The following is a 72,089-nucleotide window of genomic DNA, read 5'->3' as shown; positions in this document are numbered from 1 at the left end:
GTAAGTTAACCTAAATAATCGTGCCTCTCTGCAACTGCAAAACAGATCATGTGGCATTATAATATCAATGCTGCTAATGCTTTAATAACTAATGCTTTCCCAAAAGTAGCGAGCAGAACAAAAGCTTGCTTCAATAAAGGACAGGTTACAGTCAAAGAATGAAAGCTGTAGAGGGTCTATATTTTCTTAACAGATGGGTGTTCTGCTAGGCTAAGCTGTGAGGGTGTAGCCCTTGTGGTGTATATGTTCAGAGATGCAAATGGAGGCAACTGGCAGATGTGGATTTAAATAGTGTCACACTGAGAGCTCAACTGCTGGAACCCACGGGGCTCAGGCCTAGCCAGGGCTTGGGTGGGGGAGCGGCCCACATGAAAATAAATGGATCTCTTTGGGTTAGAGTCGGTTCTACAGCATTAAGGCCTCTCACTCGGAGACAGAGAGGTCGGTGGAGGGGAAGGGAATGGTAAAAATGTGCATTTAGCACTGATGTATGAAGAGTTTCAGGATGGTGTGGCAAACGGGGGGCAGGGTATTCCCTTGAAAACGAAAAAGAATAGAGAGAGCACTTCTGGTTAGCCGGGAAATTCTCTGCTTTTTCTGTGACAAGATTTTAGCTAAATAAATGATGCTCGTGAAAATACCTAAATTTTTTTTTACAATTTCTAAAACTTAAGAACAAAAATAAAAATAATTACGGATAAAAAATATACATATTTACGCCCTGACAAAAGCACTACCCTGAAGCCTTAAACTACAGCAGGAAGTGGTCAAAGTTAAATAAACATTCCTCTTGCCTTGCAGATCTCACTCAGAAGTCTACCAGACACAGCTTAAATGGCCCGGAAGATTCTTTTTTTCACCTTTTGGATGGAATTCCCATTCACAAAAAGATGAAATGTTGTAAAACAAGCACTGTTCCTCTCATGTTTCGACGACTGGTGAGGCAACTCTGTAATTTAAGAACTGAGCTTATTACCTGTGTGGTAGGATGAAAAACACATCAATTAACAAAAGAGAGAAAAACATTGTTTGCAGCTATTATGTAACTAAACCCAACATGCTATTTCTGGGGGGTGGGGGGGGGCTGGGTTAAACCTTTTTAAATGTCTAATCTAAACTTTACACTTGTTACCAATTAAAATTTACAAGTATTAGCTTATTTTACTGTTGCACTCCGTTCCAGATACAGTCAATCAATCAAACACACACATACACACTTCTACATGAAACCCCTTTCCCCTGCAAAACTGGCTGCTAACATTGCTCAAAAAGTTGCCTTGTGTATCATCAGCTTTAGAGAACACAAGTGCATTTAACGTTTTCTGTTATCAAGCTTAGAAATTCCTGATTTGACTAGGGGATGTCACACTGGACCGAATACTCTGAATGGTCAAGCTGTGGAAACATTCCAGCGCCTCTTCAGTGACTATCCTTTCACACCCATTCATAATCTGTCATCCATCTTACATGATCACTTGCTAACATTCATATCTGGTAGCAACTCACTCTTTAGCTTCCAGAGTCCATTGACAATTAGTTCATTTGAAATGGAGACTTGCAAGATGACTCAGAATTTCAGCGGCTCTCTGCAGTTTTGGTTGTTTTGTTAGAGTATGTCTTGTCAGAACAGCTGCTCTTGGAGTGTAAATTGTCAAGAGCCCACACAGTCTGGGTCATTTTGATAACGATCACCTGCAGAAAGGCAAGGTGGGGCCTGACCCCTTTCAGGCAGATAAGCAAATTGAAAGGATAAACTAAACAAACAGTGAAATATCTCCAAAAGCAAGCAACATATTGTTTACCCCGAGCTGCTTTTAGGCATAGGCCTACATCTGTTCATGGTTTCTGGAGTAGGTCGGAGTTGCTGTAAAAGTAACAGACCCTTTTGAGAAGTGTATAGCTTTACGTCCAATAAAAGAGACCTCAATTCCATTCATAAACTCATTCCTTTCACATTAACGTTGTCTGGACTGGTCATATGTTCCTGGTGTGCGTGAAAGCTTGAGCTGGTGAACCAGCTGGCTTTGCTACAGGCAACTTCTATCCATGGTGGTCCCATTAGGGGCCATTAGTTTTACTGATCATTTTTAAGGCCTTGGTATCCAAGTTGACCTGAAGCTTAACTGCAGGCTCGACATCCACCATCATTGACCACTCCTATAAACATGGCAGGAGACGCTTACACCCCCAGAATCATCAAAGCACTGGGGAGTGGCCATTTGGAAATTGTTTGGCTTTGGCATCTCTGGAATCCCTTTTAGGTTTGTTTAGAACTCAGAGAGGTGACAAAGACATCAACAAAGCATTTAAGGAAGTGAGGGTGACCGGAAGACAGAAGGTAAAGGGATTACCACGGATCATTGGTCTCCTCAAGGTCAAGTACACGTCTTCCCATCTGTATCCTTTATTGGATAGCGATTGACAATTTGTAACTGAGAAAGTGGCAAAGGTTTAAAACCTACGTAAAGGCTAACTAAAACTGCAAATAGGTCCTCTATTGTCAGTTCCTTTGAAACATGGGGAGTGCAAGAAAATTGTTAAGACTATAATGAAGCTGCAATTACCTAAATTTACTCTTGCCAAATCTGCTTATACTTTTGGTGTTGGTGTTTGTCCACACTACACATCTAAAAATACCTCCAGCCTGTACCATTTATCTGGAGCAATTTGTATGTCTGTTTAATTAAGAGGCCTGGTAATCCTGCAGGCCAGGAAATGTGTACGACACATTCTAAACCCATATACATTATTTATAATGTTTGATCCAGGGTCTATAGGACAAGTTATAACATATGCCTATTAAATTTCTGATTTTTAACTCCCAACCACCAAAACTTAAGTGATCAGGAATTCGGTGAACCTAGGTCATACTACAGTGATGAAAGCCTCTATCACCCAATCCATGCACTTGAGGCAATGTAAATACTCTGAGAAGTGTAGAGAGGGCATGAATGGAGCAGAGGTCATCACTAAGACACTTGAAACTCCCCAAGACCCTCCAAAGAACCTGATATTGAATATGTCTGTTTGTTTGAATGTAGGTTTATCACTATAACCATCAAAATTTAACAATGTACCTTAACTCTTCCCCATCAGGATTTCACTAACAACCATTGACTGTGACAGTACCTTGTTTTTTCCAATCCCAGATTTTGTACTAGTTCTTCCAGCTCTATACCATCTAAACCAGGGGTGCCCAACCCTGCTCCTGGCGATCGACTGTCCTGCAAAGTTTAGCTCCAATCCTAATCAAACACACCTGAAGCAACTAATTAAGGTCTTCAGGCTCACTTAAAAATTAAAGCCAGGTGTGTTTGATTGGGGTTGGAGCCAAACTTTGCAGGACAGTCGATTGCCATGAGCAGGGTTGGGCACCCCTGGCCCTGATCTAAACCATGTCAAACCCACCAAACATATTAATCTTTCGGCAGCAAATTTAAGACATCTCTATATCTTCATCACTCTGCAGGTTTAAATATATCAATCTGTCCATTCAATTATGATGACTTTCATATATGTCCTCTACTGACATTATGTTATGGTTCGGTCTGGACAAGAAGACACAGAGGTGGGGCATTTCAAAGGAAGAGCCCTTGACTTTGGAAGCCAATAAAACAATAAAAAGACACTAAAAGCTATCGCTAAGAATCTGAAGGAGGGGAAGAGGTCACACCCACCAGTGTCACAATGCAGGGTGTACTTGTGCTGATCACTTTGAGCTTTGTTGGACAACTGAGGGGTAGTTTCATAATATAAGTCACAAGACAACAAAAAGGGTGAAGAAGCTGTCTTACAATGCCCCTATTCTTAACTCAAGTGAAGTATAAATGCTCTCAAAAGCCATTTGAAGAAGAACATCCCAAGGAAAAAAGGATAGCATTCTTGCCTTGACATCCCCTCGTAAATGCTGATTCTTTTTGTGTGAATTATAGCGCCATACTCTTTGGTCAATCAAATCCCACTCTTGCTTCACAGGATCTGAACAATTGCCAATATCTATCAACACCAAATGAGAGCGTTTTAATGCTTGAACCTATAAACCCATGAAAAGGAAAAGGAAGCTGAAGTCTGGTCTTTCTAGAGTGGATGTTGAATTGTGTGGTGCTTAAGGTCTCTCACCTTTCAATGTCCACTGGAGCATGGACAGCACACCAATCAATCAGTGAGAAAGGTCAGAGCCAAAGCAAAGGAGCACATTCCACAAAATACTCTCCCATGGCTTCCATGTACACTGTTAGTTATATCCATGCAAAGACAACTGTATCAGTCAACTGCAAACAACACCTTACAAACCACATATTTGACGTCTTTGTCCTTATCAAACTTCCCTCAATCCAATACCTCCACAATTTTCTCTTAATATTGATGGCAAAATGGTAAATGCCCATTGAGTACAGATTACACTAGTAGTTTGACACCGTTGGCCTGCATGATGCCATATCAGTGTTGTATATCTGTACTATGCACGATACAGATGCTTTGGGAGATATGGTTGAATGAAAAAGGTTTAAATCTCAATGATTGCATTTTTATTTGTATTTTTTTTTAAAGGGACACTAAGTAGGAATTACTCCCATCTAGTGGTGAAATTGTATTTTGCATTCAAACTAATTTTGCTCTCCAGCGCCTCGCTTTTTCAAATGCGCTTTGCATCTACGGTAGGCGATATGTACCAAAAAGCTTTGACGGGATGTCTTCTAATAGCACTTCGTCGAGTTTTCCTTCAGGTGAACAGGTTTGTTATTTCAAACAAACTGCAACATGACCATAAACAAACGAATGTTACAGTATGAATTACTGACTGTGGAAAACATGAAATATTGTAATTAGTAGTTATGTCTTCTTCATTCGTTATATTTTCTGAATAATGTGCATTGTTAGATATAAAAAAAATATTATAATATAGACTGTAACACTGACTTACCTGTCGAGAAGAAAACTGGCCACTTCAGCGTCTCTTTTGAAATCTTTATCCAGCATTAGCTCTTTCCTCCTAGAAAAAGCTTCCCCGACATTAACTCTTGTTTTCTGTAATCTACGGTCACGTTTCCTTTTACGTTCTATTTTTGACTGTTTTGGCGACGATGTTTTCTTCTCCTGTGGCGCGGCATATGTATGGTCCATAATAAGAATGCAATCCAGACTTTTAAACTTGCTGGTGCAGTTTCAAGCGCCTCTCACTGCTCTGCACCTGCGTTTCTGGCTCTGACCGAAAACGCGTTGTGGAAACGCGTTGGCTTAGTACTTTTTGTCCCTCTCTGCTATTATAGTTTTGCAAGATGGCGGAACTACATGGAAGCCTCCGTCGACCTACCCGTCCCATGTATATAAAGATAATAAATTCTTCATTTACGAGGATTAGTTTAAACATTGGCATAGGTATTTGTACACCATTGAGGGCATATTTATGAATAAAAATATTGATTTTAGATAATAAAATACCTAAAAAGTTACTTATTGTCCCTTTAAAGTTTGGCTGAGATTCAAAGTTTCAAAGAACCTTTCAAAGTGTCTTTGACATGAAAAGGCACTATGTTTATTGTAAATCAATAAATGTACATTGGATATATTTATGAAAATAAAAAAAAGACTAAACTGACATATGTGCTAAAATAAATGGATCAAGGTGTACATTTAGCTAGTGTGAGAATTAATACATTTTTAAAAATTATGTTATATTTTATTATTTTCACAGTGGTAAAAAAACATATGTTTTTACTTACATTTTTAATCTTATATGGCCATTAGAACACCAGAAAACATTCTACAATTATAAGGTTCTGATTAATGTGGCTTTAAAATGCCAACTTCCCCCTTTCCCCCAGTTTTCCTTGATGTTGTGATTGTTCCTTCTCTCTGCCCATTTCAATGCCAGCGCTCGCCAGCCAAACAAAGATGTAGGAGTATTAATTCCGAAGGGGGGACAGGAGTGGGTACCCGAAGCAATGTGATCTCAGCTGCATGCCATCCACAGGCGCGGGCAGCTGACAAGGCCAGGTTGGGTTGCTGTTACTGTGTTGTCAGGATGTGGTAGTAGGGGGTACAGTTTCGGGGGGGTACCGCCACACTATTGAGCCCTGGCTTTACCCACTTCAACCTGCTAACAATGACAGCTCTGTCCTACAGAACTCCAGAGCTAGCCCCAGCCCCCTCCCAAAATAAGAGCCCTGATTTGTGGAGTGTGCCCCGCTCCCTTCTCCCTCTGATCCCTTTTCTATCCATCCTTCGCTCCTTTCTTTCCACAGCACTGATGTAATCCAAAAACATCCAGAGGAGCAGCTGCACAGCGACACTGTCCTCTCTAACTCTCTCCCTCACTTTCTGTCTTTCTCTCAGCTGCTTTATTTCCTTTCTTTCTCCAGTGGCATGCAAAGCTGTCACGGGGAGGGAGCGATGGGGAGCAGAGACAATCAGAGCCCTTTTCTCCGCTAAAATGGGCTATCACTTCAAATCTCTTTTGCCATCTACCTCTGTTTCCTGTTTGAAGAGCCTCCAGCGTCTGGGTCGATGGTAAAATTAAAATCCTAAATTTGAAGTTATGCCTTAACACAAGGAACAGAAATTCGTAGCAGAAAAACAGCATCAGTAAATCATTTGGGAAGTCCTGACAGTAGTTATTGTAGGTTATTTGGTAATGTACAAAAAGCTCAGCTCCAGAGCTGAAGGCAACAACAGGAAAACGGGTGGTCTGAATCCACCAAAATCTCAGGTGTGACTCATAGGGCTTTGGACGCTGACCACGGTAAATATACACAACCAAGTCAGTTGATGAAATCTTATTTAAATTATATTTCTAATAACATTTACTGTAAACATTACAACAAAAGCAAGACAGGTGTATTTCTGTTTTCACATGCCGAAACTGGGTGCTGTTTTGAAAAGCCTAAGGGCAATCCTGTGTAGCAAACACTGATACATCACATCTTTTAAGAATGCCAGACATTTGTGTGGGGTAAATAAACCGTGTATTACTGAAGCCCTGTCTTCAAAAACGCATATTCAAATTTAAAACTAAACATGCTTTTTTTTATATATAATTTTTTTTAAATAAAAATAACTCCTGCCTGTCTGACCCTCTTTAACCTTCCTGAAATGTGAGTTTAGGTAAATGACAGTGGCAGTCACAGAGTAAGCCATTAGTAGCTACTACTGGGGATGTCTGTAGCACAGGAGCAGGTCAAGGTACAAAGGGTTTAGAAACAGGAGTGACACAAGTACAGATCTATGGTATATAAACAGTGTTAAAGTGCTCAATAAAACCCATGTTAGAAAGCAAGAACATGTTGCAATTAGATTTGTAGATTTGTATTTGTAAGAAAAAGTGAACAGAGAAGTGTAATTTTTAGGTAAGTTTTAGTTAAGGATAGATCACAATCACTTTAAAGATGTTTTAACATGCAAAAATGGCAAGACCAATCCAATCCAAACCTAATATGCTAATATAATGATGATGCCATCACTGTCCATTACACTCTAATTGATGAATACATATTTGATACAAGTCGGCATTTTTTAACAAATATATGACTAAAGTTATCTGCAACACATAGTTTGAATAGAGATTAATTAATCGTAGAAGTTTAATATTTACAGTAGAGGGTTTAGATCGAACCCTTGCCAGTTTGATTGAGGAATATGTAACAATCACACAGTGTATTTTTAAGGTGCCAGTTACAACTACTGTTTGGCTGAAAAAAAAAAAAAACTTTCTCTTCCTCAGCAGTTTTAATGGGTGCTTTTCACATACTTTGAAGCTTAAAGGTCCCCTTCTTCGTGATTCCATGTTTTAAACTTTAGTTAGTGTGTAATGTTGTTGTTAGAGTATAAATAATATCTGTAAAATTCTAAAGCTCAAAGTTCAATGCCAAGCGAGATATTTGATGTAATAGAATTTGCCTACATAAAACGACCCGTTTGGACTACAGGCCTCTAGTTCCTGTAGTAATGACGTCACTAAAACAGTTTTTTTGACTAACCACCGCCCACATGAATTCACAAACAGGGGGCGTGGCCTTGTTGCGCTCCGACGGAGAAGAAGGAAGAGCTGTTTGTGTTTGTCACCATGTTGTTGAAACGCTGTTTTTTTCATCTCTGAGTCCAATCATCTTTGTTTGGGCTTCCCAGGAACCACTGGCCCAATCAGAACTCGTTACGTATTTCTGAAGGAGAGGCTTCATAGAACAAGGAAGTCATCAGCCCGTTTTTGTGACAGTGAAAACAGCAGTATACAGATAGGTGAATTGTGTGAAAAATACTGTGTTTTTTTACACGCGAAACATGAACACATGTTATATTGCACATTGTAAATACAATCAAAGCTTCAAAAAAGCACGTAAAACGGGACCTTTAAATGTTTTAATAAATATATATATACAACCAGAGTGTCAGGTTTTTCATTGTTGTTGGATACAGCCAGATGCATTTTAAACATTATAACTTCTGTCCTTGAGGCATTTACCAGTAGTCAAATGAAATAATATTGCATTCCAGAGGCACAGTCGGTTTCCAGGTGAAGCACAAAGCAGGGTGAGTTTGCCTGCAGTGGCTTGTTCTATTATCAGTCACTGATCTTCACACACCCTGCCTATTCAGATGCTCCATATCCTCCTCCACATCTTCCCATAATACAATATACACTCACAACCTTTATTTGCCAAATGACCACATAAAAAGAAATATATCGTGTTTGTAATAAATTCATATTATATCTCAATAAAACATTTTTTTATTGAGATATAATATGGGGGGGGGGGGGTTGGTCAAAGCAAGACAGAATTTAGTCTGACAGGAAAAGCTAAAAGAGGAGAAAGTGGAACATAGAAACCTGAATTCGACTGGCAGAAACAGACAGAAAATGGACAATGTGGCCCTCCATCCAGCAGCCATCTTGGTTTCCTTCCAAGCTACGGACAATTGCCAAGAGATGAGGGCACAGAACCCAGAATGTGGGCTGACTCAGCAGCATGGGTGGGCTGACCCAGCCTTTCCATATGCCTTGGCCCCTGTGGATAAATGGGCATCAGGGCATGCTTATCTTCATATATCCCATCTTAACCTCCATTGACTTATTGCAAGTTAGCAGTTGACTAATAAATATAAAATTACAATCTATGAAGAGCTAACATGCTGAAATGTATCCTATTGAACTGCTTTCCTGGCAATACAAACCTACACTCAATGGTTGTTTTTGAACAGAAGAATAATTGGACTAAATTACAAGGCAAGTATCACGTTAATGCTAAGCTCAGTTGACCAGGAAGTTTACTGTCAGTTCAAGAAACTCTCATATCGCACATTCTAGAGGCATTCATTTCATGCCAGTCTAGTCATTACAGGTATAGCACCAAATTAACTAGTACACATCTTAGATAAAGAGATCCAAGACAATTTTACAAAGTTCAAACAGAAACTGCTAAATCATAATTGGATTATGCTGACACTGGTAGTGTGGATGCAGCATCATACAAAAGCGAGTTTTCACTTACCAGTTCAACAGCTCGAAATGCCCTATTTGCAGACATCCATAACTGGGTGGTTACTGAGATGAAGTGAGTAATAATAAAGTTGTGTTGATTTATCTTTATGTTCACTAAAGGTACAAGAACATGAACCTTTAGGACACTCCTCTAAGTATAAATAGTCATTAAGAATATGTGATAGATAAACTTCCAAAACTATTTTTTTTTTTTTTTTTTTTTTGGGTGGTTCCAAAAGAAACGTCTGAGCGTCAATCAGCTGAAGCCTTTATCTCTCACCGTTCGTACTTATTGTATTATGATGCCAAATCACAAATTTTTAATGCCTGCTGATCGATTTGTTTAAACCTACTGTAGGGATTGGCACTGAAAAAAGTGGGGGTTAAGGGTCCATTTGTGCGAGAGGAGAGCGTGTGGGGGTTTTGGGGAAGCAAGGGTTATCGACAGGCATGGCGCAACGAATAGCTGGCGCCAGACGAGCTCCACAAGCCTGGGGAAGATTTAGCACCAAAGAGAGTGGAGTGTCACAGCGAATGTGTGTGTGTTTGGGAGTGTGTGTGAGAGGGTCAGGCTCTGAATGCAGTTCTGTTCAGGGCAGATTTCACGGCTGGCTGATCACAGGCGTCCATGGCTCGACCCTCGCGACAGCTGCAAGGCCCTGCCGTCAGGCCCGCTCGCCCCCTCCTCCCCGCTCCGGCACAAAGGGGGCCCTGCCTGGCCCAGTGTGGCCCAGCACGGCCCAGTACAACGCGGCAGCGGCTGACAGGCTGCGGTCGCTAACGATGGCAACTGTGTGAGGTATGCATGTGTCGTGTCGGGGGGTACGAGGGGCATCATGCTAATGGAGCAGGCAAGCGGGAAATAGAGCGGCCTCCCTCTCGCCCTGTCCAGTCCGAGGGGTTCCCATTCCTATGAGATTATTTGTCTTTCTTCTCTCTATTTACTTGGCCATTTGTTTCACTAGCATTATTTTCACTCCTTCTCAAATCTTTTCCTCAAAGAATTTACTCCATCTGCATCTCCTCACGGCCATACAAAAAAAAAAAAAAAAACGTATTACCAGTACACGGATGCTGTGGCCTCTACACATGGGGGTTAAACTGTGTCAAAGTTTTCAGAAGACAAGCTGATGTCACAGACAGCTAGACTTACTGTGTCTCATCAATGGGGCACAGCACCAGTGAATGACAGGATGATAAAGATAGGGCATGAATGGCCAAAAGAATTGATAAATGATGGCTGACCCATTGCAAACGAGTGGGAACAATCTGAAAACTGCTGACCATAAACTTTTGAACCTTAAGGATATCATACCATATTTTTAGTAACATAAGGGTGTAAGCTGAACTGTCATAAACAAGAAACAAATAATTGTGCTTGATTTTGTTATCTGTTACAGAAAACATAAAGTCTAAAGTTTCCTTTGAAGATAATTTAAACAATGAGTACAATAAGAGTATCGTTAGTAAATTTTTCACAAACGTTTTCTGATCTTTTTCATTTCATTTGCTTTGATGGGATTAAAATATGGAGTTTGCATCTAGATGCTGTACATCTGGATTTGATTGACTGTCAGTCAACCGTCCCACAATGCACTTGGATTCCAATCTTATATCCTGAATGCATATTTTCTGTATTAATTTCTGGCGTTTTCTCTGTTTTTTATTTGCTTATTTAAAATTGGAAGGCTTATCACCATTTGTCGGAAATTACCTGAGGTGATATCAGCATCTGGAAAACAGCAAAGTACACATTCTCTACAAAGCAAAATTTGTTCCTGTTCAATCAGACAACTATCTCTTGCCTCATGGTCATCACAGCAGCAAAGTCTTCCTCTGACCCAAAAGGATAACCCCTTTGACCCTTCAGGGTCACCAGGCTAGCCACCACAGTGTGCCTCAAAATACTGTAATGAGCTTAGACTGACCTGACACTGCTGGAGTTTACTAGAGCGCAACTAAACCACTAACAGCCTTAAACTGTTCTTATATTAGCTTTACACTGAAAAGTCTTAGCAGGACGCAGACGGATTAACTGCAACAACCAGTACCAGCCCTGATAGCACGTTTTTAGCATAAGCTAACACATTTAAGTTACACCTCTTTTAGCACCTAGTCAACAATGAAGCTGCAGAGTGTGATTTAAAATGCTTTTATATGCAATACATATTACATGCTGTTTTGGAAATTGGAGAGTTTCAAGAATAGTAACATTAGACAACATGTTTCCAGAGCACACTTCAACAAACATACTCAGTCTAGTAGCTTTATGCACCTCTGGACACAGCGCGAGTGGTTAAATTTGAGCCGACACATGCATTCCATACACCAGGACAGCCTGGATGGGCTGTGCAAGTGGAGAGAGGTGCAGCTAGCTGAGTTTCACTGCTCAAGACTGGGCTTATTGTCCCGTATCTGTGGGAAAGCCACATTACTTCCTTCAAGAGCGATTACCAGGAAACTTAAGATGCTGTATCAATGACGCTTCTCACGTTTGCCACAAGAACACAGAGATCTGCCCCTCATATCTACACACATGCACTGAAGGACACATATACACTCACCAGACGAAGACTAACTGTGCTTTATCACTTGGCCTAGGTGTGAACATAAGTTTTTTCAGCGTGGCATACGGACGTGACCTGTTGCTTCTTGGCAGGGAGACAGATAAGTCGCTCATTCTGACAGGGCCAAAGACGAGAAGATGTGAAGGCAAAACTTCACCGTTATCTTACTACACAGGGGGAGATATTGCAGCTGTGCATCTTTATCTCTCAAACAGACTGTATTTGCAGCATGGAATGGCTAAATGAGTTGTTTAACCAGGACACAAGAGTCAAATGCGATCTGCACTGGTAGGTTGTTACATAACAGGGTGCACTCTTGCAAAACAAAGCAGAGAGAAGTCAAAGAGATTTTCCGTACTCTTTGGACACGTAGCTCTTGCTCAATTAATCAACTCCGCCACATGCATCAAAACTTCTCAGTTTATTTAGAACAAAGGGAGCATGGGCTGATTGGCGCACACTTATTGCTTCAGGCACGGTGCATAACGACCTCTAGTGGTGGCCGAAGTAGCTTCACTATGCTTGTGTGAGCCAGAAACACTGTTGACAAGGACTAATGGCCCCCTTTGCAGCTAATGATGGAGCTATGTAGACAGCTGCTGCGCACTCCCTTCAAATGCCAGCACTGACCCCGGTCTTTGAGGATGAGGGGAAAAAAACTCTCTCTTTCTTATTTTTTTCTTTCTCTCTCTCTCTCTCTCTCTCTCTCTCCCTTCCCTGTGCATGAAAGTATCCCTCTTTTGCTATTCAAAGCTCATCACCCCATTCGCTTCCTTTATCTAAACCTGCTCCTTTTGGCTTTTTCTTCTTCTCACCTGTATGCAAATTGGCCAGCATTCTGTTTCATTAATCTGGGAGAGGTAGGGTGAGATAGCAGCAGATTGCTTCCGCTGCCGCAGAATGTTCGCCGCACTTTGGCCACAAGTTAATTTATTACTGGAGGGTTTGGAGCGCCTGGCACACAGGGGATGTTTGTTAAAGATCCCTTTCACTCTATTCAGTCGGCCAGAGCACAGCGCTTTGAACCCCAGCTATTCCCCCTAAAGAGTGCCCATTCAGAGTGCGCAGGCAACCTGAGGAACGAAGCGAGGGGGCAGTTCTTGAGAAAGAGAGAGAGAGTCATAGATGGAGTGGAAAGAAAGAAAGAAAGAAAGAAAGAAAGAAAGAAAGAAAGAAAGAAAGAAAGAAAGAAAGAAAGAAAGAAAGAAATGCTCTATTTTATACAAAGGGTTATTAGGGCGACGCCAAGCGGAGGGGTCTTGTACTACCCTAAAGTGGGTTTATTTTGCAGCAATGACCAATGGGCCACACATTATCCTGGTTATTATATGGCCACTATTAAGAGACCACTAAATGAAACAAGACTTGTACAGTCACTTATACAAGTTAGTGGTTATTATGCAGAAAAACTTTAATAATTAAAATGACTAATTAGGAGTGTTGAAATCCAGTAAAACACCCATTTACAGCATCGCTGTGCAACCCTCATAGCTGAACATTCTTGCACAGCACCATTCTTTCAGGTTCTGTCTCTATCCGAATGTGCATATGTCATTATTATATACTACGTTAAAAGCAGCACAGCAAATGAGCAGTGTAATAATAAAGTATTCATAAAATATTAGGCGAAAACACCTGAAAGACCTACTGTTGACCAAGATTCTAAATTGTGCATCCATTGCACGCTATTGAACTGAACTATTTTTACCACATACTCTCTAGTAGGTGCTATATTTGATGAAGAGAACTGCACAACCATTAAAAAAAGTATAAAGTTCTATAAACTCTTATCTCATGGCCTCATGGGAGGGTAAAGTATCAAGCAGAATTGAATCAGTGTGTAAATAGTAGGTCGTCCAGGTCCTTTTATAAATACTATGAATTTGGATATACACTCTTAGAAATAAAGGTACTGCACAATGCCATAGAATAACTTTTTTTTTGTCTAAATGGTTCCATAAAGAACCTGTCACATCTGAATAACATTCCTGTATCATAAAAGGTTCTTTGTGGCGAAAGAAGGTTCTTTAGAATATAAAAAGGTAAGAAAGAGATGATTCTTAAAAGAACCTTAGACAGAATGCTTCTTTGTGGAACCAAAAATAGTTATTCTATGCCTGGCATTGCTTTGAAGCACTTTTAATTTGAAGAGTGCATTTGGATACCTGCGTTCTTCGATGCAGGACTTGATAAAACTCTTTTTATCTATGACTATGTTCACAATATAGTACAGCCTCTGATTCTTTGTTTAAATATAAAATCACAGATTAAAGGAGTAATTGTAAAATGCTCAATCAAGTGTGCAACATCATTAGTGCTAAGTTTTTTTTTTTTTTTTAATGCCAAATGCCTTTATTCTTATCACTCCAGTAGTTGTTTCACACACACACACATGCGCGCACACACACACACACACACACACACTCCTAAGCAGCTGCTGTTCACAAAAGACAGACAGCGGGAGAAAGGTGTGGGTTGAGCTGGAGCTGAACAGTGCTAAACTTTCTCTCTCTCATTGTCTCTCGCTATCTCCCGCCCTCCTTATCCTCGACCAGACCAGAACAGGGAGCGGCCCGGTGATAAAGCGGCACCTGGCAGACAGGTGTTTGGGAGAGTCTGTCAGGGGTCGCAGGAGATTAACTGTCCTCGCTCACCTGAGCAGAGGAAGGCAGGGGCAGGTGCATCTGCTGGGGCTGCCACGCAAACTTAAAGTCAAAAGGGGCCCTGTACGGCAGGGACAGCCACCTAATTACAGTTAAGGAGGTTTGCGGAGAGGGCGTTGAATTGCAGCAGCTGAGGAGAATAGAGGAGGAACAAGAGGAGTGGATGGTCCAGTCTCTACATGTCAAATCGAGGACCCTCCTTGATCCAACTTGCATTGTTTAGGTGCAGTGACACCTTCTACTTCTTTTTCGCCATGCCCTGCCAGAGGGTGAGGTTGGACATTTCTTTCACTCCTATTACAGCAGAACCAGGCTAGTCGTCTCCTTAATTACAGCTTGAAAAACGATGGCTGGGTTTTTTAGGAGTGGGATTCGAAGATGGGGTCCAGGTGCTGGGCGGGTGAGTGGTGTGAGCAGAAGTAGAGGGAGGCAAGAAAGAGGGGCATCATTAGTGTTTAAAGAGGCATTTAGCTGAACTTCCCGCCAAGGACAACAGAACTGTCAAATGTCCCTAAACAATGGGTTCTTCACAAGCATTCAACAATATTTAAAACCTTTGGGTAACATACGTAAAAGCAAGTTGGTAAAAGATCAACAAGTTTGATGAGCTTAAACCTTGGGTCTTGCTAAATGGCATACAATATGGCATAAACAGTACTGCCAGAGTACTGTCACTTGTGCATTTTGACATATTTCCAAGTAATATGACTTTAAAACCCATCAAGATAAGGGCAGTAATTGAATTTATCCATTGTTTTTGTTTGGATTGTAAAAATTGATCATTATATACCGAAATGGAGGCAAATCTGAATGCAATGCTGGTTGTCATAATTGCGGGGCATCCTAGTATGGGTTCACGGAAGAGGTAAACATTTGAAGAGGTTGGTTGTTAAGAGTTCCCAATGTTGAGTTGTCAGTCACTGAAATAAAAAAACATGATTAATGACTTATATAATTATTTATTTATTAATATTATTTATAATATGATCAAACTACTAGGGTGTAACTGTGCACTTTATACTGGTCTTTCAATTCAGCATACATGTCTGCCGAACAAATGCAGTGTTTAATCATTGCAATATGTGTGTTTTGTCCACCTGCTGTACCAAATGTATCCTGAACCATAATTTTTGTGTAACGTTATGCCACTACTAAAAAATAAATAAATGTAAATTAAACCTATTTCAATTGCATAGGCAAAATAAATAAATTATAATAATCTTTTGTCTTCCTGTCTGGGCCAGGCCTTATAGAAACACGTTTGACTTTTAAATATGGGTCCTTTTTCAAAGTCCCTATTCCACTTAATGTCAGATTTTAATTAATATGGTTGTTGTACATTTTCTGCTTAAGAAAGTGGTCTGAAATACAAATCATAACTTTGATACAATTTGCAGATGCTGTAAATGCAAATGTGAACAACTATGGCATGTAATTTTCATCTTTGCACCTACCTATTCATACTTATTATAGTATAAGCAATGCATTCCAAAAACAAAAAATACAGACAATACAACAAATAAAATGTAAGAATATATTTTCCTCCTCTCTCACTTTTTTGAGTCCACATAATTCAACCACAATCTAATTTCTTTAGATGAGCAAATTTTGCTATGTTGGATTTCTTAAACAAACAGAGCAATGAAAATGCCACAAAGTCATTTTTGGGGGGGACCCACAGATGATTCATTTAAAGTCGTTTGCAGGTTAAATTGTGAGAAAATTTAAAAGAAAAATAAATGTTGATGACCCTTCACTGCACTCAGAAGCAGGTGAGATGATTCTGCTGAAGGCCCAATAGAGATCTGTTGACCTAGCTAACATCAGCAGCCGCAGGGGGAAGTTAAAGCTAAAGGAATCCCAGTCAGGCTATCTGACAGCTGAAAGTTTTGAACCTAATAAGATCAACACATGCCAAAGCCCCACTTCAATATCTTTCTGACAACACTGCAGATTTATGGATAAACTGAATGGATCTGTGGTCACTTCAGGCATGTAGTTCCTCTATGAAGTCGTAATCGTCATATAGATACATTTACTTACTCTGAACACCAGTTACAAGCAATGGTGAGAACAGACTGCTGTAGCTGACAGAGATGGGAAAGGACACTTGAAATACAGCACTGCGTAATGAGAACTCTGTGTGTGAGCAAGTAAAGAATGCAGTGGGAGGCAAGGCCTAACAAGCTGCAAATTCCACATGCAAAACCCTCAAAAGAAAGTAGTAATGGGAAAAATCTCAATCATCAAACAAGCAGGCTGCAGAGACAAGATAAGCATGGGAGAACTAACAGACAGTGGCATTGCTCACATACCACTGTGCCTGACATCACTTTCTACAGCTGTCAACATTGTTCGAACCTGTATTCCAGTATATGATGGGGGACCCAAACCTGTGACTCTGTTTGAGCTGATGATCCGAACAAGTGGAAAACATAAAACACAAGACAACACTGCCACTTGAATAAAATACTGCCACCTGTTGAGCTTTGCTGGAGAGATGCCTGGACATGTGAATTGGTCTTCAGTGGTCTGGGAAGCTATCATGAAAGTTTAGCTTATGAATTAGACGTAGAATGGTTGTTTATACTTATCTGTTGTATACAGAAAAGCTGGATGGAAAATTACTATAACTCTTAGCTGTGCCAAATGTTACTAAGGCTACATTTTTACGACAAAAGGTGTAGTCAAAAATTGAAACGTTTTTTCACGTATACACAACAACATTTTCAAAATGATTTGCGTTTACACATATCCATGAAAATGACCAAACATTTTGTATTAAGTATGCCAGGCCAGTAGTTGGAGCTGTCACCTTGTTAGTAAACAGTACCTGTAGGGAAGTGACTATTATAGATGTATAGGATGTGACTCCACTGTTGGATGTATTATTGGTGGAGTATATCCGCACTTTACTGAAGAAGCGTTAGCAAACTCTTAAGCAGCAACAACAGTACCAGTACTGTTCGCGCTTGCCTTTGAAGTCAAAGCACACTGCACATGTCTATATACATAACACATAGTACATACACACATGATGTCACCATTTTCAAAGATTCCTGTATTGGGTGTTTACACGGAAATGATAATGGTGCAGTTTTAAAAAAGTTGCACTTTGAAACCTGTTTTCAAAAATATGCGTTTTCAGTCCCCAAAACACCGTTGTCATGTAAATCAACAGGAAAAACACATATAAAGTTTACATTTTTTGGCATAAAACACTGTCATGTAAACAGCCCCTAAGTCTGACAATGCTTATGCTTAGAATGGACTTGCTCTTTACTATTTCCTTTATACTGCATAGTAAATAACAGCTTCTGCCTACAGTAACAATAGAACAGTATGCACTTCTAGGTATTCCTTTTGAATAAGTAATTACTTTGCAATACTTTGCTAAAAAGATATGTTCTGCATAGCAGGAGAAAGTGGGGTAAGTTGAGCCAGTGGGTAAGTTGACCCACCCCCTGTATATTTGACAACTGTACACTTTTACTGTAATGTGAGAGGAAGGTACCCATTTACTTTAAAAACTTAAGTGAAAATGTAGCATAACAGATGTAATGGCTGATCACATCAAATCAAATTTATCCAGGTCTAGCTATATTTATGATGCATATGGGTGATTTATGCAAATAATTTAGCTAAATATAAGACACTTTAACTTCCCCCACCATAAGTCACTAAAGTTAAGTTAAATCTCTGACGCAAAAACTGTGATATTAAACAAAGGGTTTAGTTGATCATAAACATAAGGCCTGTTCAACATTGCAGAAAAGCTACCATGCCAAGTATCTTTTGACTAAAACGTTTATTAGTTTCAGTGACATTTTTTCCTTCATTCTATTTCAGTTTTTTTTTTTTTTTTTTTTTTTTTTTTTTTTAATTTTAACAAACTTTGTTTAGTCTCTTTTTGGGCAGGTTAAAACATTGATGTTGAACATAATGTTGAACAATGCAAATAATTAAAGATTGAAAATTAACCTTTATTTGAATGGTTTTATTTGGTTTAAGTTAGCTTTAAGAAAATAAATATTACTGTTCGTAAAATGAAATTTGATTATTAAGTAATTTTTTTTAGAAGAGCTCAATTATTTTTCACATGGGTTCACATTCAAGTAAAAAGTGGCTCATCTTAACCCACTCTCCCCTACTATGTGTGCAGTATGAATGTAATTATTGTAATCCAAATCTCAAAACACTTGAACATTGCATTTGCTTATTTTTGCTCTTGTGCCGACAAATACATACAAAATATGTCAAAATATCCACCTTGGAAATTATGCTCGAAAAAACTGTAAGTTATTTCTTAAGTGAAAGTAAACAGTTGAGGAAAAAAATGGGATGTGTATTATATTGGATGCGTTCATCGTCTCTTAAAGTGACCGCGCCTAATTTAGCTACTGGCTGCTGTAATGTTAATCCAAGAAAATGAAAGAAAGGAAATCACTCACTGCTCTTGACTGAATTTGACTGAATGTAGTTTTAACAGTCAAACCAAAAATTATTCAGACACCAGATATAATTCTTGATATATATAGCAAAACTGTAATAATGTGAGAAATGTTGAAGGTGTCTGAATAAATGTAGGTTTGATTGTATATTTCATTTTTACATTGAAGACTATCCAGTGCTATTTTACATTTAATTATTTGGTTTCTGTACCTTGACACCTACAAACTTGTAAAAAACTTAAACATTGGTGTGAAACAGGCGTACGGTTGTTTGCACCTTGTGCAATGTGGAATTAGTGGAATCAGCTTTTTCAAGCACTTTTTGATGCATTTTGGAAACAGGAGACGAGCCCCTTTTCTAAAGCACCACCTAGCTTGATAAACCCTTTCTCAAAGACTTTCTGTTTGTCAATTTTATTTGGGTAACACACATATTCTGAATTCGAATGAGCCATTTTAATCTAGATTAATCTCAGTATTAGATTAATCTAGATTAATATAATACTGATTAATAGATTAATCTAGATTAAGCTAGATTAATTTCAAGATCACAGTGAGATTAATCTAGATTAAAAAAATTAATCTATGCCCACCACTAATTTTTAAACACATTCAAAGAAGGAATTCTTTTAGTTGAGCATTCTTTTGAAATTCATTCCACAGCCAAGGAGCAGAGTAGGAGAAAGCTGATTTTCCATGTGCTGAGTATATCCTAGGCGATTCAAATTTAATGCCAATCGATGATCTAGCGCTATAGTTCTTTTTATACAGGAATAAAAGCCTAGTAATGTAATTTGGCAGCATACCCAACAATGCCTTTACTGTAAATACTAATATATGTGATTTCCTTCTTTGATGTAAGGAGGTCCAGCCTCAAGGTTCTTTACTGGCACCACTTCTTTTTTCTATTTTTATAGCGCAGGGAATAAAATCCGCAAAGTTACATTTTTATGCTGATGATACAATAATTTATTCAGCTGCAGCCTCTCTTTCACAAGCTATTGAAATTTTACAGGATTCTTTTAATACTTTTCAGCATAATTTACTCCAATGAAAATTAATTTTAAATGTGAATAAAACTAAGTACATTGTTCTTTCATTTGATCATTTACTATAGATACAAAAACTTTTGCTAAAACCGGTAATTTAGAAATAGGGCGATAATATTTCAAATCAGAGGGATCTCATCCTTTAATAATGGCATAACCATAACTGATTTCCAAGATGTTGGAAATTACATTAGTGGATAGACTCAAATTAAAAATTGATGAAATAGGTTCAGCAAATAATATCTGCAGACACTTTTAAAAAAACTGGTTCAATTTGATCAAATCCACCTGATTTCTTACAGTCTAAATTTGAAAGTAGCTTATAAACTTCAGTGGGCAATATAGGAGTAAAAGGAAATAAATGTGATTCATTATAATTTGTTGTCTCATAAATTTCCTTTTCATCAGTGATCAACAAATTATTGGTACCTGTTATCAAACTAGCTGAAACAAAATGATTATTAAAAATATTAACAATATCAGCCTTGTATGTAATTAATCTCCGGTCCACTTTTAAAACTTTTGGAAAGTCAGTAGATGTATTTGTCCCTACAAGAGATATTGTTAATTTCCAAAATTTAGAAGGATCGTCATTGTATTATTAATTAAATTAAGATAATATTGACTTTTAGAACTTTCTATCAATTTAGTCCACTTATTTCGTAGAAATCTATAATTGGACCAGTCCTCATCACTATTTGTTTTCTTTGCTTTGGACCAGGCAAAATTTCTTTGTTTAATAAGATTAGAAACAGATGCACTGAACCAAGGATTATTTTTTTCCACTCACCCGATATCTACGTAAAGGAGCATGTTTATCACAAATTTTAAGAAGGGTAGATTTAAGATAATCCAAAGCATCAACCACATCAGGTATAGACAAATCTAACTGTATGTCACTATTATACACATCATGCAAAAAAGCTTGTTCATTAAAATGTCTTTTTACTGTCGGTTAAATATAAATCTGGGTGAACTCTTAGGCAACTTAAAATTTCTCACACAAGATATTGCACAATGATCGCTAAGGTCATTACAAAAAACTCCTATCTAAAACTCCTAGATGATTTGCTCTTACTCTTTCCGTTTAGACGAGTTGGTGAACTTATCAATTGTTCCAAACACAAGGAGTTACATATGTCCTTAAATGAGTCCGATGACTGAGACAACCAGTCCCAGTTTAAATCTCCCATTAAAACTAAATCAAAGTTAGACCAACTGTGCAACATATCTGTAAGCAATGAAATTGCCTCACTTGAGGCTTCATCCACTTTTACAAGTAGTTTGAACTGGTATGTGTGTTGGCAGTTTGTGTACACAATGTGTACAAAATGATAAAAATCCACCCAGTGAATTTTTTTATTTATTTTTATAATCGTCTAATTAAATTGGTCATATAATGTGATTTCAAATTTCTCTTTCTCTTTGGAGTGTTATAAGCTCTTAGTACATAAAGAAGATCTGTAAAGTTGCAAAGACTAAAGTCTCAAATCCAAGGAGATATTCTTTATCAAAGTTAACACTCTGCCACGCAAAGAAAGAAGGCCTGGTTTCAGTAACACGGTTAGTGTTGAAGCAGCTATGTCAGGGAGATGCTGTGTGTGTCTAGACAAAAGCAAAAGCACTTTATTTGGCCTTCATAAAGTAGATTTGTTTAGGAATCTTTAAGATTACTTACAACAGAAGTGCAACGCATTTTATGGACGACAGTTTCGTGAACCCAGGAGAGGAGGTCATTCTGACTTTGCTACAACAATCTGGCGCTTCTGAATCTGAATACTGGAAGTATGTTTTATTATTAGTTTAAGAATTTGATATTGACTGTTCAAATGCAGAGTTTTGCTCCTCGCGTGTGTCTGTGTGTGCACGCACGTCTGTGAGAGAGAGAGAGTGAGACGGACACACAGTGGAGTCAGCTGTCTTAACCGTCCGTGGCTTGTGTACTGCAAACACATATGAACTTCATCACTGTGTCTGTCACGTGACTCTGTTCCTCTTTCGGCTTGAACTGATGGTAAAATTAAGGACATTATTAACTGTATTTACATTTATTTTGAAACATGAAGCTTGCGATCATGGAAAGGGGTGTTACATTTCTGATGGGTGCCTGCTGTGTTCGGTACCAACCAGTAAACACTTCACAATAGATAATTTTGTAGATTAAGGGGAGATGGGGGTTTAAAACATGTCGATCTTTGCACGATTGCATTCGTTGTACTAAAAAAAATGAGATTAAATGATGAGTTGATGAGTTTGTGTCCCTAAAAAAAGTGTAAGTAACTTTTTTTTTAAACATTAGGAGTAATCCTCAATATTGTCACCTAAACTGGAAACTATTGGGCAACTTTGCCTACTTGGGCAAAAAAGTTCTGTCACTGAAAGTTGTTATTTGACAACTGAGCTGAAAATCTCTTTGGCAGCTCCACACATTCCAGAGCAATATGGATCTCCTCACAGCTGACAAAGCCATTCCTCAGAAGAACGGCTTGTTTATTGTTTAAAGCCTTCACAATCAGGCTGTGTAAACTACACTTTAAAAAGATCAATAATCTAGTTTTGAATGTTTAAAGCTATTTATGAGAGTGCTGCTATCTAAGCAAGTCTGACCACAACAGTCCTGCTTTAAGCTCGACATTCTCGCTGAAATAGAAGCTGGAAGAATATTATTGTGTAAACATGTTAAATCATTCCCAAACTGTATAGCCATAGGTGTTTACATAGTAAAATAAAGCAGGGTACAAACATACCTTAATGATATACATGGGCAAGTGGGGTAAGATGTGCCACTGTTTAAGTTGTCCTCTACAGACAAAGAAAAAAAGTGCTTATACAAATAATTTACATGATTTACAATACTAAGGTGTCAGTTACACTACATGTGAAAAGTTTGGAATAATTAAAATGTTGTACGTTTCTGAAATAAATGTTATATAATATTATATAATATTTGCTCAAAACACAACAAAAGAAAAACTGTTTTCTATTTTACTACATTTTTAAATGCAATGTAATTGTGCAGTCTTCAGTGTCAGACAATCCTTCAGAAATCACTGTAATATGCTGATTTGTTACCAAAATATTATCAATTTATTGGTGCTCAATTATTAATAATGGTTCTTATTCTACATTTTATTATTTAAAGTTGAAAGTTAATTTCATTAATTGTACTTTCCCCAAACTGTTAAATGCAATATATATAAGAAATTATTCTTGAGCACCAATTAAGCTAATTATTTTTATAAGGGAACATGTGGCAGAAATGTCACATGAGTAATGGCTGTCTAAAATTCTAGAATATATGAATATGGAAAAGTTGTTGTTAATAATATTAATATTTCACAATATTACTGTTTTTACATCATTTTTGCTTAAATAAACACAGCCCTGTTGGGCATAAGAGACATTCAAAAACATTTAACATTATTCCCCATTTAACTAGTAGTGTATTTTTTCACCCGAATAAATTTGATCTGATAAAAATTGACCTGCGTGTAAAAAAAATAAAATAAAAAATAAATACTGACACATCTTACATGAAAAAAAAAAAAATAATAAATAAAAATCCATTACTTTCCTCACTCAAATTCTCACTGAAGCTACAGTAGATCTGGAGGAAAAAGTAAACAAACAGTGGAAGGGAACTCTGTGTTTTTGTTTGGAAGATGAGGTGAATGACTCTGATGTGTGTTCAACACAAGGTCAGGCAGACCACAACACCTTTGGGAAAACATACACTGTGTAAGAGGTTGTGTTTGTATGTTTAGCCCCCTAAATCAATGCAAAGAGAGAGAGAGAGAGAGTGTGTGTGTGTGTGTGTGTGTGTTAGTGCTGATCTACTTTTCTGGAGGATGAGGAAGTCCATATAATCACCTGGGAGTTTCCAAATGAACTATAAAATGGTCTTGCTAAATAGACTGTGTTGGAAATTTGACATTTATGTTAAAGCTGCAGTAGGGAACTTTTGACGCTCTAGCGGTTAATAAACAGAACTGCTTGTGTCTTGCGGAAGAACATCATACCCGGAACTACTTCTCTCTGTTTATGTCTATGAAGAATCACAAAGGTACTGGGTTACTCCGCCGCGGTACCACCGAAGCAATCTAAAATAGTCCGAATATAAACACTTATTATAGGTGTACCCTAGTGATTCAGGACAGGCTAAAAACATGGTTTGGAAAATGGATTCATGGTGTACTCGCTTATTATGTTAATTTTTCTACGTTTTGAACACAAACAAAGTTACGGACCGCAGCTCTGATTGGTTGTTTCTTACCGGGAGCGGATTAATTTCTGCAAATGGCAATAGGAGCACTGGGAGGAGCCAGAGGAGCTTGATTTTTTTCACAGATTATCTGTTTCATATTCTACTGTCAGGACATAATGACAGGTTTAACAAATATGTAAAAAATATATTTTTACAAAAGTTCCCTACTGCAGCTTTAAGACCTCAAGCACATAAGCCTGCATGGTCCACTTATCGGGGGTTATTACACTTTTACTAAAACGAAATATAAAAAAAATAAATGAAAATAAAATGTAAAATAATATTTTTTGCCTCATATGTAATGTCACCTAAAGTTGGTTTGATGTAAAGCATGCTACAGAAAGGCAATGACATAAACCAGATTCGCCTGTAGACATTCAACAGAGACATTTAATCATGAAGCTGATCTCAGAACAGAAAGAAGACAAAACATTGGCGTGATTCAACCATTTATACCAATATCCAGTCAAATGTATTGATTGCAGCAAAACGCCATCTGTTGATAATATTGAAAACATGATAAATATCCTAATAATGACACTTGATAAGATCACTGAAATTTACTGACGAACAGTCGGCATCATATTACAAAAAAAATAAAAATAAAATAAAATTGGCATGAAGAGAAGCATAGTTTTTAACACTGAGATTTAATTTTTTTTTGCATTGTGCATGACAATAATTCATAAAGTTACATAGTAAATTTACTACAATACAAAACACTTCTCAATCCTCCTGTCAGGATGAAATGACTGATTTAATTAAAGTGTGTTTCACATTACAGTAATGAGAATCAATTTCCTTTTACCTTTATTTTTACGGATGAAATATGATCTGGGCATAACTTGAGAATTTTTTAGGGATTCACCCATAAAGATTTCTGTCAAATATACAGTAAATTCTAACATAAATAAAAGCACTGAACAAACATAATGTCACAGTCAAAAATATAGAATCTACAAATCAATAAAAACACAGCTAAAAGTATTTAAAAAGTAATGAGTTATGTCCCTTTGTTTCCATGACTTTATAAACAATCTATAAATTGTTTTGTTGTTTGTGATTGTAACAGGCTTAAAAAATAAATACAAATATAGATTTTGTAAAATGCACAACGAAAATGTGACTTTCAAACTCAAAGAATGAAATTCTTTTAGACATAGGGTAAATCAAAAACTATGGTATTGATACAGTATCATAAACACTACTGTAATTTACAGGTTGTCTTGAGCATTAAACAAGGACTCTGGGACTCCAGCAGCAGGAGTGATTTGAACTAAAGCCTATTTATACATTGAAGTTCCTCTGAACATTAATTGTGTGACGCTCTGGTAAAACACATGCATCCTTTCCCAGGCCGACCTGAGGTTACACAGATCCTATAATTGGAAACAGGTCCTCCAAAATGGATGGATATGTAAACATAAGGCACACACAGACGTGATGGAGTCCTGGAGAATCCTGGGTGTTTTGGTGTAATTATGTGTTAAAGGCGTCCCGTGAGGTGGAGGTGGGTGGGGGGGGGGGGGGGGGGGGGGGCGAGCTTAGGGTCACCAGGAGAGGTGCAGATGAGGATGTTGTTGTAGTTGAGCTAGTAGCTCTTCTTCTGTGGGCTCTCGAACATGCTCTCTGAAGATGGCAAAAGAACAGAAAAACATCAGATATTTAAACAACCAAACTACAATTTCTCTCTCAGTTAAAGGTACAATTCACCCAAAATGAAATCTTGTCATCATTTTACCACTTTCCACTTGGTCAAAATCTGTAAGGGTTTATTTCTTTGTGATATTTTGCAGAATGTAGGTACCCATCAGTTGACAGCAGCTATTGATTTCCATAGCAATGTTTTTTCTATGGAAGTCAATGGCTACCGTCAACTGTTTAGTTACTTACATTCTTCTTCGGGCTTGTTTATAATTAAAAGTGCTGCATAATCAAGTTCCCCCTGTCACATGAAGGAAAGACTAATAACAGTATTTAATACATCGAGTACAAAGATTTTACTAGTTTCAGCGTAATCATATTTTATTGGCTTTCATTAAACACGTTATCAAATCAGCAGAATCCCATATCTGTAACCCATATATGTATTTACAAAATAGTTTATAAATCAATTTTAATAAATAATTACTTAATAAAATATGTATTTTACATTATTTTACATATATTTTACATTCAAGTCTGAGTCATTGAATGTGTACCACAACCTATTTAATTGAGTAAAATATTGTGAAATGTATGGGTTTGTTCTGTACTGACAGTGTTCTGTATAGATTATTATTATTAGTATTATGTGCAGGTTTTAATAAAAAGTCTTTAATTTGACTTTTAAAATTCTGCATATAATATTGTTATGATATATATATATATATATATATATATATATATATATATATATATATATATATATATTTTATTTTGCCATATTGCTCATCCCCTTAGTTTGGCACATGATTATATAGGAACATCATTCCAAGACCAACAAAGGATGGTGATCAAGGTAAATCACAGAAATAAATAAACAGCAGAAATACTGTATATAAGGAAATGAAGAGTTGCACTTGGTCTTAAGGAGTGATAAACAGCTGGATAAACCACAGCACATTCCGCTAAATTAAATCATTACCCTTCCCTTCCTTAATCAGAGAGGAATGTGAGGGAAAGCTGTGAGGAAAGAGCAGAATGCAGCCTGAAATACTGAGCAGAGGAGCCTTGGGCAAAATCTGTCACGTATCGGCACATTTTTGTATTAACTTGGTTAACATGTCCATGAGATGCTTCCATTTTTCTACAAAATAAAATAAAATAAATGTTTTCCTTTTACAAAACTTAATATGGCTCAACACCATGAGATTCAAAAATAATGTGTATTAGCATGCCTATTATTGGCTGTTTATTCATATTTATTAAGTACATATTCTTCATCCCTAATCCTACCCAATACCTAAACTTAACAACATCCTTACTAACTTTTAATAATACTGAGGCAAAAGTCGTAATTAAAGTTTCTTAATAGCAGGAATTGGACCTTAAAATATAGTGTGACCATTCAAAATCATTTTAAATATATTTTCAGCTCCATCTATTGAATTATCACCAGTCAGACAGACATTCTGATAACTTAAGGGTGTTCACTAAATAATTAACAAAATGAATCTGAAACAGCTCTACTGATAATGTACTACTGATTCTCACGGTTTCATTTTAAAGTGGAAATGTTGCTATTTATACAACTAATTGTTTTTCTTGTTTTCTCCCAGATCTCTGGAATCATCGTTCATACCTAAAAATAAGCTGTACAGTGCTTTGATAGGCAATTCTCTCCACATCTTCAACAGAAAGAGCATTGCTGCGGTCCCACTTATAGGTGAAGTTCTAAACAAAGGAGGAAAAAAACAAGGTTAACCAGAGTGCTTAGAAACTATTGTAGTGCCCTGTCAAGAAAAGGTCAGAATTTATTGATTCAGTTACAAACAGTAATGCTAACTAACAGGATGTGCTACTACTGGTTATTAAGCTTGAGGTTAGGGTTAGTATTGGTTTCAGTGTTGTATAGGCAATCAACACTGTCACTGACATGACCAATGAATTCTTTACAATCAGCTGCGGGACTGGTGGGCAGTGTTTAACTGGTTTGGAAAAAAAGTCATGCTTGCTCAGAAGTTCATCCGATTTCAGTCATTTTTCCTTTTGGAATAGGACGACTAGGAATGTGCATTTATAAAGTAAATATGGTCAGTCTTAAAATATTTACAGGAAACAATCTACTTACCTCCAAAATTAGGGCCACAAACAGGTTGACCCACATGACTGAAGATGTCAACCACCAGGCCACAAAGTACACCAAGGACCACCTGACATGGAAGAATTATGGGTACAAATTTTCAAAACCCCGTTCAGTTAAAGCACACGTGTTAAGGGTGTGTGTGTGTGTAGAGCGTCGCGCTTACTCTGTAGTGTATCTGGTGTATGCGTCTGTGAAAACATGCCAGTTATTCACCACCATGATGTTATAGAGAAGAACCAGAGAGGACTGGAAAAATACGACAGGAAAAATACAGTTTATTTAACAGTTCAATAATTAACATTCATTTGCGAGACCAGAAAACTGTTTTCATTCATTTTTATGTAGGCTTAAACCTAAAATATAGGTTTCACTTTTGAAACTCGAAATAGTATTAAAACAAAAACACAATTTAATACTATAAACCTAGCAGATCTGGTCAAATCCTCTGACTTCTTGTTCCTCATACGTGCTAATTATGGCATTCTGAGAACTTGTTGAAAACCAAGTTCCCAGAGGCCTCTGTGCAACTTACAGCAAAATCATCAAAGTTGTTTGGCCAGTACCCCAGCTGTTCGAAAGTGCCACAATCCATGCTGAAGGGACCATCCGTTTGGTTCTCTATTCTGGCATTGAAGATCAGACTAAAAGGAGAGCACACAGAAAGAGAAGAGGCTCAGATGTAAAATCGATGAAAATAATAAGAAATGTTTCTCGAGCATAATCATGTGACACTGAAGACTAAAGTAGTTACGGCTGCTGAAAATTCACCCATCAAAGTAATAAATTAAAATTTAAAATATATATAAAAAATAAAAATTTATTAGTTATTTAAAATTGTAATAATATCTCACAATATTATAGTTTTTAATGTATTTTTAAGTTTCCTGTTAAATGTGCAGTTGATGAACAGTACCTTGTGTTTGATGGAGGGGTTATAGCTCCCTGGAAAAGCCAGGTACCAAGGACAGCAAACACATAGTACACTACCTGCGTCAGAGAAATGTACAAGTGACCATCAGTACGATCAATCACCGTTCATAATAAAACTGCTAGTAGAAAGAGTCTGTTCACTCACCAACAGAATGCCAGCAAACGCCCTTAAGTTTTTCACCAGGTCCACAAGAGTGCTGGCCACCACGGCCATCAACTAAAGTAAGCACAAAACATCTTTACACATTCATTAAGCATTTATTACATCTCAATGTCAGATGGTATGAAAAAACACTGGCTCCTGGCTCTTCTATCTATCTAGTATTTTGAAGCTTTTTATTTTGGTGCACTGAAAACCTTTGAACTTTACTGGTGACTGGCAAAAAACTATTTGAAAAAAGAAATGCAATTTGTGCTTCAGCTTTAGAACCATTTCTCCTTGTGTGCATTTGGAACCAATGTGATTCACGTGAGAAGGCCGTCACCAACCTTGATTTCTGGAATTATTCGGAGGAAACGGAAGACAATCAACATGTTGACCAGTCGCACCATCTCCCACAAAACCATCACACGTTGTGGAACTGGATCTCTGTTAACAGACGAGGAAAACATCACATTAAACATTTAGAGACGAGATCAGAAGATTTGTTCTTTAAATTGAGCACACTCACACGTCCTCAAAGGGAATCCTGTTTGTGATGATTATGGCAATCTGAATTGCCTGTTGAGAATAAAAGAAAAACAAAATGTATCTCCAGTAATTGCCTTTGCCATGCAAACAGCTATGTATGCCGCAGAATTCCTACTGATAATTTTATATCAGAAAAAAATGTGTTACCAGAAGTAGAACAGTGAGGAATCCATCAAAGATGTTATTCCTGTAAGACAGGTAACCTCTCCAACCAAAAGCCACTATTTTCAGCAGCATTTCTATTAAATAGTACATGATGAAAATACAGTTGAGGATCTAGAAGACAGAAAATATATTTACATGAATATTAATAGAACCACACAGAAAATGCAGAAAACACATATAACGGTAGCACTTTATTTTACAGTCCTGTTCCTTATGTACATACTATGTACTTATTATAGTAATTACAATAACTATGTAATAACTAGGTACTAACCCTGAACCTACCCCTAAACCTAACCCTACCCCATATAGTTACCTTGTGTTACCAGAACTTTCTTAGATAAATACAATGTAAGTAAACTATAAGTACATGTTAGTACACGTACTGTAAAATAATGTGCAACCCATATATCAACAATTGCTAAAAAAAAAAAACCGGGGATTTTTAAAGTCCACCCCAAAGGATTTAACACAATGTTAATGTTTTGTTTTTTTGTTTTTTGTTTTTACAAATGAACAAACAACAAATTTTTATCTACGAAATTATATATTTACAGCAACATTAATTATTTTCAGTGCATGAGACAGTCACCTCCATACAGAAGTTATTTTTCTCTGATACAGATTTCTCTGAATTCAGAACCAAGACAGTCTGCAGAGAAAGAAAAACAGAAATCAGAATATGAACTTCAGGATTCAAATAATTTTTATTTTTTTATTTTTTTTTTTTGCATATGCTATCCACAAGATGGCACCATTTTACAAAAAAAATAAAAAATAAAAACGTGCTCTACATAGACTTTGCAATCCATTTTTGAGAACATTATTCAAATATTTTCTGATTTCAAACTGATTGTATCTGTTTTTAATAACAATTGTAATTCTTAAACTAGTTTTTAATTGAAGCACTCTCAAATTTGTAGTTGTAATCTAGAATATAATTATAATCTATGGTCAATGTTTAAATACATTTAATGACTTGTTTGTGTAAGAGTAAAGTGTTACACTTGATTTTTTAATATTAAAACTTACATATTTCAATCCAATTCAATTTAATTTGGCAGTTCTTTGTCAAGAGCCCCTTGCAGCTCCATAATGAACCACTAGGTGGTGAACAACCAATTTGGAAAACCCTGTTTTAGTCTACTGAATGCTGGAAAAGTGTGTGATGTTCTTTATGTAGGGTGATATATAGTATGATAATCAAAGCAGGTAAATGGAAATACGGTATCTTACACAAATACAAATGACATTTGCCAGAGCGACAACATTCCCCAGCACAGTAATATAAAAGTGACTGTAGATTTTCTGGATATATCGTAGGACAGGAGAACTGTACTCTGGTTTTGGTGGATGCTGAAGGAAAAAAGAAATAAAAATAGAACAGTTAAAATGTCTGTTGACACCAAAGCTGAATTCAGAATTAAATTAAGAGTGTCTTTAAAATTCCAATTCATCTGAAGAAGTAAAGTCAAATTGAAATGAAATTCAAAAACACTCTGCTATAAGTGTGGTTTAATATTAAATTATATTAATATTTACATATGAATTACCCATTAACATCAAACACGAAAAGTGGGGCACTTCCTGAAAAATGATATACTATTAATATTCAATGTTTGTATAAGAATTTTCGGTAACACTTTATAATAACTGCATGCTATTAATCATTAGTTAAGCATTAGGAAACAGTTAATTCAACATTTATAAAGCATTAATAGACATTTATAAGCAGTTTATAAATACAGATATAAATGCTTTATACCTGATTTAAAAGCATATCTATAATGTATTTAATAATTGTTTTTCATACTTTATTAATGATCAATTTATCATTTCTAAATTAAGTATAGCATTATTTACACACCAGTTATTAAGGAGTTGTCAATGGTTCATAAGATCCCTTAGAAATTGTAAGTAAATGATTAATAAACTATTTAAATGTGCATTCATACATCTTTTTATTCAGACATATAGTAATAGTTGCTTATAGTGTTAATAAATGGTTTGTTAACATGTATTTCTACTGTAATTCAGGGTTAATTCAGATAGTTATAAAACATATGTAGTTGTTAGTTAACTATTTTTGTGAGCTCCTCTAAAGTGAGGACTATTTATGCCTTGTAAAGCTTTTACAAATGAGATTTAAAGGCTGTTAATATTTCTATGTTCTGTATCACTGTGTTGTGTTTGTTTCTGTTTTTTGTTTAGAAGATAACTGAGCCTTTAAATATCTTTTATAAATGCTTTACAAGGCATAACTAGTCCTCACTTTAGATGAGCTCACATAAATAGTTAACTGACCAATACTAAATGCTTTATAACTACCTGAATTTACTACATTTCTTGTGATCTTATGAATCACTGGCAACTCCTAAATAACTGGTTTGTAAATAATGCTATACTTCATTGAGAAATGATAAATTGATCATGAATAAAGTATGAAAATACAATTATTAAACACATTATAGATACGCTTTTAAATCAAGGATAAAGCATTTATATCTGTATTTATAAACTGCTTATTACTGTCTATTAATGCTTTATAAATTATGAATTATCCATTTACTAATGCTTAATTAATGATTAATAGTGTGCAGTTATTATAAAGTGTTACCGAATTTTCTACACAATTTATATACATTTTATTATATGTGACCCTGGACCACAAAACCAGTCTTAAGTTGTAGCAATAGCCAAAATTACATTGTGTGGGTCAAAATGACAGATTTTTCTTTTATGCCAAAAATCATAAGGATATTAGGCAAAGATCATGTTCCATCAAGGTATTTTGTAAATTTCCTACCATAAATATATCAAAACTTCATTTTTTATTAGTAATATGCATTGCTAAGAATTGCTTGGACAACTTTAAAGGCATTTTTTTGCACACTCAGATTCCAGATTTTCAAATCGTTGTATATCGGCAACATTTTTTCCCTATCCCAATAAACCATACATCAATTAAAAGCTTGTTTATTCAGCTTTCAGATGATGTATAAATCTCAATTTCCAAAAGAAAATTTACCCTTATGACTGGTTTTGTGGTCCAGGGTCACATAGTTATCATACTATATTCAATAATTTAATTTCATAATTAATCATATTATATCTTATGTTATTAAACATACGATTATATTTGTAATAAGAATTTAACTTATTTGTTTGGAACATAGCTGAAGTACACATTATTTTCTAGAATGTTCTTTTAATTGTATTAAAGCCAAACAAAATGAAGCCAACTTATAAGATGCCAACTTATAAGATGCCAACCAGTTATCTATTCTTGCCTGTTTTGCTGTTGTTTTCAAAACATCAAAACTTATTTTGTGAGTTTTGTGAATTGCCATAAAGCTGTCATCCTGATTCCAATTCTAACTCATAAAATGCAAGGGAACCAATTCTCAACTTGCCCAACCCTGCTATGCGCTAATGTCCAGATGATTATAATACTAATTTAACCAAATTGCACAAACTGTTCAAAAAGTGTGATTTCCTGAATTCAGAATGTACTGTAATGTAAACTGATCCACAAACGTAGATGATCAAACCTCTTTCATAAAATCCTTATCCAGCTCATTAAAGAGCCTCTGGAAGGCCTCGCCGTTAATGAAGCCGTCTGGGAACTGCTGAGCAGCCTGGAGGAAACAAAAGACAGGTAAGACATACAACCATGTCACGCACTATTTACTATAACAAACTATTCTGCAAGCTGTATTGACCTTAATGATAGCCTGCCTGCAGTAAGACTTCATGTGGACTCTATCCATGACCTGCAGAAACATGTTCACCGCCACTCGCTCCCTGAGCAGCAACAGGAAAAGTCATGTGACCAGGCATAGATATATAAAGAGGAAATGTTTGCTGTAAGGAAGAAAGACTGAAGTGCTGGAGAGGACTGGATCTTACACATGGCCTTCAGACTGAGTGCTGATGTGCCCACGGCCTGGACAGCACAGCACCTCGAAAGCAGCCCGAATACCCAGACGCCTCCTGATTATAGACGTCTGAACCGACATCTAAACACACAGACCATAACATTAATAATTAAAGGAACAGTTCACCTAAAATCAACATTTACTGACCCTCATTTTGTCAAAAGCATGTACGACTTCACAGAACACAAGAGGAATTTTTGAAGAATTTTCACAGCACTCTTTTCCATACAATAATAATTATAGTAGGTCTTAAAATGAATTGAAAAACGGTCATACGGAAAACTTTTATTGTGCCTTTTTTTTTTTTTTTGGGGAGTTTGATGTACCCTATCAGTTCTGTTGTATGGAAAAGGGGAGCTTGGAAATGATAAAATACTTTCTATGGTCCATGAAAAAAAAATGGAATATTGATTGCTGAACTATTCCTTTAGCAACCAACTCAAATTCCTAAAACAATGTCTAATGTAAGTCACGAAACCCATTACTCACCAGTAAATATCCCCTGAACTGGTTATAAATAATAGCTGTCATTAGATTCATTAACAAATATGTCCCTGAAAGAAAAGAAAAACATAAATAAAAACGTCAATGTTTAATGCAGGTGGAAAATTTTAAATGCAAGTAATATTAACTGCAGTGTGTGCATGTACAGTAAATATACTAGTAAAAGTCAAAAGTCTCTTATGCTCACCAAAGCTGCACTGTTAACATAGTTAAACATTTAAATAAATAGCATACAATTTTATGCAAATTTGATGTAATTTATTCCTGAGTTGTAAGCAGCCATTACTCAATGACACGTTTCTTCAAAAATAATTATTAGAGACTTCTTTCAGAAATATTGCAAAATCTTATTTTATTCCAGTGTTTTGACCAGTAGTTTAGTCTGTATTTGTGTGTGTGACTGAGTGCCAATAAAACTTACCAAACACACTAAAGAGTATAAAAAATATAGAATAGCCACGGTTCAGAGAGTATGCTGGAATCATGACTGTTGAGAGAACACAAGTTGACATACACACAGATTACAAGAAAGCTCACAGGCCACTGTAGACAGTTTCACATTTAAAATGAATCCAGATACCTGTGAAAATTTAACAGAACGTTGTGACAAGTCACAGGACAACATGTCATGTGGTTAAAGCTAATGACTCATTGCCTCCACTGCAATGAGCCAGAGATGACTGAGAATTCGACACAACTGTGCCAAGATGTCATTTGTGTCTCTGACCATCTAAAACTTTACTGAGTCATTCAGAGATTTGCGCCTCCTAAGAGACACATTTACAGTCAAATGATGACGTACCGTCAGGGTTATTGGCTGTCGTTAGCAGCACAAGCAGAGAAGAAAGGGCCTTTGGCAGGTTTTTGAAGTAGGTTTCCCATTCTCCATTCTTCTTAGGGTCCTACAGAAACACATCTATTCAGTCAACTGTAGCAACTCACTTTGAATAAAAGTGTCTGCTAAATGATTCCGTGTAAATATTTGTTCCTTTACAAATTGCACATGGGAGGAGAGTAGGAGTATTTCAATGAATCATGCAGCATGATTTACTAAGAGTTGCGGTAGTCGATTTACTGGTACTCCCACCACTGCCAGGAGGAAGCATTGCTTGCTATAGAAGGGAGAGACTTTTTCCACTCGTATTAATTTATAGGAAGATGTTATCCATACATCTTGTATGCAAAGATACTTTATTTTTAATTTGCTCTGCATTTTTACTATCTTTATTTGTACTGATCTTGGTACATTACGTTGTTAATTATGGAAATAAGATGTTGCATCTGTTCTTTAATTTACGCATTGTCAGTAAATCACCCGCAGAACTTCCCACTTCCATCTACAGTGATTTCTTTTATTTATTTGTATTTTATTTTTTTTTGGGAACTGTGCTCTCACACTAAATTGTCTTGTTTAGTACATCTTAGCACTTAACACTTTTTGGTGAAAACAAACAAACACTTGAACAACTTTCTTTCCAACCACTAGTGTATGGAAATAATTTTTACTTTACCTCCTGATCACACTTCAGAAAACAGTGATTTTATTCCACAGTAATTTTGCACAAAATGTCTCTTAAAACAAGAACAAATATCTGCCCTTTGAATTAAATTATTTTTTTCTGAGCCCATTGGCAGATATTATTCATATTTTAATCAAACTAGCTTCACTTTGATAAATTTCAGACTTCTTATGTCAATTTGCTCCTCAACTAAATGTATCTTAAACATAAACTCCACTTACATTTACATTTGCATGTAAATGTATCTCGATTTAAGGACGATTATTGTTTTTTACATTTTAAAAATGTTTTTACTTTTGCGATGTATGCAACATTTAATGCCATGACTCTCTCAGTATTAGACTTCCTGATCTTATTTAAGACTTTTTAAAGGCTTTTTTAAGACCTACACAAACCCTGATTACACTTTTACATTTTCTGAAGAAATTTTTTAGCGGTGCTTGCCTGTGCAAAAATTGCTGCCAGGATGCTGTAGTGTTGTGGATGGATCCTGTGTGGTTTCTGAGGTATTCAGCATGAAGCTATGTGGTTACAATGGTGCTCTGCTACATGGCTGCTTAATGTCAAAAGATCCCACATCCAAGTCTCTATATGCTGATCTCTAAATATGACTCTGGTTTCCCCATCAACGTAAGCCTTTTTTGCCTTTTTTAGTGTCTGCCCAGTAAAAATCTGATCTCTTGAACATCTCTAATGTATCATTCATGTCCAAAGCACAAATTGTAAGTATGAGTTATGTGGCAAAATGTAATACTTGGGCACAGGGGCTTATTTAAATCAAAAAGTGGGCCAATATAAGTATTGATAGAAATGATGTGATAAAAATGTGAACACTTCTTACATCTGATTTGGCAAAGATCAGCATTCCTATCATGGTGAACAAGCAGATGTGTAACGCCAGAAGCAGAATAACACTGAAACAGAAAGATCCGGTCACAGTTTATCTGGTCATTTTTAAATTATAAGAGTAGAATGGAACTGCACACAAATTGAGAACTGAAAATAAGGAATTAAATGGAGGCTGTTATGGGGAAAACCCCTTATTACAGAAAATATGTTATTACCTTGCTATTTCTGGAAGAGTCCTTTTGATACATTTTAGAGTTTTCTTCATAAGGGAAGAGTTTTGCAAGAGGAAAAATGGGCGAATTAGTCTCCTGACTCTTAAACTCTGTGGGACAGAATGACAGGGAAACATTACAATCAACGGATCTGACTATGACAGCCGACTGAGACATTTACTTATTTAAGATTATTAAGGAATAGACTGTCCAAAAATGTAAATTTCCTTCCATTTCCCTCAGGTCATATTTGATGTGCTTATGCAAATGAGATGTGAGTGACAATGGAGGGCAAGATTTAAAATACCAACTTAAATTTTGGTCTGTTCTTCAAATGAGGGCAAGTTAAATCAAAGAAAAAAATATTTAAAATTTTAACTGCACTTCAATGAAGTTCATTTCACTTGCATTTCTATGCATTATAACAACATTTTATTTTGTCAATAGAGTTGGGCAGATTACATGTGGGGACTTTCGATATTTAATTTAATGAAACTACATAAAAAGGTATATTTATGTCATATTTAATTAATTTAGTAATTTATTGTTGCATCAGACTAAATACAATTTCAATCTTCAGTTTAATTTAATGCTTTAATTGCCATTTCTTTGTAATTATTTGTGGAATTTACTAGCAATTTCAAGTCAAAACTTTCTACACCAATTTTTTATAGCGTAAATATTGTCATATACTGTTATAGTGTCAAGAGGCACAATAAATAAGCAGCTTTGTAGTACAGTATTTATAAACTAACCTCACTGCACATCATGCTAACACTCAACATCCAATCAATAACTGATGCTGCAATCACTACTACATAACCAATCAGCCATTTGTTCGTACGAAACTCCTCCCATCCTATCAGATAACCCTGCAAAACAAACAAACATTCAATATGTTCTTATATATAATATTAAGCAGCTTAAGTCATATTACAAAAGAGGTCTGTTAAACTCTGTCAAATGAAAATGAATGACAACTGGATATTTCTGGATGTCTACCTTCACAGTCACATCTAGGATGAAGATGCAAAGGCAGACCATCTCAATCCCCTCCGTCAGTCCACAGGGTGGCTCCCAAGGCTTGGGTTTGAAACGAATGTCCGAGGTGTAGGTCAGAGAGGAGGGTGTCTCAATGAAAGCCAGTCCCAGTACAACAGCAATAGTGAACCCCAGACCCCTTCAAGAGAAAGAGAGAGTGTGGAACTGATACTAACAGAGAGAAGCATACTGTAAGCAAATGGCTAGAGGGTACAGGTTAAAATAATCGCAGGAATGTTGCAGGTCCATGTTTGTTTTTGTTTGTTTGTTTGTTTTTTTTACCCCAAATGTATTCCTGCTAAGAGTTACTAATAATGAACAAAGCATCAGAAAGCATCTGTAGAAAGACAGGTATCAAATCGACTTAATGTAACTTAATGTTACTGCAGAGACTGTCTGGCATTTTATATTTTAGCATGATACACAAACATACACTCACTAGGCACATTAAGTTATTGGCCATTTGGAACTTCTACTAGCCAAAACAGAACTATTGCACATCAAGTGGATTATCAAAATAACACACACACACACACAAAATCTCTGTGACAGCATTCAATTTTTTTTAATATAGCTTACTCCAAAATGGATGTTTAATGTTAAACACTGAAGATTATTGGACATGCTCTAAATTGTGTTAATGTAATTCAATAGTAAACTTCATGAGTGGCTCACTTTGTCATGGTAGGATGTTTCTTCAGGATCTCTTTTTGCTTTGTTTTGCTAATGTTGGAGGCTGTTTTTATAGGAAGGGTTCTGATGGCGTGTAAAATTATAGATTTACTCATCACATCCCTCCAAACTGGCTAGCGAGTTTATATGTGTAACCAGCATTGTTGATTTTCACCTACATTTGGCCGGTTTTAATTTCTATCCCTGCAAGGATACCAGAAAGGGACATGTTGCAACTATAAGTGCTGTTTACATTACGCCCACAAGATATATACTGGTAATGCATAATACATTAATAATAATACAATAGTAATCACACCACAAAAGGATAATATTGACAATGTAATAGCTCCAAAAACAAACATTTTGTACCACCTTTGTTTTTTACCAGTTATGAACCACTGCTTGAAATAACTACAGTATGCAATTAAAAGGTGAAACAAAGTGCATACTTTTGTCAAAACTGAGTAATGACTGAAATTAAGACTCTCTGGGCCTTGTTACTGATGGATTTGGCTCACCTACAGTATACTAAGATTTAGACACAACTAGAGAGTGTGAATACCGATACCAAATAAACTCAAATTCAATGTTTTTATATAAACCTATGAAGCATTTTTGTGTTGCCATAGTAACGTTTTCCTAGCAAAGAAATAAAATAAAAAGCATTCATTTGTGCTTGCTTACCACTGACAAATTTTGGAATAATACCATCTGTATAACCGCAAAGACCCAGAATCAACCCTGTGATTAATGGATCGATACTGTGAAAAGAGCACAAACAGGGAAATCAGACTTTCATTCAATTACTGTAAAAATAATAAACAATGAAAAAAAATAATAACCTGAATTGCATCTTCAATAAATACAACTGCCTGCTGGATACAGAGGTCTGCATCTGTGTCAAAAAAAATAAAAAAATAAAATATAGATATATATTTACTGAGTGATTCTAAAGATGGAAATGGATAGCATTCTAATGCAGTTATTAATGACGTTATTACAAAAATAGCGAGAGAGACAGAGAAACAGAGAGAGAGAGAGAGAGAGAGAGAGAGAAAGAGAGCTTGTGTGAATTAGGCTAAGGTACCTCTGTGTGTCCCTCAACAGTGTTCTGTAGCAGCGTCTCTAAACAGCACTGTTTTTACCTCGCTAGTGAGAAATGTCATGTGTAGACTTTAAGCTGCTAACTGATAAAATCGTCAGGCTAGCGCTGACAACACCATTCTGTGCAAAATGAGTGAACCCTATCACAGTTAATTATGCGAAGTGATATTGAACTGCAATGCGGTCAAAAGAACTGCCTGCCTTGAACTACATTCACTTTTTTCACAATGTACGTGCTTTTCCCTGAAAATAATTGCACACCTCAGAATGTTCGTCAGCCAATCAGATTCAAGCATTCAACGGCCCTGTGGTATAACTAAGATTATTACACGGCTCTGTGGAATACTTGATTCTGATTGGTCAATCGCAACATTCTGAGGTATGTTATCCCTGGATAACAACCTGTAAAAGCTAACAACTCAGGCTCATCCGGGTAACAGCAGTCGGCGCTGTACTCTTGATTGCTTCAAAATGATGTACAATTGTTTAATTATGTCTTCCTGGTATCGCGGATTCGCTCTCATTTCATACAAACGCAGCTGCTGCCATTTTTGAGACAACTGTTTTGTATGCTGTAATGGATTATAAGAGAACTAACAAACTGGGTCCTGATCACCCTGTCAGGGTTTGACTATCTGCTATTTGTTAGTTTGTAATACCTAATTTAGCTAACTAATGTCAACAAGTAAAAACATTTTATAAAATTGCCAAAATCACAGACTAAAATATCAGTTTGACATTTAAATTACACTGACATTAATGTTCGAATTGTATTTTGCAACACTTTTTTATAACAAGACTGATTGAGATTTTCACACATCCACCCAAAACACCTTTAGCTGCCCCACATTTCTGCTAAAATGTGAAAACTAATATCTGACAAGAATAACATGAACCGTAAACAATAAAAATACAGACTGTCTAACTATCTCCTCTTGTAATTGAATACATCATTCAAGAAAGCAACACATTAAGTCAAAGTAGATGACCTGCAGAGGCAATAAAAAGACAATGGTGTGTTTGTCTGACAGCAAAGACAGAAACCAAACAGAGGTAAGCTAAATGAATATGATAAGCCTCAAAAAGACACAACCTTTAGACTTTTATTAAATAACACAAAGAGAAAAATAATAAACTACAAGACAGCTGAACAAGATTGAGGAAAAGATTTAAAGGCTAAGTAAGGACAGGCTGATAAAACATACGTACCCTCGTACACAGGGTAAGAATCGTCAGTCACTGAATGGGACAGTCGTCTCGATTCTGGTGATTCGTCATGATGATAATGTTCACCATTATCTTGAGATCCATAATCACCTGGACCCTGGTTAATGCTGCCAGTCAGCAGCGGCTCTTCTTCTTCCATCTAGACAATCGCTACAAGTCTCCAAATATGCCAAATAAATCCCAAACAGTTCGTTAAAGATATCAGTAGTGACGAAGGACAACCCTAAACGAGTCTTCTGCCCTTATCTGTAAATAAAGTGAGAGTCTCGCTAGGAACCATAGTGGAGACGCACTTGTTTTTATTCCCACCGTACTGAGTCGGTGTTCATTTCAGAGAGAGCAACAGTGCTCGTGGTGTTTTTAGGAGCCTTCAACTCCTCCCATATGCTCTGCTCACTCACTCAAAATAAACTTTCTTTCTCGCTCATGTCAGAGCACTAGGTAAGTTTCATTTTAGCAAATCGGTTCGAATGATTCTTTACAATGAACCAGTTCACCCTCCAAAAATTCACTTGTTCAATTATAACCCAAAAACCGTTTTAGTTCTACTGTTTTTCCACAATGTTTGATATATTAAATATTATATAGAGCTCGTCGCATGCTGAAGTTTAATGTGTTTCTGAGGGCAAGTGATAAGGCGATCCAATGCGAACCGGTTCAAAAGAATCAGTAAAAAGAACTCATTCGAAAGAAAAGCATTGTCTTCTGCGTTCCGTCGATCAAATACACGTCCGCCTTTGTTAATAATGAAGGGTAGTTTTAGTCTAGGCAAATGTTTGGGATTTACGAGCGTGTTTTTTTTTTTTTTTTTAGTAAATCTTACTTTGAGTTCATTTGCGTCACGGGTTATAATAACAGTTAAATAATGAATTTCCCTGAAATAAACTTTTTTTTCCTTCTCATTTATGTATATTAACAATTGTATGGGCACTCGTGTGTAGGTGTGTGTGTGATCAGACCGTTTCACACATACAAAGAGGAAGTCAATTCTAACACCCGACTCCACATCCGCTCTCTCGTGCTTTCTGCCGTATGACAACTTTATTAAAGTACCCTTCAAACTTTCAAATCTCTTTCAAATCTACATTGAAATGAAATATTAAAATCACACACACACACACACTGTCTGGTCAGCTATCCTTGTGGGGACTCTCCATAGGCGTAATGGTTTTTATACTGTACAGACCGTATTTTATATGGCCCTAAACCAACCCTACCCCTAAACCTAACCCTCACAGGAAACTTTCTGCATTTTTAGATTTTCAAGAAACTTCATTCTGTGTAATTTATTAGCTTGTTTACCCATGGGGACCTCAATTTAGGTCCCCACCATAACACGAGTCCATGAGTCTGTGTGTATTCAGGTTTAAGTCCCCACCAGAATAGAAAAACAAGCACACACACACACACACACACACACACAAAAAATGGTATTTAATTATTCCTCAATTGTCCTCAATATAACATAATATCCTGTTAGTCTTTGAAACTATAATATCTAAATAAAAAGCCACTTCCAAAATATTTTTTTAGGAAGCAATCTTTGGTTGGAAAACAACCACTGGCTTTTCAACAACACAGACAAGAGTAGCTAGCATTATCAAAAAAGAAAACGTAAAAAAAGGGTTGGTTTTCTGTATTAGTTGGTTTGTCTTTAAAACGCTCCAATCTTTTTTTTTTTTCTTTTTTTTTTTTTTACATTTCTAAAATTACCCTCAAGTTAAAAAGCATAGTTCATTTCAAAGTGAAAATCCTGCCATTATTTCCTCTCTCTCTTGTCATTCCAAACATGCATGACGTTCTTTCTTCTGTGGTCATAAAATATACAATATTTTCAAGAACAACTTACAACTAAACTTTATAACTATAAAAAAATTAAGTCAATGGTAACCGAAACAGTTTGTTAACCTACATTCTTTCAAACAAAAATACTTTGGTTTGTAACAACATATGGGTTCTTGCAGATAATCGAGCTACAATTTAGAAACCTAAAGTGCCCGAGCTTTACCAAAGCATACTATATAAAGAAAGAGCATAATCCTTTTTATAGAAATATTTATTATATTACAGAGTTCTGCTAGGAATGAATCAGTCATCATCATGGTTATAGCACTGGCAAGCTTGTGTTCTTCAAAAATGCAAATAACTTCTAACTGCAAATGAACAATTTTATATGTATTGTTTTATTTTTAAATGACCATTACCATACACAACATCAATGATCACAAACCTGATTGTTTGCATTGTAATGTGAACAAAATTATTTAGGATTTATACATCCGAAGAAAAACAATAACTACAACAATTCGCAATGCATGTGTAGCCAAACAGAAAGAGTGCAGAGAACGGTTGAGCGCTCACTATAACATCAGCGGCCGAGATGAATCTTTGGACCAAGGATCAATGCCTTCTGATAACAGTTGTACATAAATCTTCCATATCACTCCATCACAGCCACCTATACAACAGAAAAACAGAATGGATTTCGTACAAATAGAAAAAATACACACAGACTTCTTCAGACAAATATTTACATCTATATAAAGTATACAGCATTACTGTAAGTTTCAATATTAAAGCTTGTATAATACAGCCTAATGAAATCACATTGTTCTGTAGATCTGCTGACCTCATTGTCGATGCAGCGGAACTGCCAGCTCCACTGTGTGTTGTAAAGGAAAGGACGGAGGTCAAAGCGGTTATCATCTGGACTGTAGTTTTCAGCATGATAAGAGGGTGTTACTGTTGTCATCTTATGTCTGTTGATTGAGTACATCCTAAAGAAATGTTTCACTTTAGTAGCCACCTGCAAAACAGACAAAAATAACAGTGGTCAAATATTAGTATTAACTGCTTTTAAAAGTGACAGGCACTATGAGTACTGTAACGTTTAGGGCATGTTTGACCTGCGAGGGAGAGAAGGTCTCTTTCCATGAGTGTATCAGCTTGCAAAACATGCTGTATGGGCCACACTTGGAGATCTTCCTGAGTCTGCCAATCACAGAGAGCTCTGAGTAGGTCATTCCCATGTCGGCCTGTGGGAGGGAAGCACAGAAACACATGCTGTAAAACTATCTGTCTGCATGCACACAGTGATGGAGGAAGCTCAAAAGAACACAGCAGCATAGTAAACATGCCCTATAAAAGTAAGGACAACTCGAACAAGTAAGTGGAAAACAAAAATAAATAAAATAAAATAAAAATCACTAACAAATATGCATAAATTACAAATAATTAAAATAAATGTCCACAGTAGTTTGCAATAATTTCGGACATCAAACAGGTTCTCAATTCACTCAATTACAAATCCTACACTGTCTGATTTATTTACTACAAGGTATTCAGAATAATTAATATATAAATATAATGTATATTTTTAATTTCACCTATAACTGAATAGTTTAAATGTCATAAAATAATATATTAAAAAAAAAAAAAACAAATTGAAAATCAATTATTAAACAATTTTTTTTTTGCTATTTGACCACTTTGCCAAAGTTGATTCCATCCCTACCATTCTTTAAAAGCCACAAAAAAAATTATCTAAAGCCACACAGGCACACAACACACAATAATCATCTCCAATCTGTCATTGTTTAAAACTGAATTCATGTATGTAACATAAGACACATTTGCACCATCCAGTGATTTAAGTAAACAGAATGTGTGTTTTTTTTTTTTTTTTTTACATTCATTCAGATTCTATATACTAGAAGACATTTTCTAGAAAGGAAGAAAATGACAATCTGTCATCTGTCTAATGCAAGCTGTAGATTGAAATATCAGTAATGGATGCAATGCGTTTGGATTATGTTTTCCCATGACGTGCTAGATTTGAATGTTTAATGACAACAAGAATCGCTTGTGATACATCTGCTTTGTGTTTTAAACTGCACAAATCACATGAATGCAATTAAAAACTTTTCAAGTGAAATTTGATCAGCTTGACTGAGAAGATGGCTTAGAAAAATAAACAGTCTACTGCAGGAGTCATATGGCTGTCAAACAGTACATTAGCCAGTTTAAATATATTTCAGACAGTACTGGACAACCATTCCCACACACAGTTGAGTTGTGCACAGTCCATTGCACATCCCATCTCAATCAATCACAATGACTGAGAAATGCAGTAGTATTCAAACCTCATTTTGAGCAGTGAATGAGGCTGACTATGTTTACCTCATCAGTCTGGACGACCTTGCCATCAGTCAGTGGCTCAAGCTCTGCAGTTGGTGGAGCATCCAAAATACTGTACAGAAGATGGGCATCAAATCAGCATATTAGAATGATTTCTGAAAGATCATGTGGCACTTGAGGACTGAAGTAATCGCTACTGAAACATCAGTGTTGCCATCAAAGGAATAAATAACAGGTTAAAATGTATTCAAATAGAAAACAGTTATTTGTTTAAACTATACAAATATGACTGTTTATACAGATCAAATAAATGCAGCATAATTCTGCAATATAATATGCAATATAATTGTCTTTTTTTATCATGCCTAAATACTGTGTTTTTCAGGCTGGCCATCCATATTAGTTAAGAAAAAAAGCATTTCCCCCATTCATTTTTCTATGAGTGGTATGCCTCCCCTTAAGCTGTCCCTCTTTTAATTTTCACTCAATGTTATTATTTGAATTATTATTTATTTTATTTTTTTTTTCAATTTTGTTGGCCAAAACGATCAAGATTATGTTACTACATCAGCTATTTGATCAGCAAATGATTACACACCTTATGAGGGCAGTGAGCTGAAAGCGCTTTACACAGTACTGCAAGAAGCACTTCAGGTCCATCTTACTAACACCTCCAATGGGATTGATATCAGCGCTGGAGCAGTCATACTTCGTGAAGTATCCAGTCAAGCTGCAAAGAAAAAAAATTCTTTTAAGCAACGTTCAATACTACTGACAGTTGGTTACTGGAAGAAAGAACAACATAAAGACACACCTCTCATCCACGTTTGCTGAACCAAGAACTAAGAGACCACCAGGTTTTCCCTGAGCCCACAGACATAGCTGGGCAAAGAGATAGGCCAAAATCATCCTGATACGAGCCTGTATTGGAGTAAACATACAAAACCACATGCATCATGCACATTCATCAGACACATATACCACTTTCAAAGCTGTGACATCATTAATGTCTTAAATAGGTTCTAATCAGCATTACTTTGCCAGTCTAAAGCACAAGCTATTTTCTTGGAAAGAGTTGCATAAAGTTACTATGTTAATTCAATCATGACAACTCTCTGAAAATTTTAGCATGCTGATGGATATGACAACATTAATGTATTTGGTCTAGGTGGAATAGATCTGCTATGCTGCTGCTGAATTGATGCTGCTGTTAGTTGTTGCTATAGTTGTATGTTGTTCTTGCTGCTACTGCAAAGAAAAGTACAAAATTTGCTACTGCCAAATCATATGGCAATACAGTGAATCTTATATGATCTTAATCTTAATTTTATATGCAGGAATCTTATATGAATGCTAGCCAGCCATATAAATTCAAGTCAGCTGATTGGTCCATGCTGCATATGCAACCAATAAGCTATTGGTTGCATATACAGCATAAACCAATCAGCTTGTGCCAAGTCATTCAACTCTCTGAATATCATCAGTTACGTTAACACCCCATCAGCCCGCGCTATCTACAGTTTCATGACTGATCTATATATTTATGTTTTAAAGCAGTGAATCTAGAACTCAAACTCAGCAAATTCGCAGGTCATTTGACACTTGGGGTGACTAACTGCAATATTATTCTGTGAAACTGTGGTGGTTGTGTTACAATGCAAGCAAACTGCATTTTAAAAAGTCAGCAAATTAGCTTCACTTCAGAATCTGCTTTCTCAAGCCCGCGCTTTTGTGATGTCATGAGTCATGTAGAATCATATAAAAGAAATCATCAGCAACGAGTCAAACCAAAATGCCCATCAACAACTACATGTCACATTAGTATCGCACATTCAATGGTATTGCATAAGCTGTATATTTTTTTAATTATCTTTGATTCTGAGACTCTTGTGGTGGTCAACCAAAGTGTTGTTTTTGTTGTTGTTTTTTTTCTGAAAATGTTACTTATGTATTCCTTGCAGAAAATATGCAACAAGTCGCTAATAAAAAAAAAATCATACTGTACATTTATTAATAGCTTCAGGGTTTATGATTTACCTGGACGTTCTGCAATGCCAGGTTTTCTCTGGCACTTCCTCCATTAGCACGAAACTGAGGCCACTTCCCTGTGACCATAGAGAAGATTCCCAGCATGCCTTTTACTGCCATGTCAATATTGATATTTAGGTGATTGCTGAGAGAAGAAAAAAATAATATATTACTTTTTATAATAATAATTGTATATTAAATATTTACAATCAGAAAATGATACTATTTCATTTATAAGATAATTGTAAAAATTTTATTATTCTAATGATTATTATTATTCATGAATTTTTAGCATCATTACTCCAGTCTTCAGTGTCACATGATCCTTCAGAAATCATTATTTTATGCCGATTTGCTGCTCAATGATCAACTATTATAGTTTGTTATTTATAAATTATTATCAATGTTGAAAACGTTTTTTGCTGCTTAATATTTTTTATGACATTTTTTTTAGGATTCTTAGATGAACAGTTCAACAGAACATTTGAATTTAGATTTCAAAAATGATTTGAAATATAAATATTTTATAACATTATAAATGTCTTTAAATGTCACTTTTAATGCATCCTTGCTGAAAATTATTTAAAAAAATTTAACCCAAATCTTTAAATGGTAGTGTATCACAGTTTTTCATAAACATATTTAGCAGCAAAAACTTAATACTGGAGTAATTGCTGCTGAAAATTCAGCTTTGCCATCATAAAAATAAAAAAAGATTTTTACAGTCATTTCAATCTAATAAAAATGCAGCCTTGGTGAGCACCAGGGGTTTCTTTATAAAAGACATAAAAAAAATGTACAATATGCCATGTCATCCACTGACCTGCCGATCTGTGCAGCGAGATCTTTAGCTCTGTTGCGAGTGTCCTCAGAGGAGTTTTCACTAGCCATGTAGCATGTGGTGAAGAGGCGTCCACACAGCTCACGTGGGTCCTCGGGCCTGTAGGACGAATCACTGACCACCCGCTGCACATCCTCCAGCACCTGAGGATCTGAGACCAGTGGGAAACATGTTTAGAGGGTAAGCTTTAAATTAGCTGGTTCTGTGTGTGTGTGGGTGTGTGTGTGTGTATATTTTGGACTTACTGCCATCTTTGACAGCTCGGCAGATTTGCACACACATGGAGTACACAATACAGGCAGTGGACGAACTATCCACACCACCGCTAAGGGGAAGAAGGAAACCAGCCTAAATGCGACAAAACACACAAATCCCATTAGTTATCGATGTCCTATATGTTCACAATCATGAACAGAAGCATTTGCATGCAAATAAAGATATTTGCTAGGAAGACTAATACGAAAACAAGCATCAAGTTTTAATAAACTGCATAAATGAATGTTACCATTCATATTTACATGCATAATAGAATAAAAATATACACCTGTCCACTCCTCCTTAAGTAGTCCCATAACCAACAGGCAGGACCAAGACTGAAATAACACCCAAAACATTGATTTGATAAATGTGCACCAATACAATATAATTTATAATACCAAAAGGTACATATACTTGCAGGCTGGTCTACTGTATGTAGATTATTACATTGGTTATTATTATTATTAGATTGTTATTATTACACTTTTCCCCTCTTACAGTTTCTCCTTTTTAAGTCTGAATCTTTATTTGCCAACAGAGATGATACAGCCTGGAGTAAATTAGTGTCACAAGGTACTTCTAAAAGTAACAAAAATAGTCTCACTGGAACAGAAAATTAATTTGGCATGTTACGGGAAAATTTAAATCACCTGGTTTAAATTAGTTTGAGAGTGTATTAATGTGCAGCTCCACTAGAGAGCAGCAGAACATGTCTCTTCATGAATTATGAAAATTCCACAAGTGTATATGCTTCTACTTTGTATTGTTATTTTGTAATGTAGAAACTGGAATTGTAATTAAAAGAGATACAAAAAATTACAAATTATATTATTTGCATAACAATTTGAATGAAAAGGTGTCGCGACAAAAAAAAATCTAAAATATATACACAGAATCTTAAAAATGATCCTTCTTTTTACATCTATATATTATATGATGTTTTAAAGTATTCAAAAATTATTCAATCTTCTGTTTGTTTCCAGGAAAAAAGAGAACACGTTTTCAATGTGGTCTCTGCCGTTTATATGTCATCGTGTGTGTACATTTATTTTAGAATTTAAATGTAATGAGAAAATTTTACTCACCCTCAGGGCATCAAAGATGAGTTTGATTCTTCATAAGAACAGATTTGGAGAAATGTAGCATTATATCACTTGCTCACCAGTGGATCCTCTGCAGTGAATGGATGGGTGCCATCAGAGTGAGAGTCCAAACAGCTGATAAAAACATCACAATAATCCACAAGTAATCCATACAACTACAGTCCATCAGTCAATCAATCCATGTTCTGTGAAGTGAAAAGCTGTGTGTTTGTAATTAACAAATTATGTTTTTACGTTTTTAAACTGTTGCTTTAGGCTAAAATATGAGTTCTCTATCCATTACATTGCTCTTTTCAAAAAAAAGTTGCCTCGTATGTATCAGGAAAGAACATTTTTACAGATCAAACACCATTTACAAATGAAAAGTCCAAGACAGTTCTAAACACAAATGTCAGTGGATTTTGATGTCAGGACATGGACTTGTGTTATCATGGAGTCGATTCAAAGTTCAAATGGTTTAAGGTTAAAATGCATTAATGGTGGATTATTTTCTTGCAAACACACAGCTTTTTACTTGACAATACATTATCTGATGGACTGGAGTCTTTGGATGTTTTTTATCAGCTGTTTGGACTCTCATTCTGACGGCACCCATTCACTGAGGATCCAATGGAGAGCTACACAGGTGATGTCATGCTACATTTATCCAAATCTGTTACAATGAAGAAACAAACTCACCTACATCTTGGATGTCATGAGGGAGAGTAACTTGTCAGCAAATGTTTCTTTTTGGGTGAACTTTTCCTTTAAATGTATCGATCTAAGTCATATATGTAGGGTAATGTTTTCCTGATTGAAGTTACCTGATCTCTTCTTCTGGGGTGTGGAAGATCCACTCCACAGGCTGATGTGTGGGCAGACACCTGTCACCACAGTCAGACAGAGAGAAGTCTGTTTTGATCCTCTGATAAGGTTTGTGCTCATATTCCTGCACAGTAAGAAAAATATTTAAAGCATGTTTTGACACTTCAAACTCTGATGTCTTTTACAGTTGCTCACCATGTGTGGGTGACACCTCTCTCCTCGATAGCTGCGAACATCTTCCAGGTCAAGAGTGGCTGTGACAACCTCCTGCAAGTCAGAAGAAATCTGACAGATCAATCACAGTCACTTGGGCGAGTCTCAGTATTCAAGTAAGTGTGAATTGGCACATACTACATCCTCAAGTGAGAACTGCGCTCCTCTGGCAACAATATCTCCATTGATGGCAATCATAGCACACCCGTCGTAGTACAGACGGTCTCCATCACAGCCCTTCTGATTGGCAAATAGATAGATCCCTCCACTCTGAAACAAACATATCCTATATTTAAGGTTCAGTGTCAACACTAGCTTCATTAATACAGTATGTACTGTAAAAGGTTTGGAATAATTAGGATTTTTTATGTTTTTTAAAGAAGCCTTTCTATTTGATCATAAATGCAGTGATATTATATGGTAACATGTTATTACAGTTTAAACTGTTTTCTATTGTAATATGATTTAACTCATTCAGAAATATTAATATAATCTGTTTACCTTAGTGGTGGCAGATTTGACCAAGTTCACCCTGTGGTCAGCCTTGCGAAGCTCATGGTAGCTTGCAGAGGAATTGGTAAAGATCTCAATACCATCTAAACCCATGTCAACATGTGGACTGAAGAAAGAAGTAAAAGCAATTTATGGAACTACATTCATGTTTTATTTCACAAGATTATAGCATAGCATAAAAAAACATGTACCCTATTTTTCGGACTTTAAGTCCCACTGGAGTATAAGTCGCATTTATTTAGAACCAAGAACCAAGAGAAACCATTACTGTCTACAGCCGCGAGAAGGTGCTCTATGTTTTCAGTGTAGACTACAGGAGCACTGAGCAGTATAGAGCGGAAATGTTTTCTATTGGGTAATTTCTCATGGTTAATTTCTCTCGGTTCATGTCAAATTAATTTTGATAAATAAGTCGCAACTGACTATAAGTCGCAGGACCAGCCAAACTATGAAAAAAAGTTTGACTAATAGTCCGGAAAATACGGTATATTAGACATTAGGAAAGGATTTAAGATGCTAAATGAAGAGATCATTGTTTGCAGAGCATCACCTCCTGGGGTTCCACAGCTCAGCACAAATCTCAATCCCTAAGCAGGTGTCCTTGGTGGACAGCACCCCATCTCCAAACGGCACTGTGGTCTATCAGTGACAACAGATGAGATGATTATTTATGCCAAATAATGTGTCCCTGCAAATATACATATACAGTGGGTACGGAAAGTATTCAGACCCCCTTAGATTTTTCACTCTTTGTTATATTTCAGCCATTTGCTAAAATCATTCATTTTCATTCATTCAAAATTCATTTTTTTTTCTCAATGTACACACAGCAACCCATACTGACAGAAAAACACAGAATTGTTGACATTTTGCACATTTATAAAAAAAAGGAAAAACTGAAATGTGAAATGGAAAGCCAATACACCAGATGAAATCTATCAGTAATTAGAAAGCAGTCCTGCCCCTCGTCAGTGGAAATTAATATTAGCCGGTTCAGTCCCAAACACCACAGTACCAGGATGATGAAGATGAAACAAGGGTGGACATTTCAGCAAGACAATGATCCCAAACACAGCCAAGAAACTCTCGAATGGTTTCAGAGAAAGAAAATAAAGCTGATCACCTGACTTGAATCCAACAGAGAATAAGATCAGAGTTCACAGAAGAGACCCACAGGATCTTCAAGATTTGAAGACTGTGTGGAAGAATGGGTCACAATCACACCTGAGCGACGCATGCCACTAGTTTCTCCAAACAGGAGATGTCTTCAAGCTCTCATTACCAACAAACAAGGCCTTTTGTAGGAAGTATTAAATAAAGTTCAGTTTCTTTTTCCTTGTGTCCTTCCGTTTTATTACACATACCTTAATTTCTGAACTTATTTGTTTTGTTTTATTTATATGTATGGATTACTTTGGTTGTTACCGACATCTGGTGAAGTCAACAGCACCTTTAGAAATATATTTACTGGGAAAAATGGTGACGTGTTCAATAATTATGTTACCCGCTGTGTGTGTGTATATATGTTAATATTAAGACCCATTATTAATAATTAAATACCTTTAATAATTTATAATAATTGAGCGTTTTGATTAGGTAATCAAAAAAAATCAAAATAATAATATTTTACCTGTCCTGTCACATCTTGAATCATTCTGGGTAAAAAGTACTCCTCAACATGTCTGCAACAAAATTCATTTCATATGTAATCAAGGATTTATTACTGATTATTAAAGACTTTGCAAGGCAAACAACCCCAAGATTGAACCAATATATCATGGAATATACCTGGGTCGACTCCAAGGTGAAAACCATCGAAATTCCCTGTTGTTGCCATAATTAGCCAAGAGCATTTTAGGACGAATTAACAGTATCTTTCTGTCAAATATAAAAGTAAACATATTATTAGATATATTATTATACATTATTGTAATTTAGCAGTAATGCAAATCATTTATAATACTGCGCTATAGTAAAATCTTACTTGTTCAAGAAAATGACTCTACAGTTGTATCGAACATTGTGATGCATAACAGGCCTGTGGATAGAGCAAGTTAAATGCTTTCGAAATCATATACAACTTATTATTATTTCACAATGTTTTAAACAATATCACCTACATTCCTACATCACAGATAATGTCTTGTGTCAAAGGAGATTCCAAGAGTGACTTCAGAACCTGGAAACAATGGAGCAGGGTGTCGGACTCGTAGAAATGATCTGCACAGCCGTAACCACTGATGCATACGAAAGATTTGTGAAAGAACACAAAATACAGTATCATCAGTTTTCTAATTTTCACCATTGAATTATAGATGGTTTATATTATATTATATTATATTATATTATATTATATTATATACGAATGCAAATATTCCAATAATCTGGGTGTCCTCCTTATTCTCAATTTAAAATTTGTTGACGTATCTAATGACAATATTACCAGATTTCTAGCTCTGGTCCCAGTCTGTACTTGGCTCCTTTCTGTTTGGCTATCTCAATACCTGTTTTGGAGAAAAGAATAGATGTAAAATGGGGCAAGGTCACTTTAAGATCATAAGACCTTTGGTGCTATTAGTTACTACTACTGGAGACAAGTAGCAGATGAAGAATCAGAACTTACTTTGAAGTATTCTTGTCAAGTTGCCTTCAAAATCAAGTGCCCACTGATTCAAGGAGCAAGTCGCTAATGTAACCTTGCGACCCATTTTGCACAGATACAAATGATTTAAAATGTATCAAACCAACCCTGCCGTGCAACAGTAGTCTAAACTTGTATTTCCTGTAGTTCCATTTCCGGTCTGTACGATTCTGCACTTCAAAATAAAAGTAATAGTTTAGCGCAAGGAATAACCTCAGAATATACAAACATATTTACAGTAAACTACTAGCAGAGATAGAACATTGGGACAAATTTTGAGGTCAAACATTCTTTGATTAGAAAATAAATAAATTAATTAATAATAAAAGAACATGCAATCTTTGCTATCCAGACCCATACTAATATTAAACTACCAGCACCTTACAATATTTTTTCAACGTATTTTAAGTTTCAAATAATACATCCTAAGAATAAAGATAAAAATGAGTCAGACTGTTATGTCAATACAATAAAATACCAGGATAAATTGAAAATAAATAAATTGTGAATAATAAATGTAATGTTAGCCTACCTTTCATTAAAATTTGTTATTTTACGTTCCAAACTAATGTTTATATATATATATATATATAGAGAGAGAGAGAGAGAGAGAGAGAGAGAGAGAGAGAGAGAGAGAGAGAGAGAGAGAGAGAGAGAGAGAGAGAGAATGTATTTATTAATTAAGGCAGTTACGCATTTATTATTAGCTTTTAAGCAACAAGTGAGGTGTTTTCTCTACAAATCTGGCAGTGAACCAAATAAAGCTTTTACGAGTGTTTATTAAAATGTTGGCATTTTCCTTCTAAAAAAATATTTTATAAATTCATTGGACAATTGAAGTTTAAATGTTCTTATAATTTCTAATGCTGTACTGTAACTGCGTAAATGTGGTGCAGGTGGATACTCTTGATGAAGAAGACAGCAGGACCCATGGGCTGAGCTCATCAGGCGCTCATGGCTTCAGGTCTCGGTTATCCAATCACTGACACGAATAGGCATTTCATCTGTCTCTTATTGGATGCATGGTCATTACGTCACCTGTGGGTGGAGGCAGAACTCGGCCAAAGACTCCCCTTTGCTCGGTGCATCACTGTGAACATCTGGGCAGCGTGAACTGTACACCTATAACTGTAAGCTTTTTTTTGATATTTCACCTTTTAAACAGTTGCTTTTATGTAATCTGCTATATTTATTTTAAGGCAATATTTCCAGCATTATACATTGCATGTTCAGTTGGTATCCGTTTAGTGTGCAGTACAACTAACGTTACAAATGCAAGTTTATCAACAGAATGTATAATTCTTTGAGTGCATTGCAGACTATATGCATGCTTTATCGAGCATTTTATGTACACACATCTTTCAAATACTTTTTTAGTATCTGCATCCTGCTTAATTATAGTATCGGATTGGGGGTAATTACAACTATTACTCTGGATTGGCATTGATATGAGGAAGTATGTTACGACTGGAGTCATATTTCCCTTTAAACTCGTTTTGTCGCATTAATCTCAACGAGCATGTTTACCTTGGCAGAATAACGCACAGGTGTAACGCAAACCTTATCTATGGTATGACTAGCATTGTATGTCTCCTAAATAGACAAAAACTATACTTTTGATTGATTTGATACAATTACAGCTTGATTGTAAATAAAGCACCATTGCATATTTGAAACCATACAACGCTAAGTAGAACATTGCTCTTGATGTAATTCATGTGCATATTTGTTAATATGCCCATGATTAAAGAGAAGAAGAGTTTTCAGTGGACTAAAAATCCATAAACTGAAAATAGATTTATGCAAAGCATCCGTCTTTTCTTGCATAAAATAAACACACAATTAACAACCTCATATCAGTTGGAAAGATAACATTATATGTCATAGTGCTAAAGAAAACTACCCTGGCCTTGTTCCTGAGAATATATATGATAAGTTAAGTTATAATCATTATTTAAAACCATGGACTTATAATATGTATAACACCTAGATCTTCTGTTTGCTATCTGTTATCTGCACTGCACTTTGTTCTCCTCTTATGCACTCATGCTAGAGACATGTTTACCATCTCAGAGGTTATTTTTATGATCTTCTTCCCAATCTAACTCTGTCTTTCTCTCTGCTTTTTTAAATTTCACTCCCTCAGACATCATGACGACAGCTGACGCTGTGAGAAAGCGCCATAAGGGCAGCTCCAGTGGAGCCCGGGCAGGGGTGAAAGACCAAGCGAAAGAGCCGGTGCAGTGGGGAAGAGCATGGTAAGCCATTCAGTCATACATTAAACATAGTTTGATCCGGTTCAGTGTTATAATATATATTGTTTTTTTTTTTGTTTTTTTGTTTTTGTTTTTTTTAAGTAAATAACTGATGAATTGAATGCATTGAAAGTACTATTTCTGTGTTCAGTCACTAGTGCTTGTATGAGTCACTCAAAAGCTCAGTATAAGTGAATGATCAGATCATTATTACATTGATATTGTGAATGCATTGTCTACAATTATGTAAAGCAATTATTTAGAACTTATCAGGGTCCTTATCTGGCTAATTCTGCCTACAACAACATAAAACAAGCTTAAAATGAATAAATTATTGTACAGGTAACATGAAAGGCTTGTTTTACCAAACATATTATACTGTAATTCAATTAAATATGGGAGAATCATTTATTATTAATCGCTCACCCTTCATGCCGACTATCCAACATAAATGGAAAACAATAAATAACATTTTGGTTGCTCTTTTCAAATTGCCCATTTGCAATTAACTTTTGAGTTACATCTTAATTGACTTTTGGGGACATTGACTTTACTTTACATTGACATCAGTTCTTCACATTTTACTCATATTGATACTGATACTCCGTGATATTGATTTTAGTACTCATATGTGACCCTGGACCACAAAACCAGTCGTAAGGGTTTTCAAAATTTAGATTTACACATCATCTGAAAGCTGAAAATGATCTTTCCATTGATGTATGTTTTGTTAGGACTGGACAGTATTTGTCAGAGATACAACTATTTCAGAATCTGGAATCTGAGAGTGCAAACACATCAAAATAGTGAGAAAATCGCCTTTAAAGTTGTCCAGATGAAGTCCTTAGCAATGCATATCACTAATCAAAAATTATGTTTTGATATATTTACGGTAGAAAATGTACAAAATATCTTCATGGAACATGATCTTTACTATTATATTATCTTAACATTGCTATTGCTACAAATACACCCATGCGATAGTTTTATGGTCCAGCGTCACATATATGACATGACTTTTGGCTCATATTGCTAATCTGTTGATCTGTGTAGGGAGGTGGATTGGTTCTCTCTGACAGGTGTGATCCTGCTTCTGTGCTTTGCCCCCTTCATCGTCTTCTTCTTCATCATGGCATGTGATCAGTACCAGTGCTCCATCAGCCACCCGTTACTGGACCTCTACAACGGCGACACCACCCTGCTCACCATCTGGAGCCGTGCTCCTTCCTTCACGTGGGCTGCTGCCAAGATCTACGCAGTCTGGGTCACATTTCAGGTGTGCAGAATTACAGATGAATAAATGCTCAATAACATTTATAGTGAGGAATGTTTGAGTAGTTTTGAGCTTGAATTATGAGATTTGGTTGTGTTTACACTAGGTGGTGCTGTACATGTGCGTTCCAGATATCATGCATAAGATTCTTCCAGGTTATGTGGGAGGAGTGCAGGATGGTGCTCGAACACCAGCAGGTAAAAAAAATACACGATAATGAACAAAAACATAAATAACACTGATTTACTCGAATGACTCGCTATTGGTTTGTTTGGTACAATGTATCAAAACCTTCTTTAATTCATGTGATGTAAATGTGTTGTTCTCTCTCAGGTCTGATTAATAAGTATGAAGTCAACGGTCTGCAGTGCTGGATAATCACTCATGTTTTATGGGTGGCTAATGCGCAATACTTCCACTGGTTTTCTCCAACCATCATCATTGATAACTGGATCCCTCTCTTATGGTGCACCAACATCCTCGGCTATGCCGTGTCCACTTTCGCCTTCATTAAGGCTCATCTGTTCCCTACCAACCCAGAGGACTGGTGAGAAAACACGCTTTGATTGTTTACAGTGCAGACAGTGAGTCTACACATCTCTGTTAAACTCCAGCTTTGAGAAGTACACCAGTAAATTAATTTCTGATCTCTTTCCACATTTAATGTAATATTGAAACCAGCAGAATTCAGGTAACACACACATCCTTTTGTAAGCTCTTTGCAGGCTGTCGGTTCAGCAATAAAATGTGACCAAGAGGATGTTAAGAAAATTCTACAGAAATGGTTGAAAACAACAATAACAATAATTATTTTTATAATAATAAATTACTTATTTATTCTACTTAGAATTTTTGTTTTATTTAATTTTTTTTACCATAAACAATATCTCGAGTGTGAGTGGGTTTTTCCCCACTGGTCACAAAAAAAGCATGATGTTTGTTTCATTGAATTGTCCAAAGATTAAAATACATGCAAACATTAAATAGATTCTATCTTATTTTTGTTTGATTTGCAGTAAATTCACAGGCAACATCTTCTACAATTACATGATGGGAATTGAGTTCAACCCTCGCATAGGAAAATGGTTTGACTTTAAGCTTTTCTTCAACGGCCGGCCGGGTATCGTGGCATGGACCCTGATTAACTTATCCTATGCTGCTAAACAGCAGGAGCTGTACGGATATGTGACAAACTCTATGATCCTGGTCAATGTTCTGCAAGTGAGTCAAGTAGCCACTAGGTGGCACTATAAAACAACTTAATAGTGCTTTACTATTACTCATATTGCCTAGATTCAACAACATTTTTTTTCAGTATTGATTCATAAGGTGTTTTTCTTTTCATTCATATCATTCCCTTCACTGCTTCATATCAAAACCTTGACCCTTTTCTTCTCTAAGGCCATCTATGTGTTGGATTTCTTCTGGAACGAAGCCTGGTACCTCAAGACTATAGACATCTGCCATGATCACTTTGGCTGGTACCTGGGCTGGGGAGACTGCGTGTGGCTTCCTTTCCTCTACACACTACAGGTGTGTATCTGAGCAGTATATGTGTTGGATGGGACATCTACAATACTGGACACACACCTTCACTGAGTGATTACAGCAGGAGTAATGCTGTTGATGTCATGTTCTTGTTCTTTAGGGCCTTTACTTGGTCTACAACCCCATCCAGCTTTCTACGCCTCATGCTGCAGGTGTCCTCATCCTGGGTCTGGTGGGATACTACATCTTCCGCTCAACCAACCACCAGAAAGACCTTTTCCGTCGCACAGAGGGTAACTGTAAAATCTGGGGTAAGAAGCCAACCTTCATCGAGTGTTCATACCGATCGGCCGATGGCGGGATTCACAAGAGCAAACTGATGACCTCTGGGTTTTGGGGGGTGGCTCGTCACATGAACTACACGGGCGACCTGATGGGCTCCCTGGCGTACTGCTTGGCCTGCGGTGGTGGGCACTTGCTGCCCTATTTTTACATCGTCTACATGACCATCCTGCTGGTGCACCGCTGCATTCGTGATGAGCACCGCTGCAGCAACAAGTACAGCAAGGACTGGGAGCGCTACACCGCAGCCGTGCCCTACCGTTTACTGCCTAACATCTTCTAGAGCACTTGGCCATATACCAGCCTGCTTTTCAACCATGTACAGAAAAGCAGTTTATCTTGTTATTTTATGTGGCTGCTCATACTCATTTTACAGTTGGCTTTTTAATCTTTTTATGAGAGTGTGAATGGTAGATTACAAAGAATATTTTGCCCTTTAGTGAGTGTGAGTGTGGATGTACTTTACATGAATACATAAGTGCAAGAATATCAAGGTGACACAACACTGCATTAAAGAATGACATTTGAAAAAGCTTTTAAGATACTGTGATCAGCTCAAGTCTTAGTGTTCCTGTCTAGCTCAGTCTTACCCCCCCCCCCCATTGTGTAGAGATTGTTATTCATTATTGCTCAGGATGTAAATATACAAAAGTCTATACATTCAGAAATGCTCAGACTACAGCTTACATATGTATTCTTATTTTTTCTACCAGCCAAACTTCTGAAATAAAAGTTTCCCACTTTCTCTTTGCTTGTGCTAGTTGTAATATTAATGAATCTAAAGCTAAAATTTTCTAAATATTTGAAGTGCAAGAAAAACTTTTGTGTGGTAAAGTGGTTTAATAATAATAAAAAAGCTTCTTTGGACGCTCATTTCATGTAAATCAAATTACTTAAATTTAAAAAAAATCCCCCTCAAACTGTTAAAGTACACATCCTGAGTTTAAGTTCAGGATAATGATACACCACCAGCAGCAGGTGGAGTCAGAGTTTTTCAACAAGCCTGACAAGAACATGCAATGACAAAAGAGCTTAGTTGATCTTGCATATTGTTCTTATCTAAATACACTTGAAACAGATGCACATGAATACCATTGAATTCTTTTACAAAACATATGATTGGCTTTGTTTGCTGAACCATGATGAACTTGAAAATCCCTGGATAGATGGCTAATTCACTAAAAACAACGTGCCTCCTGCACTTACTGTACATGAATAAAACACAGAGCAAGATGCATACAGTATAAACCTCATTTTTACTACTATACTTGATTATTTGGATCATGAGTCTTATGCTCGCTCTAGAACAGTGTGAGCAGTATTAAACATTGAACTGCAAGTATATGTGACAGGAAATCCCATACACTGGAAATATCAAAATACTGAGCTGTGGTACATGTCATAAATTCAATTCAGTTTTAATGTTCCTTTGTGGAATATAAAATGGGTAAACCACATGATGAGATTCTTCACACGGACTATAATGGACATAAGCAAGTTATGCAAATCAAATTTGCATTGATTTCCCACTTTTTGTCTTACAAAGCTAATGCAGAGCAATAAAAAAGCCATCCCAATATGCAAAGTGGCTGTCCAGAGTTTGATGAATGGGAGTCGGAGCAAAGAGAAGACCAAAACCATTCAGTTAGGTAGATCTTCATTTGTATTGCTTGTGGCGATTGCAGGACATCTTAGATGAGCAGGGGACATTAGAGTACAGTACATGGATGAAAACACACCTAACTGAGCACACGGCGAGAGTTAATATTACCAAGTACAGCATGTTCCTGGAACAACATTTTAATCAACCAATCAGAATGGAGATGTAACTTTTCAGGAAATATCTGTTTTAGGCTTGGAATCATGGTTAGGTGCTTCTACACTCTTGTTAATCAGCTATCATTTCCCACTGATTTTAGGAATAAATTATAGGTAAGGTTAGGTTTAGGGGTAGGGATTGGGTTAAGTCTATATTTTTGGACAGTAATGTTGATCCAGGATCATCAAAAGTGTTGATCCAGGAACATGTCTTACTTGGCAAAATCACGGTGGACCTGAGCACACACAAGTACACTGAATGTCAATTTGAACAACTACTAACCTAAAGTATTACTTTAGAATGTAACTTGCATTATTTTGCTATTAACAATATTTCAAACCATGCGGCAACCAGAGTGTTGCCCTTTGAATGCCCATTTTGATGTCCATTTATTTGGTTCATAAATAAATACATGTACGACTGGACTGACCAATGAGAACGCAGTTAGCATCAATATCATAGAAGATTCAAAGGCTTCGGTTGTTTTTCTACTACTTTATTTCCTTGTTTTCATCTGACCTACCAATTGCATTGAGCAAATGTTATCTGTTAGAAGGAGAATAGGTTTGTGTGAGTTTACACAACCTTGTGGTTTGGCTTAATTTCAGAGAGAAATAGAGGAGAGAAGCGATCAATAGAAATAGTTTTGTGTACACGCTCTGGACATTTTCCCACACAGATGTAGTTGGTGTTAGACAAGGCCTTGTGTAGTGGCTTTTATGTGACCTTGAGGAGTCAACACACACATAAACACAAAAATCCCCTCCATCTCCACCTTTGCAGTATTCATGTGTGACAAAGCCTTACTCATAAGCTGACACTAAATGGCGTTTAGATGCTCCCACTCTTCCATCATGCTTTGTCCTCTCTGTCTGTGTGCTTTTGTCAGGTGCGTGCTCTGTGTCCATCTCTTGAGGAGTGATGATCAGTAAAAGGCAGACTAAACAAACCTGACACCATGACCCCAAAGGTCACCAGACTGCTCCTCTCCAGCTCCACCCTGTGTTAAACAATACCACACATGAGAATGAGACGCTACATGCCTCATGGACAGCAGTGGACAGACTATGTGTAACTGTTTCTCATAGACAAGATTAAAAATATGAAAGTCTATCATCATATAACAGAGATTTCAATGACATCTCACATCAAATTGTTTGATTTCTCATCAAAGATCAAATTTTTCATTGGAAATATTTCTCTTTGGCAAAGTTTCGGCAAACTCATATGACATTTTGTGAAATGTTTTAAATGAAATGTCCAGTGTGTGGCACTAAAGAATCTTCAGTTTCATCCAAAACAGATGACCATGAATCTGTCAATGATTTATTAAATTGATTGTTGCACTTATTAGTCAGTAGCTCTGAAAGGAAAGATACAGTTAGTGGTGCCAAAAGGTTAATCATGTTTGATGTGTTTAGCACTAAACCTAACCAATAGTGTTTGTTAACATAAGCAAACATGGGATAAAAAACAATTGCTGAAGTATGCCATTTAAGTTTGCCTTTACAAGTCTTTCAGTTTGGTGACCATGTTGAGTTCTTTGACAGATGTTAGTTTATCTGACTCGTGTTTCAACATAGTGTTATCGCAATACTAGAATTTCTATCTTCAATACGATACCTTGAAAAATATAGATATTCTATACTATTTTCAATATCAGTTGAAAAAACTGGCACAACATTAAGGGCATGAACTTATAGTTTCATTTATACTTAGTTGGAGAGCGCTGTCTCATGCAGAAAGTCCAAATATGCCTCACTGAAGCAATAAAACTGATGACCTTCCAGGAAATCCCTACAAAGGCATCCAGCTGCTGCTAAATAAAGAGAAGACAGAAACGCTTTGACTGATCAAACATAAAGATGAAAAACACAACTGCAACAATGTATGGTTTATCTGTTTTATATATATATATATATATATATATATATATATATATATATATATATATATATATATATATATATATATATACTTCAACATAATTTCATTTGATGATGTTTAAGTTATGTGAACAAATTACATTTGTGTTTGTTTTGTTAACTCATGTCATAAAATGCACCTGATGAAAGCATGTAAATACAACACCCTTTTTCCAGTCCATTGTAAGTGCTATTCTGTACCAGGTGAGCATCCGAGCAAGTTTACTATGTCAGAAAAGACCATTTATAGAGCTGGTTATGTGATGCAGACATCAAAATGTATTAGTTCCCAAATCATACTCTACGGTAAAACATTTTGAAAACATAACATGGTATTTTGCAAGGAATGTTTCCTTATTTATCTAATCCTATTAGTTAATAATTTGTGTGAGAAAAACAAAAGCTGTTGCCATTTTACTGCATCTGGTGTCAATTTGAGTTGAAAAACTGGAGTTTTGTTAAAATGTAGAAGCATGTTTTTCAATTAGACTATCTTGCAATTATCCGAGCTGTAACGCACATTCATTTTGTATTTGTATTTTACTGATACATGGAATGACATTAACTGTCCCATTTTGTTTCTCCTTTTCCTTCTTTCTTTTTTTCTCTCTCTTTTTTTTATTTTGCTGCTTGTCTGGAATTTGTAAGAAAAATCTGGTAAAACATCTCAAAGGGGGGGTGAAATGCTATTTCATGCATACTGAGTTTTTTACACTGTTAAAGAGTTGGATTCCCATGCAAAACATGGACAAAGTTTCAAAAATTAAGTTGTACGTTTGAAGGAGTATTTTTGTTCCCAAAAAACCTCTTCCGGTTTGTCACAAGTTTCGGAAAGTTTTTTTCGAGTATGGCTCTGTGTGACGTTAGATGGAGCGGAATTTCCTTATATGGGTCCTGAGGCACTTCTGCCGGAAGAGTGCGTGTTCCCATATAGCAGAGCAGAGACAAGACATCCACTGATCAGAGCGAGAGCGTCGCGAAAAGTCACAAAAGAAGTGTGTTTTTGGTTGCCAGGGCAAGACAACCCTGCACAGATTACCAAAAAAAAAAAACAGCATTAAGGGACCAGTGGTTGGAGTTTATTTTTACAGAGCATCAATGGAGTTGTGCAAGTGTTTTTGTTTGTTCCCTGCATTTCGAAGATGCTTGTTCACAAGGCCCAGTTTGACGACGGATTTGCGTATCGTTTATTTCTTAAGGATGATGCAATCCCAACGAAAAAGGGTCACAATCGTGTGTTGGAGCCGCAGGCGGTGAGTAAAACTGCTTAAAATATCTCTGCCTCCTTGTTAGTGCGTCCCCTCCCATGCCGGAGACCCGGGTTCGAGCCCCGCTCGGAGCGAGTCATTGCTGCTGCTGCTCTCGTTCAGTTTCAGCCTCTGGATCTGATTCTGGATCATAAATATACGCTGAATCTGACTGTAAGCCATGGTTTGTTTTGGATGATGGTTTTTCCCTCACGGTTATGTCACAGTTTCCACATGCTCTCAACGCAAAAGCCTACTGGCGCTCGTGATTCTTTAGCTCCGCCCACACGTCACGCCTCCAGTCGGTTGTGTTTTTCCGGGGAAAATCGGTATAGACTATCTTTCTCTTATGAATATAATAAAACTAAAGACTTTTTGGAGTTATGAAGGATGCAGTACTACTCTATAGGTACTCAAGATTAACAGGATATTGAGTGAAAATGAGCATTTCACCCCCCCTTTAAAAAGTTGATTACAGTTCACTATTTTATGCAATATATCTTGACTGCTCGTCTAATCTGCTGTTTCAAAAGAATAGAAGAGTTCCTGAGACGAGACCTCAGTTTTGTGTAATGAGCAAGGCTCTTAACCCGTGGGTTGCTCCAGGTGAATTGTCCCTATACAATTAACACAGAAAACCATTCAAGGCAAATAACTAGTCAAGTGTTTTATGCAGGAGGCATTTAGCATGGAATGTTTTTGAGTCAGTTAACTAGTAACCTAGAGATGATGTCAGATGATAATAGATGGCATCTGTGAGGAATGTGGAATGTGTTGAGCAGGCGTTGGATAAAGACTCTGCCGCCTGTTTCTTCCAGGATTGTAGGATACAGTGGATCACTCATCTGTGGAGATAAATTGTGGGAACAGGTGAGTGTAAGCTTCTGTCACCATGGAATAAAACACATCATCATATTGCTAAAAAAAATGCTTGTAATTTCCTGTCACACAAAATGCACATGCGCGCATAAACACATGCACACACTAAAGGAAATAGCATGTGAATAAGCTGTATGCATAGGGTAGAATATGTATGACACTGGAAATCCATTTTACCTGTGTCTATTAGTCAAAAATTCATTTTACTGTGCAATATTATACCTTTATCTATTTATTTAGATTTTGACATTTTATTCTCATTCCTTTTATATATAATTCTATTTTTATTCTTATTTTGGTGGAGCTGTGGTAGGGAACCCAATTTCCCTTCGGGGATTAATAAAGAAGATAATAAAGTACTTATTCTTATATGAATTACATTTTAATTAACATAGATAGATAGAAAAAAAAATGATGACCGAAATCTTATTTTGGCATGAACTATTTGTCATGTGTATTTATAGAAACAACACATGAACAGAATAGACAGATATTCTTTTAATCAATCCACAGGCAGATTAACACAAATCAACATCAATACTGTAAATGAGGAGCTAGGGAAAAACACAGGGCTTAAATACTAGAAAAGGTAATTAGGGAGAACTGAAAAGTGTGGAGCAAATTAATCAAACCATGGAAGCTAATAGACAAGGGAACAGAACATAACTATGACACTATTCCTTTAAGTAGCACAACTGTTTTCAATACTGATAATAATAAGAAATGTTAAGTGAGCACCAAATCAGCATATTATAAGGGTCATGTGACTCTGAAGACTGTAATGACTCCTGAAAATTCAGCTTTGCCATCACAAGAATAAATTGCATCTGGAAATAAATTCAAATAGACACTTTTTTTTTATTGTAAAGAATATTTCCCAGTACTACATATCTGATCAGGTAAGTGTTACAAATGCCCAAAACTGCCATGCAGTGAGAAAAAAAAGTAAATAAAATGACAAATATCATAATCTATTTTAAAATTGTCTTCTATATGACTACCATAATATTAAATAAATACAAGCATTATAGTATTAAGCTTTTCAACAAATAATCCATTTTTTTTGTTGTGTTGTTATGCACAAAAAAATAAAACAAAACATAATTTGGTACATATTGTAAGTGACTTTCATGCACACCACACATGTTCCATAAAATGACCCCTTTCTAACCCTTTGTAAAGGGCACCTTCAAGCACAGCTGATTCTCATCTGAATGTATGGGGGATGTCTGGATATGGAGGAGTGACTCTTAACATTACTTGCTGTGTTAAACAGAGGGTCACGTTCAGGGTGCGGTCAGTGGGAGTTTGAGTATTTCTGTCTTTTTCCATACCGCACACTCTTTATCACTCCTTCTATATCCCTCCCCTCCCTCCATCGCTCTTTCTCTCTCTGATGGGAACAGGTGGAGAGATTCCTGAGGGATATCGGCTGGCAGTTGCGGTGGTGACTGATAGACATATTTGCACAGGAATGAAAGGGGACTGTTGGGACAGGCTCTGTGGGTGTAATGGTCAGCTGTCCACATGGGCTGGCGAGAGGAAATGTAGCTCAGACTGAGGCCAGACGCTTTTGGAGGCTGGCAAAGGTAGCAGGCAGAAAGGTCAGTCGGGCTTGTCTTTACACCTCACATCTCAGAATAGCAGACTTTGGCTGTGATCCTGACTGTGTGCGTTGGAACACAGAGCAGCCCATGATATTGTTAAAGGGATAGCTCACCCAAAAATGTAAATTTGCTGTTAGTTTAGGCCATCCAAGATGTAGATGTCTTTTTTCTTCAGTAGAAATTTAAAGAAGATTTTTAGCTGAAACCGTAGTTAATGGTGAAAAATAAGATGCAATTTAGTGGCTGTCTGTTTGAATAAGAATAATAATAAAAATAAAAATAAATAAATAAAAACATATCAGGGAACACAAAATTAATAATCGTGGCTCTTAATTATATAGTAAGGTCTTATGAAGCAAAACGATCAGTCAGTGCAAGAACCTGAACAAACATTGTGTAAAACATTATTACCTGTAATCCATAGCCTCAACCGGATTCTTTCCAAAAAAAAAAAAAAATTGTTCTTTCAGACAGTTCGTAATTATGAACTGGTTCAGTTTAGTAGTTCATTTACATAATCATGCAATGATGTCACATATATGCAATTATATAATTAAAGCATCCAATAATGATGTGAAACGTTTTTTTATTTTTTATTTTTATTTTTTTTACAAAAGGACAGCTTAAATTCAATGCAATAACTAACCTAACATCTAACAATCAACAATTAACACATCTGATTTTTTTTTAAAAACATTGAGAAAACTTGTAATGTGCCCATTGCCATGTGAACAACAAGACAGTAACTACACTGATTTAAGTCTTATATTAATTGTAAGCCATATGTGTTTGATTACATAAAAGGATTGACTCATAGAGTCATTTGTTCAGAAATCAGACTACACTGGTTCCACTTGATGATTGTGATTCACTAAAAAAAGAACTGACTCAGAAGAGTCACTTGTTCAGGAATTGGAAAATAAATGTTGTGCTGTGTGTTTTTATCCACTAAAAAGAGTGTAAAATGAAAAGTGACACAAGAGTGGTCACTTTGAGTTTTTAAGTCACCTAAGAGAACCAGTTTGTAAGAATCATTTGTTCAGATTGAACTGGTCATAAAATACATTTAATATTTTACCCATTAAGGCCCATTCACACCAAGCACGATAACTATAAAGATAACGATAAAGATATAGTTAAAAAAATCGTTCTCAATATTAAAGAATAGCAGAGTCCACGCTACAACTATAACGATAAAGGCACAGAGAAACAGCATAGTTGCAATTATTTTCAGAACTATTTTTTTCCAGCTGATGAACGATACAAATATTGACATCCAATCAGAATCCTTCCTGCTGTAACGAGCTCGACGATTTAAAGCGGCAGACACACGTGCACTCAGAATAAACAGACCTTATCGTTCTTGGTGTGAACGTGGCACACAACATGTCTACAGCTACCTTAACCCTAAACCTACGCCTTACAATAATGCAAAAACAGTAATTAATGTTGTACAGTGTGACGTAAATGACACTATATTACTGTGTGCATGCCCAGCAGCCGTAGCTGTCTCCCTTCTAGCCTTAACCTCTGTATAACAATGTTCAGAGTATTGCAATAAGATATTGTGTCTGCAAAAGAAACTGGTTGAAGTAGTTACATGCCAAAAACCATTAACAGAACCCTAATGTCATTCAATCCTTTTTTTGCCATTCAAGAACAATATAAAAGAAAAGTGCATATGTAATCACAAATATACACAATATTACAAAGAAACGTTCTGTTCCACCCAGAATAAAACACAAACTGAATCCAAGTTAACAATCAAATAAACTTAAATGCACTGCAGAAAGATTTGCACAATCAGCATCAGTAATCGCAAACCTAATCATGTCTGCCCATTAGCCAGAGGGCACTATAAGAGAAAATGCTGTTAAAACAATGACGTTCATGCTGTAAAGTCCCATTCGCTCAACGCTCTTTGACTCGAGCCAAACCATTAAAACTCACATGCTAGGGGCCCATTACAAATCCATAACCCAGACTACACCCCTTCTCCCATCCCAGCATTATTCTCCTGACTCAGCCTTCTCTCCGTTCACACAAACCTTCCTCACCATTGTCATCATCACCGTCATCAGTGCTTTTACAGGCCTGGCTTCCTCTTCAGTTCCCATGGTGACTCTTAACTGTGTGAGCTCAGTACCCATTCTGAGGCCTATTTTGTATCCGCTCTTCCTACAGGAATTCATCTTTTTTTGCTCTTCCTTTTCTCCATCAGTGTTGACTTGACCCACTTCTTATAGGCCTGAAATGTGAGTGAGTAAGTGAGTGAGAGAGAGATGCCAGGTTGTCCTGGGAGAGCTGGGTTAACATTTGTGAGTGAGAGGAAAGAAAATAAATTGAGGGAAAGTAGTTAGAGGATCTAAACAGTCTCTTGAGCAAAGATATATGGAGAGTCAGAGAGAGCAGTGTAAATAAACTGAGAAGATAAGAATTAACTGCTGAAAAAAACCTGTTTCTTTTACTTGTTTTCCATCAAAAAGAAAAAACTGACCTCAAACCAAGAAATAATTTATGAGTTACTTGCAGCTTGATTAATGTACTAATATTTAATGCATAACAATGTTATTGCAAAAAATAAATTAAACAGTTTATTAAACAGCTACTTCAATAAAGCGTCATTAAATTATTTTATTTTGTGACTAGTGCAGTATATATATAAATACACACACACACACATATATACAGTATATATAAAAAATTTTTATTTAACATAACATATTAACACATTGTATATAAATAAAAAAACAATTAATAAAAAAGTTTATTTTTTTATATTTTTGCAAAAAAAGAAGAAAAAATAAGATAAGACACTTTGTGTACTATATGTCCTAAATAATATCCTAAATTAGAATTGTGTGAAAAATACGCGAAAGTAATTTCTATTGAAACTTGAATGTCATTTATTTAAATATATTTGGAATCACATATTTGTCACACTAAAGTTGCTATTTATTACATTTAAATTATATCAAGTTTAAATGTAATACTGAATAACACACTACTATACAAATTATAGTCAAGTATTTTAACGTACTTTGTTAGTCAACACTTCAAAATAAGTATATACTTTAAAGTATGACACGGATTATTTAAATGATTTTAATTTGAAATTTTAACAAAGTGCAATTATTTTATGTACTTCAGTATGTTAAGAACCATAGTTATGAAAGTATATACTCTTAAAGTACTTAAGTGGACTTTTACGGTATTTGATTAATATGTAATACTATAAAAGTATGTACATTTTGTGTTACTTGTGTTTGTAGCAATTCACTTTCAAGTTTTCTTTAGCAAAAAAAAAAATAGCAAGGAATGCAAGGCTGAAGCTGCCACAACAGTAATAAAATATGGAAGTTCATTTTTAATTGATTTTAAGGTAATGAATGTATTTAGATGCTAACACTTATAGGACAAACAAACAATGAATACAACAAACTACATTCTTTTCCATTACCAACATACATACAGTTGTATACAGTTTACCAAATTTTAGCGTACTATGTATGGGACAACTTGGGATGCATTCAAAGGATTTTTATTTTTATACAGTATATAGTAAATCTTTTGCACATGGTTATCTTATGAGTAAACAGCATGTGAAATGTTTTGATATGCTGCATTCTGTCTTCGAATTGCTGTAGATCAGCAGTAAAACCACATATTACTATGAGAGACCCTCATAACTTCATGAAAGGGAAATCCCATCCACAACACAAAGCCTGGCTTTTTAAGGACTCCAGACCGGCTATGTCTTTAAAGGTCTTCTGAAGGACAGCCAGATTTATTCGGTGTCAGGCAGAAATATAACATCCTCCAGCTGATGACGCATCACACCATCAATCAGTCAGAAGTCAGGCTGTGATTGGTGCAGGATGAGGACGGGGGAGGGGCTGGCAACAGTGAGCCCATTCTAATACACAATCAGTCAGATTTGCCTCTGCTCATGCTCTGTACAATGCTGCTGTCTCTGGACGCTCTGAATGCCAGCGGCTTTGAGATGCCTGCCAAGTGCCAGCTGCAGCTTTGAATGGCGCGCACAAGCCAAGACAAGCCAGCACAACTCAAAGACTTTATCTAATAATGGCTAATAATGAAATGTGTGTTGTTGTTTTTTCTGTATTACGTGACACCACTTTAAAGGTGCACTAAGTAATTTTTGCTGAATAAAGCAACAGTGGTCCTGGTGTTTATACTGATAGACTACCTACATGTGTGGATGCAGCATCACACAATAAGCAAACCTTCTGGTTGAAGGATGCTATGGCATAAATACAATTGCCATCCAATGACATAATTTATTTGGTAACCAAATCTGTTCAGCAACAGTGGCTAAAATGAATGGTATTCAGTTGGTCATGTGATCTAAATATGGCAGCCAATATGGAAGGGACCAATCAGATGTATAATATAACAACTTTTTTTACTTTAGGCCACTGACATAGACTCTTAATTTCATGATATTAATTCATTTTGGTCTATGTTGCTGAAGTGAAAAACATAGTAGACCTTAAAGAATCTGACAAAATGATAATCAAGCCACATAAAATGCTTTGTGGTTTGGACTATGGTCTGCTATTGTTAAAATGTGGCTCAAAGTATGAGTGGTACCCACTTTTTCACAAGTAAGGCCCCTTTCCTTCAGTCTTTTTCTCTCGCCTAAGTATCAGTTTAAATTCAATTAGCTGAATTTTAGACCTACTTAAGCAGAACTTGAGTACATCTTTATATGTAATTTCTTGATCACTTCTATTGTCTTTGAAATAAGTGTAAGTTTACTGCTGAATGTACTAACAAACATTTATGGCAAACTAAAATATATTTAAATATTTACATAGGTAATAATAAAGTTGAAATTCTTATATTATGTAAAATGTTTACTCTTAAAACCCATCTCTTCCATCTTTATTTGACCCTCTAAATTTAGCACTCACTATTGTAATTCTATTCTTTCAAAAAAATCTAATTACCTTTCTAATCTTTTTGTATTCTATCTGTTTTTTCTTTTCATTTATTATACAATTACAAAAGCAAAAAAAGGACCTCTAACACTTGATCTGTTCTTTTTCTATTCTATCTGTTTTCTTTTTATTTATTATATTATTTAAAAGCCCTTGCTCTGTGTACTGTGTTTAAGCTAACTGAGACTTGTTATAGCACTTATATATCATTGTTTTTTTCGCTGTTTTTGATTGCTTCACTGTTCTCATTTGTAAGTCGCTTTGGATAAAAGCGTCTGCTAAATGACAAAATGTAAATGCAAAATATATTTATTTTAGAGGTAATATTGATACAAAAAAAATATAATCAAGCACATTGCATGTACTTCAGAATATTAATCAATACATTTTAATAAGTTAATGTAGCCTACTTCAAGTCAATTTTGCCGCTCTAGTGGTTAATAAACAGAACTGCACGCATCCCGCGGAAGAACATTCTAACCGGAGCTACTTCTCCAAGTTTATGTCAATGGCAATTCACGCAGGCATATGTTACTCCGCAGCGGTGACGACCCGAAAAGGCTACAATAGTCCAAAAATAATCACTTCTTATAAATGTACTGTTGTGATCTTGGATAAGACAAAAAAGCAGTTTGGTAGA

The 72,089-nt window shown here is 36.2% G+C and overlaps 3 protein-coding genes across 4 annotated transcripts; 1 reads left to right on the top strand and 2 right to left on the bottom strand.

The window, feature by feature from the left end:
• Positions 1–25,100: 25,100 nt before the first annotated feature.
• On the bottom strand, positions 25,101–41,521 carry tpcn2 (two pore segment channel 2). Its single transcript, XM_026268492.1, has 25 exons — positions 41,095–41,521; positions 39,624–39,676; positions 39,466–39,542; positions 38,068–38,245; positions 37,821–37,937; positions 37,069–37,175; positions 36,846–36,918; positions 35,287–35,386; positions 34,906–34,971; positions 34,470–34,534; positions 33,952–34,061; positions 33,765–33,846; positions 33,594–33,680; positions 31,279–31,398; positions 30,635–30,694; positions 30,025–30,153; positions 29,858–29,907; positions 29,676–29,775; positions 29,332–29,403; positions 29,170–29,243; positions 28,789–28,897; positions 28,420–28,502; positions 28,242–28,323; positions 27,753–27,844; positions 25,101–26,098 (listed from the first exon to the last, which is right to left on the bottom strand). Exons 1-25 carry the CDS (start codon positions 41,249–41,251, stop codon positions 26,020–26,022), a joined length of 2,322 nt encoding a protein of 773 aa, XP_026124277.1. The 5' UTR covers positions 41,252–41,521; the 3' UTR covers positions 25,101–26,019.
• A 1,756-nt stretch (positions 41,522–43,277) lies between these two features.
• On the bottom strand, positions 43,278–53,802 carry nadsyn1 (NAD synthetase 1). Its single transcript, XM_026268491.1, has 21 exons — positions 53,633–53,802; positions 53,453–53,513; positions 53,130–53,246; positions 52,994–53,047; positions 52,798–52,887; positions 52,640–52,691; positions 51,560–51,648; positions 50,998–51,115; positions 50,635–50,766; positions 50,479–50,550; positions 50,283–50,407; positions 48,663–48,711; positions 48,364–48,466; positions 48,101–48,269; positions 47,287–47,422; positions 46,064–46,170; positions 45,848–45,979; positions 45,292–45,361; positions 44,019–44,147; positions 43,742–43,918; positions 43,278–43,570 (listed from the first exon to the last, which is right to left on the bottom strand). Exons 1-21 carry the CDS (start codon positions 53,715–53,717, stop codon positions 43,553–43,555), a joined length of 2,085 nt encoding a protein of 694 aa, XP_026124276.1. The 5' UTR covers positions 53,718–53,802; the 3' UTR covers positions 43,278–43,552.
• Positions 53,803–54,696: 894 nt separating this feature from the next.
• Positions 54,697–59,757, top strand: dhcr7 (7-dehydrocholesterol reductase). 2 transcript variants are annotated; one of them, XM_026268489.1, is made up of 8 exons: positions 54,697–54,780; positions 55,797–55,908; positions 56,959–57,181; positions 57,285–57,375; positions 57,512–57,725; positions 58,195–58,399; positions 58,580–58,711; positions 58,827–59,291. In XM_026268489.1, exons 2-8 carry the CDS (start codon positions 55,802–55,804, stop codon positions 59,289–59,291), a joined length of 1,437 nt encoding a protein of 478 aa, XP_026124274.1. In that variant the 5' UTR covers positions 54,697–54,780; positions 55,797–55,801. The 2 variants fall into 2 exon arrangements, with proteins under 2 accessions (XP_026124274.1, XP_026124275.1); XM_026268490.1 differs by lacking the exon at positions 54,697–54,780 and having other exon boundaries at positions 55,802–55,908; positions 58,827–59,757.
• The last annotated feature ends 12,332 nt before the right edge of the window (positions 59,758–72,089 follow it).

Source organism: Carassius auratus, chromosome 7 (genome assembly GCF_003368295.1).
Source record: "Carassius auratus strain Wakin chromosome 7, ASM336829v1, whole genome shotgun sequence".
Lineage (NCBI taxonomy): Eukaryota > Metazoa > Chordata > Actinopteri > Cypriniformes > Cyprinidae > Carassius > Carassius auratus.
Note: the sequence above shows the minus strand (reverse complement) of the source record. Positions and strands in the feature narration are given on the sequence as shown.

Excerpts from the sequence above, each read along its gene's own strand:
- tpcn2 (XM_026268492.1), bottom strand. The coding sequence starts at position 41,251 with ATGGAAGAAGAAGAGCCGCTGCTGACTGGCAGCATTAACCAGGGTCCA. Across the intron at positions 39,677-41,094 it reads TTCTTACCCTGTGTACGAGG|ATGCAGACCTCTGTATCCAG; the intron begins GTACGTATGTTT and ends TTTTTGACACAG. Across the intron at positions 38,246-39,465 it reads TATTCCAAAATTTGTCAGTG|GGGTCTGGGGTTCACTATTG; the intron begins GTAAGCAAGCAC and ends TTTCTCTTGAAG.
- nadsyn1 (XM_026268491.1), bottom strand. The coding sequence starts at position 53,717 with ATGGGTCGCAAGGTTACATTAGCGACTTGCTCCTTGAATCAGTGGGCA. Across the intron at positions 53,514-53,632 it reads CTTGACAAGAATACTTCAAA|GTATTGAGATAGCCAAACAG; the intron begins GTAAGTTCTGAT and ends TCTCCAAAACAG. Across the intron at positions 48,467-48,662 it reads ACTTAAGGAGGAGTGGACAG|GCTGGTTTCCTTCTTCCCCT; the intron begins GTGTATATTTTT and ends TGTCGCATTTAG.
- dhcr7 (XM_026268490.1), top strand. The coding sequence starts at position 55,802 with ATGACGACAGCTGACGCTGTGAGAAAGCGCCATAAGGGCAGCTCCAGT. Across the intron at positions 57,182-57,284 it reads CAGTCTGGGTCACATTTCAG|GTGGTGCTGTACATGTGCGT; the intron begins GTGTGCAGAATT and ends TGTTTACACTAG. Across the intron at positions 57,376-57,511 it reads TGGTGCTCGAACACCAGCAG|GTCTGATTAATAAGTATGAA; the intron begins GTAAAAAAAATA and ends GTTCTCTCTCAG.